At 45.4% G+C, this 60,948-nt stretch overlaps 2 protein-coding genes across 2 annotated transcripts in view; both read left to right on the forward strand.

Moving 5' to 3' along the window:
- CES5A (carboxylesterase 5A) overlaps positions 1-3,506 on the forward strand; it is a 26,941-nt gene extending 23,435 nt beyond the window's left edge. The window contains exons 11-13 of the mRNA XM_052655532.1: positions 463-612; positions 3,112-3,184; positions 3,275-3,506. Coding sequence (XP_052511492.1) covers positions 463-612; positions 3,112-3,184; positions 3,275-3,506 — 455 coding nt within the window. The remainder of the gene's footprint in view (positions 1-462; positions 613-3,111; positions 3,185-3,274) is intronic.
- Positions 3,507-33,382: 29,876 nt separating this feature from the next.
- On the forward strand, positions 33,383-60,421 carry LOC128063005 (liver carboxylesterase-like). The gene is made up of 14 exons (XM_052655531.1): positions 33,383-33,465; positions 35,749-35,953; positions 39,539-39,683; positions 42,003-42,136; positions 43,232-43,385; positions 45,083-45,187; positions 47,203-47,307; positions 49,654-49,692; positions 52,227-52,367; positions 54,148-54,228; positions 54,498-54,645; positions 58,656-58,787; positions 59,773-59,845; positions 60,110-60,421. The coding sequence occupies exons 1-14, from the start codon at positions 33,414-33,416 to the stop codon at positions 60,291-60,293; spliced, it is 1,698 nt and encodes a 565-aa protein (XP_052511491.1). The 5' UTR covers positions 33,383-33,413; the 3' UTR covers positions 60,294-60,421.
- Positions 60,422-60,948: the final 527 nt, after the last annotated feature.

Raw genomic sequence — 60,948 nt, forward strand, 5'->3', positions numbered from 1 at the left:
CTGCTGTATAATAACATGAATCAGCTATAAGTATACATACATCCCCTCCCTCTTGGACCTCCCTCCCATCCACCCCCACCCCAGCCCTCCAGGTCAGCTGACCTCCTGTGCTATACAACAGCTGCCCACTAGCTATCTATTTGACACATGGCATATAAATACATGTCAATGCTATTCTCCTAATTTATCCCACCCTCCCTTGGTTTTTGTTTGTTTGTTGGTATTGAAAAGTAGAACTGTTGCCCTTTCAGGCTGCCCTGAGGGGTAATGAGTTCTGTTTCTAGGAGCAGGAAACCCTAGCCTCAGAAGAGGAAGGAGTTAGCTTGGTTTAGGTCACCTCTAGTCTCTGGGCTGTTCCACCTGTGAGTCTGTGAATCCCAGACCAGATGGGTGGAGTGCAGGGCCAGCCTCTACTGTCCCCTGCCTGCATGTCTACCACAAACCCTCTCTACCTTCCTGTAGATGCTGGTGCCCCTGTCTACTTCTATGAGTTTCAGCATCGGCCCCAGTGCTTGAAGGACAGGAAGCCCCCTTTTGTCAAGGCTGATCACACTGATGAAATCCGCTTCGTCTTTGGAGGTGCCTTCCTAAAGGGCAACATTGTCATGTTTGGTAAGAAACTGGCCTGAGGGGTTCCTGCTCTTGCAGGAACATGAAATAGGGAGAAGGGGCTAAGGAGAGAATCACCACCTTTAGCATGAAGGCTCACCCACCCCACCACTATGTGAGAGCCTGGGAGGGCTGGCGGGGTGGACTGAACCTCTGGTTTACAGACACAACCTTTCCCTGGAGAATGGCCCCACTCATAGTTTTAGAAACGAGGATGAAAAAGAAGGGCCAACATTTGCTCGATAAATGTTTCTGTCTGGACTAAAGGCAGGGTGGGCACCTGGGGACACTCATGCAATTCGATTGTTATTTACTTGGCTGCACTGGGTCTTAGCTGTAGCCTGTGAGTTCCTCCATTGTCTTGCGGCACACAGGATCTTCAGTTGCACCATGTGAACTCTTAGTGGCAGCATGTGGGATCTAGTTCCCTGACCAGGGATTGAACCTGGGTCCCCTGCATTGGGAGTGCACAGCCTTAGTCTCTGGACAACCAGTGAAGTCCCACAGTCTGATCATTGTAAGAAACAAAGCCACTTAGTTCCCTCTCCCTGACACCTGATCTTATCCTCCCTGCCCTTCCCAGAGCTCCCATGAGGCTACCATCCAGGGCTTTCAAAGGCAAAAGCCATATTTTTCATAATTTTAGCTGAAAGTGGTGTGGATTCAGGTGATCTTATGTGAATGCTTGTGAACTGTTTCTAGTGAGGTTAGCTCATTTATTCCTGAGCTTATGACCTGTTCAGTGAGGTTATCAAAAATTTAAAAACCACAGGAACTATACACAGGAGTCATGACTAAACTAGTTCATTAAAAATATTGCACAACATGGACTCTTAACCAATTCATGCTGGCCTCTCTGTGATAAGGACAGAACCTCTCCTCTAGAGTGTGTGTAGTGTGGTTTGTTCATTGCTTTATTTATTCTTTCTTATCTTTAATGCCAGTACTAACAGAACTACCTCTTACGTTGTCATAAGGATTAAATGAAACAATTCTCATAAATCATGTGGTGAGTGCTGAATGAATATTACTGTTACTACTCAGTAGCCATCACTGAGTCTGTAGTATATGATGGGCACATGGACTCTCAAAAATGGACAAATCAACAACATGTGTTTGTGTCAAAGAGTTAAATTACTTGATATCTGAAGAGCTTGTGGAATCAATGAGAAAAGCACAACCCAGTCAAAAACTGAGTAACAGATATAAATAGATAGTCTAGGGAAACAGAAACACCAGTGGCTTTTGAACATAAAAATCTACCCAGACTGGCTCCTGGCAAAGAGGATTAAAAACTAACCTTGACCAAGTAATCACTTTTCATAGGTCACAGTTGGGAAGAACATTTTACATAATGTATTTGAGCAGGTGGGGGATAATAGATAATGGGACACTCTATCAAAACTTAAAATGCATGTAGTCATTAGTCCAACAATTCAACTTCTAAGATTTTTTTGTGTGTGCAATTATACTTCTTTGTCTGCAAAAATATATATGCACACAGTGAAACATTGCTTTTTTGAGCAAAAGATTGAAAAAAATGTCAAGACCCATTAATACAGTAATGGATACCTGAATTATATATTTACATATAATTAACTGTAAATATGGGCTTCCCATGTGGCTCAGTGGAAAAGAATCTGCCTGCCAATGCAGGAGATGCCAGAGATGTGGGTTTGACCCTTGGGTTGGGAAGATCCCCTGGAGGAGGAAATAACAGCCCACTCTAGTATTCTTGCCTGGAAAATCCCATGGACAGAGGAGCCTGGCGTGCTACAGTCCATGGTGTAACAAAGAGACGGACACGACTGAGCACGCACACAAGCACAGACATATAAATATATATTTATATATTATCTGTTTCTAGAACAACAAAGAGCAACAAATGGAAGCTTTATAGGTGCCAATGTGGAACTAACTCCTGGATACAGTTTTAGTGAAAGAGAAAGATACAGAATGTGTGTCCACTGTAGTACCAAGTGTGTAAAAAGATGTCTGCTTAAACCCATGTGCTCGTCTACACTCTCGGAAGTGCACTCAAGAACGAGGAAACAATGGTTGCCTCTGAGGTTGCCTCTGAGGCTGGTAACTCAGTGACTAGAGGGAAGAGATGGGGAGAAACTTAACTTTCATTAGACTTACTTCCTGTATTTCTAATTTTGTACTTTGAGCAGTATTACACTTTCAAATAAAATACGGATACAATTAATGGATTGGCAGAGAGGGAGAGAGGTGATCTCTGTCCCCAAGGAGATCGCAGTCACATGGACGGGCTGGAAGGGCACTGGACAGACAGCAGAGGCGTGTGTTCAGCCTCCGCCATGTGAAAGCTTGGTTCCCTGGGCAAGTCATGGTCTGCAAATGCACAATGAGTATGGCGCCTCAGCAGGCTGTTAGGGACGCAACGAAAAGAAAGGCGCGAAAGCGATTCATCCAATGGGAGGCCCCTTGGGCTTCTGGCAAATCATTGTGGGAATGAGATTTTGTGATTATTTCCTCCAGAAGAAGCCACAGAGGAAGAGAAAGCGCTGAGCCGGAAGATGATGAGATACTGGGCTAACTTTGCTCGGACTGGGTAAGTGAACCTCCCAGCTTCCTCCGTAACCAGGTGTTTGAGGATGAAAATCTCACTGGGCATTTGAGGCAAAAAATCTCTCACTTCCAGGAATCCTAATGGGAATGGTCTGCCTCTGTGGCCGGCCTACAGGGAGTCTGAGGAATACTTGCAGCTGGACTTGAACATAAGCGTGGGACAGAGACTGAAAGAGCTGGAGCTGAAATTTTGGACAGAAACCCTCCCCTTGATGATGACCTCAGCCGGAGCTCTCCTGGCTCCTCTTTCGTCCTCAGCCTTCCTTTCTCTGCTCCTGCCTTTCATTCTCTCTCTTGCTCCCTGAGGAGTTCTCTTCGTGTAGTTTTGGTTTCCCTTCTCCTACGATTTCTTCCACCATCATTAGCTTCATCTATGTTCAGTTACTTTATGGAATCAGCTGCTCTATCTGTGTTTTGGGAACTTGGGGATGACCCTTAAAAAACTATTTTCAACATCAAAAAATGCCATTTGTCTTGGAAGGCTGCCAGATTTCTTTAGTAAATCTGGAAGAGGGCTGGCCCATCAGTTGGCATCATCATGATCCTCTTACTTATCTAAAATAAAATAAGAATGCAAAACATATACAGGGAACAGAATTTAATTCTGGGCTGAAAACTCTCCCCCCAGTCCCAGCAACCAAGATGAAGTGGGCTTTCTGTCAGCAAAACATATCTTGCGTATGTTTCCCAAATTACAAGTCCTCCAACCCCCATCCAGGTGAATTTTAACCACAAACCAAGAATGGATGTCCTGAACATCACTGCCTTGAACTATGTCTGTTATCTGACTCTGAAGATATTTCAGGGAGGGGGACATACCAGAGATCCTTCTCAGAAATGGAAACCAGATGTCCTCCAATGCCTGAGTCCCAGAAGTCAAGCACCAAGCAGCAAGTTCAGTCAGAGACACTAAGAAGAAAAGATGTTACACGGCTGTGTGAAGACTAATCCATCATTCAGTAAATCTACACTGGATGCCTGATAGATACCCGTAATATCTCCAGTGGGCATATAGCGGTTAATAAAGGCATACTCTCCACTGAATGGTAAGCAGACAGGAAGCAAACATTCACACATGTGACTGTCTTACATTATTACATTGAAGAGTTCACTCAGGAAAGTAAGGCGTTTTAAGAAAGTATAAGAGGGGAACCTAACTTAGGTGAAAGTCTCAGGAAGCTCTCTCTGGAGAAATAACATCTGTAATAAGGGATGAATTAAAGTTAACCACATGATAATTAGGGAGAACATTATACATACCATCATTCAAAGGGTGTACTTTTACTTTTTTATACCCATTTAATCCCTGTTACATCCATATAACTTACCCAGGTAATTGGTGTTTATTTTTTATTCCTTCAGAATTAGACATGAGGTACACAGAATAAGAAAGTCTCTGAAATGTCAGTAACTTACAGTTCATCTAGGTCAAAGATCTTCACTTACAGCCTGAATCTGATCCCCACAAGTATTTTGTTTAGCTCACACAATGTCAAATATGTTTTGGAATTATTTTCCACCTAATTTTAAATTAGGGAAATTTCACATTAAAAGGTATATTTACAGCTTCTCAACGACAACAGATCTGCTGACACTGGAACAGAATTACCACATGGTAATTCTGGACTTCTGAAAGCCCGTGAAATACCTTTGTGCAAATGAGAAGATGTCCTTTCCTCAGAACTCTCCCCAGAAAATATCTACATCTGTGATATGAATGACACGTCCTCTGAAACAGTGTCCTTGTACACTGTGCAACCTTCATAACTGTTCTCTGATGGAACAGTCTGCAGGAGCTGAGGAGTGGCTATCCCTTGACAAAGGAATGAACTCCGAGTGTTCCACAGCCCTCACTATAACTGTCTTGGTCCTGGCCCACTTCGCTCACTGACATCACCTGCCCCCTGAAGGTGTTTAGGTTTGGACCCCTTACCTTCTCATTTTACAGTAATCTGCAGGGGTGATGGGATTCACCCAAGATCACTTAGTGAGTTAGCAGCAAGCCAACCTTGAATCAACCAGGCCTTGAATCTCTTGTCTCTCCAGAGCAAGACTCTTCCTGCCATGCTGGCTGCCTCCCTCAGCAGCTGATCCAAAGTCGCTGGATTATCTCTAGTCTAGGTGATTTTGAGAGTTGCAGATCAGTGATGTTCAGGCTATTTTATGGCTCTTAAAAGAGGGACTGAGCCATATGCAAACAAGCTGGAAATTCAATTGCTTCTGCAGCTGCAGAAGGCTAATTTCTACATTGATATTTGGCAAAACTACCAACTAGAAAATACCACTCAACTCATATTTTTAAATAGTATTATATTAAATGAAATTACACATTTATATACTGAATGCAGTCCTAACATCAAATATGGTTCTTATTTTGGTTGGTATCTTGCTGGAGGGAGCATGTTTCTACTTCATCCAGATATAGGGCCCTCTCCCCTCGTATTCCTGTCCACCTGCAATCAGATATTTTATCAAATCAAAGTTGACATATAAATGACACTTGGTATCCAATTTTTTTCATTTAATTCAGAATTTATATGGGGTGTAAGTAGAAGGATTATATAGAGGGTTTTTTTTTAAATCCAATGTCCAGCCACACCCCAGTCTAACTGAGGCAAAATCTTCTTGGGAGGGACCTGGATATCTATATTTTCAGCTTTTACATGTTCAGTGCACACCCTGAATAAGAACTGCTGAGCATTAATCATGTGGCATATGTATTTTTCTAATTGTTAGAGCATCTTAAAAAAAAATCAACTTTTATGGGGCATGGCCAAGATGGCAGAGTAGGAAGACCCCAATTCCACCTATTCTCATGGGCAAACTAAATTATAGCTATTTACAGAGCAACTATCCATGAGAATGACATGAAGACTAGCAGAAACTATTTTGTATAATTAAAAATATTAATTAAAAGAGGATCTACAATGAGATGGGCTGGAGGGGCAGAAATAGTATAGTCAAGATCCATACCCCTGTATAGGCCACCCACAAACAGGATTATAATTCCAGCTGCAGAGGTTCCCCTCAAGAGTGAGGGGTCTAAGCTCCACAGTGGGGTCCTCAGTCCAGGGGTCCTGCATGGGGAAGATGATCCCCCAAAACATTTGATTTGGCAGGCCAGTGGATCTAACTTTCATGAGAGACAGAAGGCTGTAGGAAACAGAAACGCCACACTTACAGGCACACACAGAATCTTACATGCTCTGAGACCCAGGGCAGAAGCAGTCATTTGAAATTACCTGGGTCAGACTCATCACAGTAGGCCAACATCACCCTGATACTAAAATCAAACAAAGATATCACAAAAAAAGAAAGTTACAGGCTGATATCACTAACAAACATAGATGCAAATTCCTCAACAAGCTATTAGCAGATTGAATTCAACTATGCAATAAGAGGAACGTATAACATGATCAAGCAGAATTCATGGCAGGCATGAAGGGATAGTTCAATATCTGAAAATCAATCAATATGAAATACCACACCAACAAATTGAGGAATCAAAATCACATGATAATCACAATAGATGTAGAAAAAGCTTTTGACAAAATTTGACATCCTTTTATGATAAAAACGCTCAAAAAACAGATGTAGAGGGAACAAACCTCAACATAATATATAGGCCATCTATGACAAGCCCACAGATAACACCACACTCAATAATGAAAAGCTGAAGGCATTTCCTCTTGTCAGGAACAAGCCAAGGATGCCCACCCTCACCACTTTTATTCAACTTAGTATGTGGAGGTCTTAGCCACAGAAATTTGACAAGAAAAAGAAATAAAAGGAATCCAGATTGGAAAATAAAAGAAGTAAAATTGTCCCTGTTTGCAGATGGCATGATACTATATATAGAAAATCCTAAAGCTACCACCAAAAAAACATTAAAACTCATCAATGAATTCAGTAAAGATTCAGGATACAAAATTAATATACAGAAATCTGCTATGTTTCTATACACTAACAATGAACTATCAGAAAGAGAAATTTAGAAAACAATTCCATTCACAATCACATCAAAAAGAATAAAATACCTAAGAAATAAATCTAACCGAAGAGATAAAACACCTGTACTCAAAAAGCTATAAGACACTGACCAAAGAAATTAAAGATGACACAAACAAATGGAAAGACATACTGTGCTCATTGATTAGAAGAACTGATATTGTTTAATTGACCCTGCTACCCAAGACAGTCTACAGGCTCAATACAGTTCCTAGCAAAATACCCATGGAATCTTTCACAGAACTAGAACTATTTGTATGGAGACACAGAAGACCCAGAATAGCCAAAACAATATTGAGAAGGAACAAAACTGAAGGTATCGTGTTTCCTGACTTGAAACTCTTGTACGAAACTACGGTAATCAAAACAGTATGATCCTGGCACAAAAAAAGGACACACAGATCAACGGAACAGAGGAGAGAGTCCAGAAGTGAACTCACACATGAACGGTCCATTACTCTAGGGCTTCCCAGATGGCGCTCGTGGCGCAGAGCCCACCTGCCGATGCAGGAGACAGAAGAAACACAGGTTGGATCTCTGGGTCAGGAAGATACGCTGGAGGAGGGCATGGCAACCCACTCCAGTATTCTCGCCTGGAGAATCCCAAGGACAGGGGAGCCTGGTGGGCTACAGTCCACAGGGCCGCGAAGAGTCAGACACGACTGAGGTGCCTGAGCACACAGCACACGATCTAGGACGAAGCAAGAATATACAGTGAGGGTGAAGACAGCCTCTCCAACAAGTGGTGCTGGGCAAACTGGACAGCACCGTGCAAAATAATCAGACAGGACCACTCTCTCACACCATAGTCAAAAATAAATTCAAAACGTATTGAAGACTTAAGTGTAGGACCCCAAATCATAAAACTTGTAGAAGGAAACATAGGTAGTATTGGTCTTAGCAATGTTTTTTTGGATCTGTCTCCCCAGGTAAGGGAAACAAAAGCCAAAACAAACAAATGAGGTTATATCAAACTAAAAAGGTTTTATACAGCAAAGGAAACTATCAACAAAACAAAAAGTCCACCACCTAAATGGGAGAAGATATTTGCAAATGATATCTATGATAAGAGGCTAATATCCAAAATACACAAAGGACTCACAGAACTCAACATCAAAAAAAAACAAAGACAAAAACCTGATTTTAAAATGGGCAGAGGACCTGAACAGACATTTTTCCAAAGAAGATATACAAAGGCCAGCAGGCACATGAAAATAGGCCAGTGTCACTAATCACCAGGGAAATGAAAACCCAAACCACAATGAGGTATCACCTCACACCTGTCAGAATAGCTACTATAAAAAAGACAACAAATGGTGAGGATGTGGAGGAAAGGGAACCCTCAGCACTGTTGGTGGGAATGTAAATTTGGTGCAGCTACTATGCAATACAGTATGGAGAATCCTCAAAAAATTAAAAATAGAACTGCCATATGATCCAGAATTTTTATTCCTGGCAATTTATCCAAAGGAGACATAAACACTAATTTGAAATGTTTCTTGCAGAATTCTTTACAATAGGTAAGATACAGAAGCAGCCTAAGTGCCATCAAAAGATGAATGGACATAATACACATATGTATGTGTGTGTGTGTGTATGTGTGTGTGTGTGCGTGTGTGTGTGTATGCTTAGCCATAAGAAAGAATGAGATCCTGCTGTTTTTGTCAATGTGGATGGACCTAGCAGTTATTATGCTAAGCAAAATAAGTCAAAGAAAGACAATTATCGTATGATTCCCCTTATACAAAACAAATGAAAAAACAAAACAGAAACATAATCATAGAGACAGAGAACAAACAGGTGGTTGTCAAGGAGTGGGGATTGGGTAGAAGAGAAAAACAGGAGAGGGAGATTAAGAAATGCAAACTTCCAGTTGTAAAACAATGAGTTGTGGATGTAAAAGTCCAGCATGGGGGATATAGCAAATATACGTGCTACTGTATAGTGAGAGATGGTAACTAGATTTGTCACGGTGATTTTTTTTTGGAAACATAGATCACCATGTTATGTAATAGGAACTAACAGAGTGTTGTTGGGCAATTACACTTCAAAAACAAACAAGCAAGCAAGGCTGCGCTGTGTTCAGCCGTGTCTGACTGTGCGATCCCATAGACTATAGCCCTCCAGGCTCCTCTGTCCATGGAACTGTCCAAGCAAGAATACTGGAGTGGGTTGCCATTTCCTCCTCCAGGGGATCTTCCTGACCCAGGGATCAAACTCGTGTCTCTTCCATCTCCTGTATTAGCAAGCAGATTCTTTACCAACTGCACTACATAGGAAGCCCAAAGAAGCAAATAAACTAAAAACTCATAGAAAAACAGATTATATTTTTGGTTACTAGAGGCAGGGATGGGGAAGATGAAATTGTATGAATGTTGTCAAAAGGTACAAATTTCCCATTATCAGATAAAGAAATACTAGAGATGCAATGTCCAACATAATAAATATAATTAACACTGCACGCATGCATGCTAAGTCACTTCAGCCATGACCAACTCTTTGCAACCCTGTGGACTGTAGCCCACTAGGCTCCTCTGTCTATGAGATTCTTCAGGCAAGAATACTAGAGTAGGTTGCCATGTCCTCCTCCAGGGCATCATCCCAACCCAGGGACTGAACCTGGGTCTCTTGCATCTCCTCTATTGACAGGCAGGTTCTTTACCACTTGGGCCACCAGGGAAGCCCCATAATTAAACTATAGTATGTTATATATGAAGGGCTTCCCAGGTGGCTCAGCAAATCTACCTGCCAAGCAGGAAATGTGGGTTTGAACCCTGCCTTGGGAAGGTCCGCTGGAGAAGGAAACGGCCACCCACTCCTGTATTCTTGCCCTGATGTTCAGTCTGCTCAGTCACGTGCGACTCTTTGCAGCTCCACGGACTGCAGCATGCCGGGCTCCCCTGTCCTTCAGCATCTCCCAAGCTTGCTCAAACTCATGTCCATGAGTCAGTGATGCCTTCCAACATCTCATCCTTTATCGACCCCTTCTCCTCCTGCCTTCAATCTTTCCCAGCATCAGGGTCTTTTCCAGTGAGTCAGTTCTTTGCATCAGGTGGCCAAAGCATAGGAGCTTCAGCTTCAACATCTGTCCTTCGAACGAATTTTCAGGACTGATTTCCTTTAGGATTGACTGGTTGGGTCTCCTTGCAGTCCAAGGGACTCTCACGAGTCTTCTCCAACACCACAGTTCAAAAGCATCAATTCTTCAGTGCTCAGCCTCTTTTATGGTCCAACCCTCACATCCATACATGACCACTGGAGAAACCACAGCCTTGTGATTTTTGAGCCCAAGAAAATAAAGTCTGTTTCTGTTTCCATTGTTTCCCCATCTATTTCCCATCAACTGATGGGACCAGATGCCATGGTCTTGGTTTTTTGAATGTTGAGTTTTAAGCCTTTCTCACCTTCATCAAGAGGCTCTTTAGTTCCTCTTCGCTTTCTGCCATAAGGGTGGTGTCATCTGCATGTCTGAGGTAGTTGATATTTCTCCCTGCAATCTTGATTCCAGCTTGTGCTTCATCCAGCTGGGATTTTGCATGATGTACTCTGCATAGAAGTTAAATAAGCAGGGTGACAATATACAGCCTTGACGTACTCCTTTCCCAATTTTGAGCCAGCCGGTTGTCCCTTGTCTGGTTCTAACTGTTGCTTCTTGACCTGAGTACAGGTTTCTCAAGAAATTCTTGCCTGGGAAATGTTATATATAAAAGTTGTTAAGAGAGTAAATCCTAAGAGTTTTCATCACAAGGGGAAAAAAGTGTACTATTTCCTTAATTTTCTATCTGTGAGATGATGGCTGTTCACTAAAATTGTGGTAATCATTTCATGGCACATGTAAGTCACATCATTATTCTGTAACCTTAAACTTATACAGTGCATATGTACTTTTATTGATACTTTTAAAAACTGTTTCTGGCTTCTGAATTTGCAGAAGATCAACTGGATCAAAGGCGGTGCCCTATTAACATGACTGTCCTTTTGTTCTACAAACTCACTTCTGGAGGATCACATCACTTCTTCAACAATACAGGTACATGTATTTCACAGACACTTCTGCTTTTTTCATCATTCTAAAAACATGAAATATTTAATTACTTTCTTGTTGCAAACTTTAAAACTTCTTTATTTACAGCAAAATCCTTTATTTTTTTTTTCAGACAATCTTGAATTGAATGACTAAATTAAACCCAAACAAAACTTTACAGATGAATCAGTCTTCATCTGTGAATTTCCTGTCATCCAGCAGAGGGCAGCAATGTAAAAGGGGGAAAAAATTTTCCCTTCCCTTAGGGTTCCTGGGATGCAGGTGCTGTGATATGCTAGAGCTTAGAAGGAAATGGCAATCCACTCCAGTGTTGTTACCTTGAGAACCCCAGGGACGGGAGAGCCTGGTGGGCTGCCGTCTATGGGGTCTCACAGAGTCGGACACGACTGAAGGGACTTAGCAGCAGCAGCAGAGCAAACCAGTCCCAACATTCCCTTAAGCCAAAATCTAATCCAGTGCATGGCCCTGGCTCCCTTTAATTCTGTGAAGGCTGAGACAGGTGAGGAAGGCGCAGAATAAAAGTTTGAAGCTAGCAGAGCTTGGTTCATAAGGTTTAAGGAAAGAAACTGTCACCATAATATAGAAGAACAAAGAAGTGCCAAGAAACGGCAGCAAGTCAGCCAGATTATCTAGCTAAAATGATTAGCAAAGGCAGCTGCACTAATGACAGATTTTCAATATAAACAGCCTTCTATTAGAAGAAGATCCATCTAGGATTTTCACAGCTAGAGAGGAGAAGTGAACATCTGGCTTCAAAACTTCAGAAGACAGGCTGACTCTGTTGTTAGGGGCTAATGCAGCTGCTGACTTTCAGTTGAGTCAATGCTCATTTACCATTCTGAAAATCCTAGGGCGCTTGGAAGAATTATTCTAAATCTACTCTGCTTGTGCTCTGTAATGGAACCACAAAGCCTGGATGACAATACATTTGTTTCCAACGTGGTTTGCCAAAAATTTTAAGTCTACTGTTCAGACCTAGTGCTCAGGGAAAAGAAGGATTCCTTTCAAAATATTACTGCTCACTGACAATGCACCAAGTCACTCAACAGCTCTATTTTCACGCTGCTTAAACATCCATTCTGCAGTCCCTGGATCAAGGGCTAGTTTAAACTTTCAAGTCATGTTATTTAAGAAATACATTTCATTCAGGTTATAGACAATACAGGTAGTGATTCCTCTGATGGACCTGGACAAAGGAAACTGAAAACCTTCTGGGAAGGATTCATCACTCTAGATGCCATTAAGAACATTCATGATTCATGTGAAGAAGCCCAAATGTCAATATTACCAATAGTTTGGAAGAAGTTGATTCCAGCTTTCATGGATGACTTCGAAGGGTTCAAGACTTCAGGGAAGGAACTAACTGCAGATGTGATGGAAATTGCAAGAGAGCTAGAATTAGAAGTGCAACCTCATGAACTGACTGAATTGCTGCCATCTCATGATAAAACTTTTTTACCTTTTTTAAGTTGGAGGATAATTGCTTTATAATATTGTATTTGTCAATGCCATACATCAATATGAATCAGCCATAGGTATACACAAGTCCCCTCTCTCTTAAGCCTCTCTCTCACCTCCCACCCCCATCCCACCCCTCTTGGCTGTTGCAGAGCACCGAGTTTAGGCTCCCAGTGTCACTCAGCAAATTCCCACTGGCTACCCATTTAACATATGGCAAAGTATATGTTTTCATGATAAAACTTCAACAGCTGAGGAGTTGCTTCCAATGAGGAGCAAAGAAAGCAACTACTTTAGATGAAATCTATTCCTGGTGAACATGTTGTGAAGATTGTTAGTTCAGTTCAGTTCAGTTCAGTCACTCAGTCATGTCCAACTCTTTGAGACCCCATGAACCACAGCACACCAGGCCTCCCTGTCCATCACCAACTTCTGGAGGCCACCCAAACCCATGTCCATTGTGTCGGTGATGCCATCCAACCATCTCATCCTCTGCTGTCCCCTTCTCTTCCAGCCCTCAATTTTTCCCAGCATCAGGGTCTTTCAAATGAGTAAGCTCTCTGCATCAGGTGGCCAAAGTATTGGAGTTTCAGCTTCAACATCAGTCCCTCGAATGAACACCCAGGACTAATCTCCTTTAGGATGGACTGGTTGGATCTCCTTGCAGTCCAAGGGACTCTCAAGAGTCTTCTCCAACACCACAGTTCAAAAGCATCAATTCTTTGGCGCTCAGCTTTCTTTATAGTCCAACTCTCACATCCATACATGACCACAGGAAAATCCATAGCCTTGACTAGACGGACCTTTGCTGGCAAAGTAATGTCTGCTTTTTAATATGCTGTCTAGGTTGGTTATAACTTTCCTTCCAAGGAGTAAACGTCTTTTAATTTCATGGCTGCAGTCACCATCTGCAGTGATTTTGGAGCCCCCCAAAATAAAGTCTGACACTGTTTCCCTGTCTATTTGCCATGAAGTGATGGGACTGGATACCATGATCTTAGTTTTCTGAATGTTGAGCTTTAAGCCAACTTTTTCACTCTCCTCTTTCATTTTCATCAAGAAGCTCTTTAGTTCTTCACTTTCTGCCTTAAGGGTGGTGTCATCTGCATATCTGAGGTGATTGATATTTCTCCCGCCAATCTTGATTCCAGTTTGTGCTTCCTCCAGCCCAGTGTTTCTCATGATGTACTCTGCATATAAGTTAAATAAGCAGAGTGACAATATACAGCCTTGATGTACTCCTTTTATTGTTTGGAACCAGTCTGTTGTTCCATGTCCAGTTCTAACCGTTGCTTCCTGAGCTGCATATAGGTTTCTCAAGAGGCAGGTCAGGTGGTCTGGTGTTCCCATCTCTTTCAGAATTTTCCAGTTTCTTGTGATCCACACAGTCAAAGGCTTTGGCATAGTCAATAAAGCAGAAATAGATGTTTTTCTGGAGCTCTCTTGCTTTTTCAGTGATCCAACAGATGTTGGCATTTTGATCTCTGGTTCCTCTGCCTTTTCTAAAACCAGCTTGAACATCTGGAAGTTCACAGTTCGCATATTGCTGAAGCCTGGCTTGGAGAATTTTGAGCATTACTTTCCTAGTGTATGAGATGAGTGTGATTGTGCAGTAGTCTGAGCACTCTTTGGCATTGCCTTTCTTTGGGATTGGAATGAAAACTGACCTTTTCCAGTCCTGTGGCCACTGCTGAGTTTTCCAAATTTGCTGGCATATTGAGTGCAGCACTTTCACAGCATCATCTTTTAGGATTTGAAATAGCTCAACTGGAATTCCATCACCACTTTGTTCGTAGTGATGCTTCCTAAAGCCCGCTTGACTTCATATTCCAGGATGTCCAGCTCTAGGTGAGTGTGAGTGATCACACCTTCACTTTTTTTCAATTATCTGCATCATGAAGATCTTTTTTGTACAGTTCTTCTGTGTATTCTTGCCACCTCTTCTTAATATCTTCTGCTTCTGTTAGGTCCATACCATTTCTGTCCTTTATCGAGCCCATCTTTGCATAAAATGTTCCCTTGGTATCTCTAATTTTCTTGAAGAGATCTCTAGTCTTTCCCATTCTGTTGTTTTCCTCTATTTCTTTGCATTGATCGTTGAGGAAGGCTTTATTATGTCTTCTTGCTATTCTTTGGAACTTTCCTTTTCTCCTTTGCTTTTCACCTCTCCTCTTTTCACAGCTATTTGTAAGACCTCTTCAGACAGCCATTTTGCTTTTTTGCATTTCTTTTTCTTGGGGATGGTCTTGCTCCCTGTCTTCTGTACAATGTCACGAACCTCTGTCCATAGTTCATCAGGCACTCTGTCTATCAGATCTCATTAAAATAGCTAGATGTAACTTTATTATTAAAATAACAATAAATATTTAGGATTTACATAAACTTCATTGGTAAAGCAACAGCAGGATTTGGGAGAATTTGACTCCAATTTTGAAAGGAGTCCTACTGTAGGTAAAATGCCATCAAACAGCATTGCATGCTACAGAGAAATCACTTATGAAATGAAGAGCCAATCAATGCACAGACTTCACTGTTATCTTTAAAAATTGCCACAGGCACCCCAACATTCAGCAGCAACACCCTGATCAGTCAGCAGCAGTCAACATCAAGGTAAGACCCTCTACCAGCGAAAAGACTATGACTTGCTGAAGGCTCAGATGATGGTTAGCACTTTTTTTTTAGCAAAAAATGTATTTTTAAATTAAGGTATGAGCATTGATTTTTTTTTTTAAACATAATGCTATTGAATGCTTAATAGACTATTATGAAAGAAAGAAAGTGAAGTCGCTTAGTCATGTCTGACTCTTTGCGACCCCATGGAGTGAAGCCTACCAGGCTTCTCCGTCCATGAGGTTTTCCAGGCAAGAATACTGCAGTGGGTTGCCATTTCCTTCTCCAGAGGATCTTCCCAACCCAGGGATCGAACCCAGGTCTCCCAAATTGTAGGCAGACTCTTCACCATCTGAGCCACTTGGGAAGTCCTAATAGACTGTTATAGGGTGTAAATACAACTTTTATATGCGCTGGGAAAACAAAAAATTCAGAGATTACCCAACCCCTTACTTTCAGTTTGTGTGCCTCTTTAGATCTGCAGTGAAGGGTTAGTCGCTCAGTCGTGTCCAGCTCTTCATAACCCCATGTGCTGGGGCTCACCAGGCTCTTCTGTCCAAGGGATTCTCCAGGCAAGAATACTGGAGCGAGTTGCCATTTTCTTCTTCAGGCTAGATCTGAAGTGACTCTCTTTTCCCTTCTTGTGTCTCTTGAATCCCTATAATGTGAATGGTATTCTGCTTGATGTGGTCCTATAGGTCCCTTAAGTTATCTTCATTTTTTAAAGTTCTTTCTTTTCTCTTTGCTGCTCTCTTTGAGTAAGCTCCACTGCCCTGTCTTCCAAGTCACTGATTCTCTTTGATGCTTCTTCCAGTCTGCTGTTGAACCCCTCCAGTATGTTTTCTGGTTCAGTTCTTGTATTCTGCAGGCCTGTGATTTGTTTGGTACCTTCTCGTGTTTTCTCTTTGCCAAAATTCTGCTGTGTTCATCCTTTCCTCTCCCAAATTCAGTGAGCATCCTCATGACCACTACCTTTAGACTTCCACTGGGTAAATTGCCTATTTGTATTTCATTAAGGTTTTCCTGGGGTTTTAATCTTGTTCTTTTATTTGGAAAATATTCCTCTATCTCCTGATTTTGTTTTGCTCTCTATATTTGTTCCTATGTATTGATATTAGGCAAAATAGCTCTCTCTCCCAGTCTTGAAGTAACAGACTTGAGTAGGAGATAAAACAGCATTTAACCTGACGTAGCTTGGGTTGTCTTTTAGTCATTTGTGATTATCTAAGCAGCCTGATTTTGTGTGTGTGTGTGTGGTTTAGAGTTTTCTTTTAACTTTCTATTTTATATTGGAATATAGTCAGTTAACAATGTTGTAATCGGAGAAGGCAATGGCACCCCACTCCAGTACTCTTGCCTGGAAAATCCCATGGACAGAGGAGCCTGGTAGGCTGCAGTCCATGGTGTCGCGAAGAGTCAGACACGACTGAGCGACTTCACTTTCACTTTTCATTTTCATGCATTGGAGAAGGAGACGGCAACCCACTCCAGTGTTCTTGCCTGGAGAATCCCAGGGACGGGGGAGCCTGGTGAGCTGTCATCTCTGGGGTCGCACAGAGTCGGACACGACTGAAGCAACTTAGCAGCAGCAGCAACAATGTTGTAATAGTCTCAGGCAGACAGCAAAGGGACTCAGCCACACATATCCATGTTTCCCTCCCCCTAACCGCTTTCCCATCCAGGCTGTCACATAGCATTGAGCAGACTTCCCTGTGCTGTGCAGTAGGTCCTTATTGGTATCCATTTTAAATATAGCAATGTGTACAGGTCGATCCCAAGCTCCCTAACTATCCCTTCCCCACATCCTTCCTCCCTGACCACCATAAGTTCATTCTCTAAGTCTGTGAGTCTGTTTCTAAGCAGCCTGTTTTTTTCTTGCTAGGTGCCAGTTTTTGAGGGTGTCAAGAACTTTCTGATTTTTCAGACCCCTGGGACCCAGAAATATAAAACTCTTTGCCACCAGAGTGAACCACTCAGTGGGTGTCCCCATTATGGCTTGCGTGTGTCTGCCGGCTTTGGGGGAGGGTCACAGGAGCAATGCAAGGGCAGGGTTCTTGCCCAGCCAGGTTTGGCAAGACTGTAGGCACCCACCCAACTGGCATTGGTGGGACTGCAGAAGTGGTATAGGGGTGAGGCACTTGCTTGGTCAGCTTTGGTGGGGCCAAGGGAAAGTCTCAGGTGCCGGACGTCCCCCCTGGAGCTAGCAGGTCAGAGGCAGGGCGCAGAAAACGTGTCTGCCAAGCTTATGCTAGCAAGGTAGAAGGAGAAGCAAAAAGGGTGCCCACCAGTGCCTGTGTCCCCAGAGAGCACCCCAACATGTTCCTGCCCCTCCAGCAGATGCTTAAGGATTACCAGATAAATCTTCTTCACAAATGGTCTAGGCATCTTTCAAGTGGCTGCTTTTGTGCTAGATTCCAGGCAAGTGAGTTTGAGTATGATCTCTCTAAGAGAGAAATCTCCATTCCCTATAGGCCCCATAGTTCTCCTGAACAGGAGCCCTGTTGGTTTTTAAAATCAGGCATCCTGGGAGCTGTCTCTCCAGTTCAGGTCCCAAGGGCTAGTGGGCACAGAGCCCTCGCTCCTCAGGGATAAGTAGTGTGCTTGTGAGATCCCTCCTGCTTGTGGGTCACCATACTGGGGTGGGGTTTGGGGAACACGATGACTGCCCAGCCAGCCCATCTTGATGTGGCCCTTTGCTGAAGAGGAGCTGATCTACTACCATTGGTTACCAGTGAGATATTTTCTTCTATGAATTTCCTATCTCTAGCTGTGGTCTTTCATTCTTAGAGAAGTCCCGTTAGCATTTATTGTAAAGCTGGTTTTCTGGTGTCGAACTCTTAGCTTTTGTGGTTTAATCTCTAAGTCATGTCTGACTCTTTTGTGACCCCATGGACTGTAGCTTGCCAGTCTCCTCTGTCCATGGGATTTCCCCAGCATGAATACTGGAGTGGGTTGTCATTTCCTTCTCCAGAGAAAATCCAATTTTCCCTCCCCAGGTGGATTCTTTACCACTGGGTCACCAGGGAAGCCTTCTTTTAGCTTAAACTCTTTATCTTATTTTCAAACCTGAATGATATCCTTGTTAGGTAGAGTATCCTTGATGGTAGGATTTTTCCTTTCATGACTTCAAATATATAATGCCACTGCCTCCTGACATGTATAGTTTCTGCTGAAGAGTCAGCTGATGCTTTAGGAGAATTTCATTAGGCATAACTAGTTGGTCTAACCTTGGTGCTTTTAATAGTCTCTCTTTAACTTTTGACATTTTGACATTTTGTCTTGGTGTGGACCTCTTGGGACACTCTGTCCTTCCTGGCTCTGGATTTCTGTTTCCTTTCCCATATTACGGAAGTTTTCAGCTATCATTTCTTCAAATAAAATTTCTGCCGCTTTCTCTCTCTCTTCTCTTTCCCTATCCTGCAAATGAAAGTATACTTGATATTGTCCCAGAGGTAATTTTTTTTAACCTTTTTTTTCCTTTTGCACTTTGGGGATCCCCACTACTCTGTCCTGCAGTTCACTGATTTGTTCCTTCATGTCACCTATTCTGCTGATGGTTCCTTCTGGCGTGTTTTTAATTTCAGTTGTTGTATTCTTCAGCTCTATTTTCTTTTATGCTTTCTAACTCTTTGTTGTGCTTCTCACTGTGTTCATCCACTCTTCTTGAGTTTGTTGAGGCTCTTCATATTCATTACCGTGAACCCTTTATGGAGTAGATTGCTTATCTCCAGTTCTTCTGGGGTTTTATCTTACTCCTTCCTTGTAATATATTTTCCTTTTGCCTCCTTTTGCCTAGCTCTGTTTTTATTTTTTTGTATTAGACAGGTCAGTTACATTTCCCAGTCTTGGAGAAGTGGCCTCATGCAGTGGTTGTCCTGCAGGAGCCAGCAGCACACTCCCTCAGGACACCAAAACTATAGGCTCTAGTGGTGCCGCCTGTGTGGATTGCCAGAGTCCTCCTATTTCGGCAGGGCAGACTACTGTGGGCCCACAGTAGGTGGGGCTGGTCCCTGGCCCAGGTGGCTGCCAGGGGATCCTGAACTGGGGGGGAGGTCCCAGGGCTGGTTTCAGCCCATTCATGGCAGGGCCATGTGCCAGTATGGTTGGCTGCTGAGGTTGGGTGGTTTTACAGCTGGTGCTGACCTGTTAGTGGGTGAGGCTGGTTCTGGGCCTGCTGATGGGCAGGGCTGTGTCCCAGAGTGGCTGACTGCTCAGCCTAGGGGGTTCTGGGACTTGTGCCACTAACTGGGGGAGAGAGAAGAGTCAGTGTAACGGACTAGAGGGAGGGCTCCCAAGCGGCACTTGCGAGCCCTGGTGCCCTAGTGGTAGAACGGGCACCTGTAAGTGGCTGCACTATTTTTCCTCGGGGCGTGTCCCAGTTGTCTCCTGCCTCTTCAGGAGGCTCTCCAAGATCAACAAGTGGATGAGACCTAGGCTCCTTTCAAATGACTGGGTCCTTGCTGGATCTAAGAGTATGTGGTATTTTGTGTGCACCATTCCCAAGGCCTCCAGTTCCCCTGCATGCTGGCCTTCAAAGCCAGAGATCCTGGGGGCTGGTCTTCCTGGTGTAGGCTCCCTAGGGCGGGGGGCCCTGATGCCAGCAGGACTCAGACTCCTCGCTCCTTGGGGAGAACCCCTTCAACTGTGCCTATCCTCCTGTGTGTGGGTCACCTGCGCAGGGGGTGTGGGTCCTCTCCATCCGTCCTCTTGTACTGTTGTTTCCTTCTTTGTATCTTAGTTGTGGAAAACCTTTCCTGCTAGTCTTCAGGTCGTTCTCATTGTTACCCTAGTTGGAGTGCCTGTTGGAGGAGGTGAGCTCAGGGTCTTTCCACTTCACCATGCTGGCCACTCCCTTAGAAAACCGTTTTCCTGAAAATAAGTTACTCGGTGGGAAAAGCATACCACTGATGATCAGCTAGTAATATAAGGATGGGACCACTTTGTCCACCACCATGACCCCTAGGTAGGTGATCAGGCATTGTCTTCATCAAGGGTCACTGTTACTGCAGTCACTTCCTGGAACTTCAGGAGACTTTTCCTTTTGACACTCAGATCTCTGGATAGAAATAACACTATGTTGAGGCTTCCAGGGTCCTTCTGATGCCCTGTTGTGACCAGGTGATTGGATTCCCCAGATGCAGTCCATTTCTAGGAATGGCAGAAGCAGAGCCCACGTGGGGAACTTGGGCCTGGGTGGATCTTGGAGGGGAGAGCTGCACAGAAGTTGGGGATATCTGCACCCCCACTTTAACAGTTACCTGGCACCTCTAAGCCAGAGGGCTGTCTATTGCCTCCATTCTGCATCCATCTGTTGGGGGTTCCCTCTTCCCCACACATCGACTCTCCCTCTCTCTGCTCTGAAAGTAGTAATCATTGTGCTATCATCTTTCAGCTTCTAAAATGCTCTTGCCATCAACTCCTCTTCTGTTTTGTTTGGACACAGCTGCTTGTGCCTTAATAAATGTTATTTTGCTCTCCTTTTAGAAAAACTTGGAAGGGAGTGGAAATAAATGCATGGGTTTTTAAAATAGATTTTTTAAATATTTATTTATTTGGCTGTGTCGAGGCTTAGTCGTGTCGTGTGGCATATTTTGCTACCGTCTATGGATTCTAGTTGTGGCAGGCAGGCTTTAGAGTGTTCAGGTTCAGTAGCTGTGGCCTGTGGGCTTAGTTGCTCTGAGGCATGTGGGATCTTAGTTCCCCAACCAGGGATCGAACCTGCATCCCCTGCATGGCAAGGCGAATTCTTAACCACTGGACGACCAGGGAAGTCCCCATAAATGCAAGTTTTGATCCTTCTTCTTTAATAGCAAGTGCCAAACTGCTTTTTTAATAAACACTTAAAAACAATATCATATATGTTACTACATTTGTGACTGCTATGTAGCATCCCACAGTAGAAACACTTAATAAATTATTTAACCATTTACTTTGTTGGTCATAGATTATTTCGTACTTTTTACTACTATCAGTATCACTGAGGTGAACAATCTGATACAGACATCTTTGAGCACATTCAGAATTATTCCTCAGTAGAGATAGCTGCCGTCTGTGGGGTCGCACAGAGTCAGACACGACTGAAGCGACGCAGCAGCAGCAGAGAATAGCTAGGGCAACCCGGATATCCTTTGTAAGTATTTGGATGTGTTCAACTGCTTCGGTCGTGTTCGACTCTTTGCAACCCCGTGGTCTGTAGCCCACCATGCTCCTCTCTGTCCATGGGATTCTCCAGGCAAGAGCACTGGAGTGTATTGCCATTTCCTTCTCCGGGGGGGATAGATTTTGCCAAATTGCCCCAAGAAATGCTGTATTAATTTATCTCCTACATCAGTTGTGAAACTTCCTGTTTTTCTTGCCAATACTTGGCATAACCACTAAAACTGTCGTGAGGTGATTCCTTGCCAATTGGATAGGTACAGTTTAATATGTATAGTTTTAATTTGCACATCTTGATGTTCATTCTTATTGTACTTTGGAGTGACATTTTGTATATATGTGTAGCTTGAAGGGTACTTGAAACCTGGGTGATATGTTGGGGGAACCATGGACTGATTCAACCTCCGCCCACACTGCACACTTGTGCCCAGTCCCCAGTGTGCTCCTGACCTGCTTCCTAGAAGGACAAGTAAGCGCAGAACAAGACAGTGGTTCAGGGGAATCTCAATGGGTTACAACTTCCCTTGGCTCCTGTGACCTTTCAGAGTGAGAGCCATGAGCTCACGACAATCGGTCCTGGGATTTCACAAAACTTGTTGGCATGTAGCGTTTTGGAGATTCTTCTGTCATTATTCTCGCTGAGGTCTGTGGGAGCCCCTAAGGAAAAACTTTTACCTGCTGAGAACTTAGCCATCTTTGGGAAGGAGAGCTCACCTTCTACCATCTCAGTGAGTGTTTGGAAGGTTCCTTTTCAGGGTAACCCTCTTGGCCACTTCAATGGCTTACAGGCTTCTGCCAGATTCTACTTTCAGAAACACCCTTGTTATCTTGTCATCCCCATCATCTGGGGTGAAACCCAGCTCTCCTTAACTTGGTACTTATCAGAGTAAAAAAAAATTGGTCTCTGTCCTTTATTCACCTTTCAGCCCCTGCTGCCCACCCCCAAGAAGCCTCCAAATCCACCTTGCATTGCGGCTAATGTCCTTTCTTCTCTGTTCTCCAAATCCTGCTCACCTCTTAATGCCCAGTATGATCAGAAGTCATGGACAGATTTGGGCATTCATATATATATATGGATGAATATATATCTATGAACTTGCAGGGGGCGCAAGTTCAGTCCCTGGATGGAGAAGTTCCGCTGGAGGAGGGCATGGTTACCCACTCCAATACCCTTGCCTGGAAAATTTCATGGAGAGAGGAGCCTGGAGGGCTGCAGTCCACGGGGTTGAAGAAAGTCAGACATGTGATCCTGAGCACACACACAGGATCTCATGATAATAATAATACAGATGGTATACTGATACGGCAAAAAAGCATGATGTTATTACGAGAACAGCTGAGGTTCCAAAACACTACACATGTCTAGGCTGCAGTGGAAAATGTCATATAATTCTAGATTCATAGAATGTCAATTCAGAATGAGTGGTGCGTGAGAGACCACCTCGCCCACAGGCACTTCTGTCTCTCACCACTCGCTTTCCAGAACAGATCCCAAATGCCCTCCAGTGGAGTTCCCAGGCTTCTGATTTCCCTGTGCTGCGTTCTGAATCATGGAGGCTTTGATTAATCCCATGATTAGCCGAACAAAGGCCAGTAAAGGATCCGTACGATACAAGCTCATACTTGTCTAGCGCCTCTTTTAGTATGTGCTCTCTGTATATCTTTTGAATAAATTGATAGAGATGGAAAGGTTTTGTCTTCTCTCCTAAGACCTGCCCAGCTGCTTACGAGTAAAGGTCAGTTCCCAGGATTTTACTTTCCAGATCATCCAGTTTCACATGGAAACCTTAGGGAGTTACCCAGAGGAAAGGTGATCATCCCAATCAACCACCACTGACACCTAAGAGCTGTGTTGCTGATGGCGACTGTGATGCCACAAGATTACACACGTTAAGTGAAACTGAGGTTTGGCTTCAGGTTTGATAGGCTTCAGCCTTACCCATTTCTGCAGAGTCATCATGAGCCAGGTATGGGCATCCACAACTGTAGCCATTCAGAGCAAGGTCTGGGAGTGGCTGCCTCTCTTTTTGAAATTGTGGGTGTCACAAGTAGGTATGTGATTGAACCATGAGATGAGGAGAATAATTCATCCCCTCTTTTTATGTTTTGTTAAGACAGCATCCCACAGTCTTCCTGGGCTAACAGCTAGGGTTGTGTTCCCAGAATGGAAAAGCCAAATGGCCAGGGCAAAAGGCTGGATGGTTATTCCTCGACAGGCATATACATTTATGAGTTTCAGTGTGAGTGTAAGTTTGTGTTTGTGTGTGTGTGTGTGTGGTATGGTAAGTGATTAGAAACAGTCTTGTTTTTTGCTTAGGTAGACCACTTGGATTGTTCCACGTGGATAGAAATAGAGATTCCCTTTTTAGGGTGCTCATATGACCCCTGATTCTTTCTCAGATAAAAGTAAGGGAAGAAATCAAGCTTCATAGAAGCAATCTTCTCTGAAGGCTGATCCCAATTTTGTTACAAAGTCCTCATCTGTAACACAGGGCTTCCCCTCACTGGCCTGCCATTGTGGCCAGAATGAGTGCAAATGAGCATCCTTTCTAGAATTTGGGTCTCCAGAAGCTTCATTTCAGCTATAACCTATTCCCTTAGCCAAGAACCCATGAGCCTTTTGGGGATTATCTTGTGTCTTATAGCTGCTGGTTGCTCAGCTCTCTCTAATGTCAATATTGGTCTGGCCTGGAGAAAAGCAGGCTTGCTAAATGACATCGTGAAAGCATATGAGCATAAGGGAGGTACTGCCGCCTCTTACTGTGCTGGCCTGGCTACAATTCATAAATGAAACTATAAAGTCTCTCTTTCTCTCTCTGTATGTTTGTATGTATAAATATGTGTGCTGTAGATGTGTGTATTTTCTACCTTTAGCTGGTATTTCTAAAATTAACTTGTAAAACGGGCTTTATTTAATTACTTTAAGAAAAATTAAGTGCTTATATAGGTCAAACTCTCAGAAATATAGTAGAAACTAGCCCAGATGTTTCTCAAGTTCATATGATCTAAAATAATCTTTAGTAAATAAAAGCTAGTTTAAGTTTGTTGGGTATGTTAGTAAACATCTTGTGCCACATTGAAACTTTTACTATAAAAATTATGTTTCTAAAAAATATATTAAATGTAGTTTTACATTTTAAAATAAGTTGAATGAGTTTTCATATCAAAAGTGTGTGCTCAGTTGTCCAGTTGTGTCCGAGTCTGTGCGACCCCATGGACTGTAGTCTGCCAGGCTCCTCTGTCCATTGGATTCTCAGACAGGAATACTAGAGTGGGCTGCCATTTCCTTCTCCAGGGCATCTTCCTAACCCAGGGATCGAACCCACGGCTCCTACTGCCTCTCCTACGTTTCAGGTGGATTCTTTACCCCTGAGCCACTGGGGACCTTTCCCAGTATCAACAGTAAGCTGGTACAAATTAAAAGTTGGCTTTTTCACTGTTAAAGGGAAAAAGTTTTATTGAACTATTGGTCTGATAGCGAAAGGTTTTTCTTTACCTTTTAAAATGATTTGCCTAGAAAACAAACATCTTGAGACTTGTTAAAACAGTCACTTGTATTGTATGTTGTCTTTGATTATGTAAGTAAAACTAGTCCTCTCAGTAGTAAATGAGGCAAGTTTTGCTCAGAATATATAACCTTCCATATTTGCTTGAGAAGTCTTTGTCACTTTGGTTCAGTAGATAACTAAGTATTGTTTCACAGTGACCTGTGATTCTATTTGACTGTTTTTAAACCTTTTGGTATTTTTTACAAACATCCCCAAAATCAGATTCTCAGTGAAATCTTTTGACCTAAACTAACTTTGGGATCTTTTGAAGGGTTCCTGGAACACCTTCAAAAATTTATTCTCTTTCATATGAAAATATATCAATTAGATTTATTTGATATATTAAGTTACATGGGAAGCATTGTCAGAAAAGAAGTAACACTAAGCTTTTTAATGTTGTATTTATGTTAGTATGTATTATGTGTTCTAAAAATTGCATGAAATTCCTAAAAATCTGAAATGCTTTAGTAATTCCAGTTATTATCTTAAAATGTTGTGTGTTTCCCAGAAATAACAAGATTCCCATATCAATCACATTGTGATGAAATCTAATGAGATCTTTAACCACGGTTATTTTAAGTCTTTTGTAGTTTACAGATAGTTCTTGTTTTACCTGGATGCTTTTGCAAAAGTATTCCAACAAAATGTTTCATCTTCAGAGAAATTCATAAAAGAGAATCTCACAAGTGCTCTAGAATACCGATTGTAATTACTTTCGATCACACCACCAAACTGGGTAAGAATTTTCAGAACTCTAAGGAAAAATTAAATTCATAAAATTGCTAACAAAACATCAACAAGAATTAATTATGTAGGACTAAATGAATTGATAAAGATCATTATAATTTTTGATGACTTTTTGTTTGAAATGTTGCTGGTTTGCTTATGTTTTGTTCTTCCAGATTTAAGGAAACCTGTTTTCTTTCTCTTGAAGTGATTGACAAGTTAATCAATTATACCTTTGCAAACAAAGATGAAATATTTACTTTTTCTCCCTACCTAACCCCTTCAAAATTCAGAAACTCTTGAGTATTCTTTTCATGGCAATATAGTTTATTTGAGTAAGTTCAATAAGAATCTGTTCTCCTTAGAACACAATAATATTGGACATGTTACCAAAGCTTTGACTAGTATTTGTCATGCTCAATTTCTCAGTCATGTCCAGCTCTTTGCGACCCCATGGACTGTAGCCCACCAGGCTCCTCTGGCCATGAAATTTTCCAAGCAAGAAAATTGGAGTGGGTTGCTGTTTCCTTCTCCAGGGGAACTTCTTGACCCAGCCGTTGAACCTGAGAATGTCATATTTAAAAGTTGTATAAAGGCTCAAATATGACCAGACAACTTTAAGGAGCTGCTTGAAAAAGTTGACCTGTTACCTTGCTTACAGGTTTCCCAGCAACCTTACCAGGTGAGTAAGGAAAATAACTTCCTGGCAGTCTCAGGAACCTCAAAAAGAAAGGAATTTACCCAAACAATAGATACTGCAGGCTTCCCAGGAGACCCAGTTATAAAGAATCTGCCTGCAATGCAGGAGATGCCGGCTTGATCCCTGGGTCAGGAAGATCCCCTAAGGAGGAAATGCAATGAACATCAACAACATAGCTGATTCACTTTGCTGTACAGCAAAAGCTAACACATTGCAAAAATCAACTATATGGCAACAGAAATTAATTTAAAAGAAACTTAATACTTTAAACATGAAACCTTTCTTTTTCTTCTCTTTCTTCCCTCTACTCTGGCAATGGCCTGGAAAGATGATGCCATCATCCATATTTCCAAGACCATTGCTAAAGGGAGTATGTTTTCAGACTGCTGGATCTATCATTTAAAAAAAACTCTTGTCTGTCCATGATGCCAGGGTCACCCTGATCCATTTCTTTGTCTCTGTTAACAACCCCAAACTTGGGAAACCTTGTGTCCCGGCTGTCCGCAAAAAAACTGTACATGAGGAAAGGGCAAAACTGCCTGGGTGGTCTACAGACCCTTTCACTAGCCTCCACGGCTGTCGCCTTCCCAGTCTTGAGCCAAAGATTCAAATGGGAATTACCAGGAGGCGTTCAGTGTTCAAGGCTTCCTTCCTTTGAAGGAATGTGTAAATGTAGATGGTTAGGAGTAAATGTAAATGAGGCTATGATCAGAAACCTCTCCTTTACTGTTGAAAGTATTACAGAATCTGCTGCTAAAGAAATAGCTGCCCAGGAAAACTCCTTAGACTCTCTAGACAAAGTTGTTTTTGATAACAGGATAGCCCTTGATCTTATTTATTTATTTATTTATTACTGAAGGATAATTGCTTTACAGAATTTTGTTGTTTACTATCAAACCTCAACATGAATCAGCCATAGCTATACATATATCCCCTCCCTTTTAAACTTCCTTCCCATCTCCCACTCCATCCCACCCCTCTAGGTTGATACGGAACCCCTGTTTGAGTTTCCTGAGCCATAGGGCAAATTCCCCATTTTTTAAAACAGCGATCTATTTTACATATGGTAATGTAAGTTTCCGTGTTACTCTTGCTCTCTCACCCTCTCACCCTCTCCCTGTGTCCATAAATCTATTCTCTATGTCTGTTTCTCCATTGCTACTCTGTAAATATTCTTCAGTACCATTTTTCTAGATCCCGTATATATGCGTTAGAATATGATATTTATCTTCCTCTTTCTGACTTACTTCAGTCTGTATAATAGGTTCTAGGTTCATCCACCTCATTAGAACTGACTCAAATGCATTCCTTTTTATGACTGAGTAATATTCCATTGTGTATATGAACCACAAATTCTTTATCCATTCATCTGTTGATGGACATCTAGGTTGCTTCCATGTTCTAGCTATTGTAAATAGTGCTGCAGTGAACAATGGGATACATGTGTCTTTTTCCTCTGATCATCTGTTAACTGAGCAAGGAGATATCTGTGCTTTGACCAATACCACCTGCTGCACTTGGATTAACATTTCTGGGGAAGTAACTTAGTTACACATGATCAATTACGTAAGATCACTGAGCAAGCCACTTGGCTTAAAAAGCTGACTCCTTCAGTGATTCTTTCTTGGACAGATTTGACTTTGGTTTAGGTCTTGGGAACCATGGCTCTACTGTGTGTTGTGTGGGTGTGCGTGCGCACACATGCACACACTCGGTCACTTAGTTATGTCTGATTCTTTGTGACTCCATAGACTGTAGCCTGTGGGTTCCTCTGTCCATGGGATTTCCCAGGTAAGAATACTGGAGTGGGTTGCCATTTCCTCCTGCAGGAGATTTTCCCCACCCAGGGATCGGATCTGCTTCTCTGCGTCTTCTGCACTGAGTGCACTCCAAACATTGAGAGTTATTGTGCTTATTGCAATCATAATCATTTCCATGAGTGCTTTGTATTCTCTCAAAACCTTTAAATACATGTTCCCAGCTGCTAACGACCAAGCAAATGATCTCCCTAAGACTGGAATGTTGGAAAAGAAGGAAAGAGAATAACCAGATAAGTATCATGAACTTGAAGCCATGACCTATGACTGTCATGGGGATTAAACAAAAAAAATGTTGAGCTCTGGACACCACACAAAGGACCCACAGAAGTTGTGACCTGTAGCCAAGAGTGGTGCTTAGATCTTGCCTAGATGCCTTAGATCTTGATCACATCTCTCAGTTAAACTAAGTGTTTGATCAAAAGAGGGGAATTGTTAAAAACAAAAACAAAACAGGCCTCAAATGCAATCACTTGTGCTAAGCCCTCATCAGCAGATGAAGATTTAGTACCTTACCTAATTGGAGTTTCAACCTTCCCCAGAAATGTAATCTTAACCAGTCAGTCTGGAATTTTCTGGCCAGCACCAGTGAGGTAATATGCCTCATAGACCCTTTTGTCCCCTTGAAGAAAGTGACACTGCCCAACGTCATCATCTTTGATTTGTTTATGGTTTCCTTGCCCATCCCTCTCTACCTTTCAGAACTTTTCTGCTTGCTAGATGGATTTCTGCTTTGTGTGTGAATCATTTGAAAAGGCAATTATATCTTCAAATTTATGAAGTGGAGCTTTGTTTTTTAACATAGGATACTATACTTGATGGGATTTTTAAAATAACTACTTTCTTGAAATATAATTCAAGTACCATAAAATTCACATTTTTAAAGTGCACAATTTAGTGTTATTGTATATTCACAAAGTTGTTTAACCATCACCACTATCCAATCCCAGAAAATTGTCAGCACTCCTAAAAGAAACCTCATACCCATTAGGAGTCATTCCTTATTCCCCTCATCCCCAGCCTGTAGAAACCTCTAATCTACTTTGTTTCTGTGGATTTGCTTATTATGAACATCTCATAAATAAAATCATACAACATCTGGCCTCCTGTAGCTGGCTTTCTCCATTAGCATGATGTTTTTAAGGTTCATCCACATTGTAGCAAGTATCCATACTGTGTTCCTTTTTATGCCCAGATAATATTCCACTGTGTGGATAGATTATATTATAGATCATAATCATTCACTGTCCATTCATCAGTTGATGGACATTTTGGTTGTTTCCACTTTCAACTCTTTTGACTAAAGCTGCTCAGTTCAGCTCAGTTGCTAAGTCGTGTCTGACTCTTTGAGACCCCATGAATCACAGCACGCCAGGCCTCCCTGTCCATCACCAACTCCTGGAGTTTACTCAGACCCATGTCCATCAAGTCAGTGATGCCATCCAGCCATCTCATCCTCTGTCGTCCCCTTCTCCTCTTGCTCCCAATCCTTCCCAGCATCAGGATCTTTTCCAATGAGTCAACTCTTCGCATCAGGTGGCCAAAGTATTGGAGTTTCAGCCTCAGCATCAGTCCTTCCGATGAACGCCCAGGACTGGTCTCCTTTAGGATGGACTGGTTGGATCTCCTTGCAGTCCAAGGGACTCTCCAGAGTCTTCTCCAACACCACAGTTCAAAAGCATCAATTCTTTGGTGCTCAGCTTTCTTCACAGTCCAACTCTCACATCCATACATGACCACTGGAAAAACCATAGCCTTGACTAGACGGACCTTTGTTGGCAAAGTAATGTCTCTGCTTTTGAATATGCTATATATGTTGGTCATAACTTTCCTTCCAAGGAGCAAGCGTCTTTTAATTTCATGACTGCAATCACCATTTGCAGTGATTTTGGAGCCCAGAAAAATAAAGTCTGACACTATTTCCACTGTTTCTCCATCTATTTCCCATGAAGTGATGGGACCGGATCAAGAGGCTTTTTAGTTCCTCTTCACTTTCTGCCATAAGGGTGGTGTCATCTGCATATCTGAGGTGATTGATATTTCTCCCGGCAATCTTGATTCCAGCTTGTGCTTCTTCCAGCCCAGCGTTTCTCATGATGTACTCTACATATAAGTTAAATAAGCAGGGTGACAATATACAGCCTTTACGTACTCCTTTTCCTATTTGGAACCAGTCTGTTGTTCCATGTCCAGTTCTAACTGTTGCTTCCTAACCTGCATATAGGTTTCTCAAGAGGCAGGTCAGGTGGCCTGGTATTCCCATCTCTTTCAGAATTTTCCACAGTTTATTGTGATCCACACAGTCAAAGGCTTTGGCATAGTCAATAAAGCAGAAATAGATGTTTTTCTGGAACTCTCTTGCTTTTTCCATGATCCAGTGGATGTTGGCAATTTGATCTCTGGTTCCTCTGCCTTTTCTAAAATCAGCTTGAACATCTGGAAGTTCACGGTTCATGTATTGCTGAAGCCTGGCTTGGAGAATTTTGAGCCTTACTTTACTAGTGTGTGAGATGAGTGCAACGGTGCTCAAACACAAAAACGCTGCTATTCGTGTGCAAGTTTTTGTATAAACATATTATCAATTATCTTGGGTTATCTTGGGTACAAGCCTAGGAGTGAAATTGCTGTGAAATATGGTAACTCTAGGTTTAATTTTTATTTCTTTATTTTAATTTATGTATTTATTTATTTTTGGCAGCACTGGGTCTTCATTGCTGCGCGAGGACTTTCTTTAGGTGCAGCAAATGGAGCTACGCTTCATTGCAGTGCACAGGCTTCTCAATGCAGTGGCTTCTCTTGTTGCAGATCACGGGCTCTAGGGCGTGCAGGTTTCAGCAACTGCAGCACATGGGCTTGGGAGTTGTGCTGTGCGGGCTTAGTTGCTCCACGGCATGTAGGATCTTCCCAGACCAAGGATCAAGCCTGTGTCCCCTGCATTGGCAGGCTGATTCTTAACCACCAAACCACCAGGGATTCCCTAAGTTTAATTTTTAATAAACTGCCAAGCTGTGTCCCAAAGCAACCCTAACTATTTTATAACTTATATTTTCCCCTTAACAATGGATCATGACTGTATTCTCTTGTCCATATGTAGAAGTGTGCATCACTAGTTTGAGTGAATGGATAGTATTGTTTTAGCCAGCTAAATATCAACCTCAGAGCATATTTGGAGAATTCTCTTTTGTTGGACATTTAATGATTCTATGAAACAGAGTCTGAGCATCTTCTTCGCAACCCCATCAGGGAGATGACACTCTCCCAGGTATATCCAGAGCACTTTTTATTTATAGCATGTATCCCTATATATGGTGTTTTCACATTGCATGGCAAGCCACCCATAGCTTCCCCCATCTGTTTTATCTATGACATGGTGAACTCCTCTGGGCACTAGAACATGTCTTAAATGTAACTTTGTATCCATCCTTCCCAGCATAGAGCCAAATATTTGATAGATGTTTGCAGAATGAATGAATAAAGGATATAATGAATAGATGGAAAGATGGATGGTTAGAGTCAGGGACTATGAAGAGACAGTGTTCCTTTACCATAAGAACATTCTGTCCAAAGATCCCTGCCTGGAGACGTAGTGAGACCCAGACCCTGGAGATGTGCAAAAGGAGGCTGAGTTAATTGTCAGGAACACTGTAAAGTTAATCCAGGTATCAAAAGGGAAACAGGATGAAATTTAAGATGCTTCCAAAGTGGAAAGCATGGAATTCTATGAAACAGAAGCCTGGGGAAGCCAAGAGATTTGCCATATGTTCTCCAACTGGACAGCTGCAGGGCTAGGAGTCACTCTGAAAGTTTCTGAGTTGTTCTGAGGACCACAGACCAAAGCATCAGTTCAGTCAGTTCAGTCGCTCAGGCGTGTCTGACTCTCTGTGACCCCATGGACTGCAGCATGCCAAGCTTCCCTGTCCATCACCAACTCCCAGAGCTAACTCAAACTCATGTCCATCAGGTCGGTGATGCCATCCAACAATCTCATCCTATGTCATCCCCTTCTCCTGCCCTCAATCTTTCCCAGCATCAGGGTCTTTTCCAATGAGTCAGTTCTTCGCATGAAGTGGCCAAAGTATTGGAGTTTCAGCTTCAGCATCAGTCCTTCCAATGAATATTCAGGACTGATTTCCTTTAGGATTGATTGACTGGATCTCCTTGCAGTCCAACTGTCTCTCAAGAGTCTTCTCCAACACCACAGTTCAAAAGCATCAGTTCTTCGGCGCCCAGCTCTCTTTATAGCCCAACTCTCACATCCATACGTGACCACTGGAAAAACCATAGCTTTGACTAGATGGATCTTTGTTGGCAAAGTAATACCTCTGCTTTTTAATATTCTGTCTAGGTTGGTCATAGCTTTTCTTCCAAGGAGCAAGCATCTTTTAGTTTCATGGCTGCAGTGATTTTGGAGCCCAAGAAAATAAAGTCTCTCACTGTTTCCATTGTTTACCCATCTATTTGCCATGAAATGATGGGACCAGATGCCATAATCTTCGTTTTCTGAATGTTGAGTTTTAAGCCAACTTTTTCACTCTCCTCTTTCACTTCATCAAGAGGCTTTTTAGTTCCTCTTCACTTTCTGCCATAAGGGTGGTGTCATCTGCATATCATTGATGTTTCTCCCAGCAATCTTGATTCCAGCTTGTGCTTCATCCAGCCCAGCATTTCTCATGATGTTCTCTGCATAGAAGTTAAATAAGCAGTGACAATATACAGCCTTGAGGTACTCCTTTCCCCATTTGGAACCAGTCTTTTGTTCCACCAAAGTGTGCCCTTGTCTACAGACCTCTGCTTGCTTATGCCTGCTATGGGTAGCTCACCGTGCACGAAGGTTAGCATCCAGGAAGGGAGAAACACTTGTGAAACTAGGGGTTGAACAAGTCAGTGGTTATCTGTAATCAGGAAGTTTAATGCAAACTCTTTTGACAAAAGTCATTCTAGGAGGGCGGGGCCTGGACGGGCTTGGCCGCGGAAACTTCAGCCCTGCATCTTAGGGAGCGGGGAGAGCTTTTCTGTTGTCTCCTCTTCAGGCTCTTGGGCGATGGGGGCGGGGCTGGGGGCGGGGGGAAGCTGGAGGGGGCGGGAACTGGGCGGACTTATAAGGCACAGAGACCCGAGGACGCAGAGCTTGCTGTCCTGCCACGATGACGCTCGTCGCTCTGGTCCTAACCTCCCTCGCCATTTCCACGGCTTGGGGTGAGTCGTTCTGAAGTGCAAATAGCGGGCGGTCTTTGAGAATCCTTGTGGGGGACCAGGTGGAGGAGAGGCGTACAGGGCAAAGCAGTGACAGGCTGCCGGGTCCCGCAGCTGCCGGGTCCCGCAGCAGCGCGCGCTGTCAGGACTCTGATAGATAGATAAATAATGAAGTCGCTCAGTTGTGTCTGACTCTTTGCGACCCCATGAACAGTAGCCAACCAGGCTCCTTCCTCCATGGGATTCTCCAGGCAAGAGCACTGGAGTGGGTTGCCATTTCCTTGTCCAATGCATAAAAGTGAAAGTGAAGTCGCTGAGTCGTGTCCAACTCCTAGGGACCCCATGGACTGCAGCCTTCCAGGCTCCTCTGTCCATGGGATTTTCCAGGCAAGAGTACTGGAGTGGATTGCCATTGCCTTCTCCAAAAGTGGGTTAACGGAGTATTAATGTGCACTCTGGAGTCAGTGTGCGGGTTCCCATCCAAGGCAGCCCTCAGTAGCTGTGTATTCTTAGACAAGGGATGTTTCTTTTCTGTGTCTCAGTTTTGCACGTCTAAAATGGGGGTGAGAACTGTATCTCCATCATTGTGCTGTTGTAAGTGTGAAATGGATTGTTTCTAAAGAGTGTCTGGAACTGGAAAAAGTGAAAAACAGTGATTCATAAGTAAAAGAGTTGTTATAACTTACAGTGTATTAATAGACACTCTGAGATGTGGTAAAGCCCATGGGTCAGGAGCCAACTGCCATCTAAGAGATGTTTTTCCCAGTGTCCCAGAGGAGGGGCCGTGACATCACCCGGTGGGCTCAAAGATGAAGTACCAGGTGTGTCAGGGGCAGAGGAAGAAGGAAGGAATCAGGGCAAGAACTTTATCTTGGTTGGTAGGGTGGGCTGGATAGGGTGAGGGAACTAGCCAAACCCTGCCACGCTCTAGGGCTTAGGGAGTGCCCACAGCTGTTAGGTACTTTGCCCTGGCGTGATTAGGGCAGGCTGATAGTGGCCATTGTGGGGGGCCTGATAAAGAAGGTGGTTGGGGTTCAGCCTCTGGCAGGCTGGAAGAGAAAGTTCATTCCTATCTCCAGGGATTGGCTAACTCTGGGAGGGGCAGTTCCCCCAGTATCAGCAAGGCTCCGGGTGTCAAAGCATCAGAATACACAGCATAGAAGACATGGTTAATAGAAGGGTGCAGCAAGGGACCTCGGAATGCATCTGTACCATTTTACAGATGGAAAAACTGAGGCTCAGAGAGGGAAAGGTATGTATCCAAGGTCAGCTGGGAAATCATGCTCTGAATTCTATCCCTGTCTCCTGAGACCAGAGCCAGTGCTCTGACCGTCCAGTCTACACTGGGTTTAATCCCCTTCCTGGTGCTGTGACACTGTGAGAGGCCTGGAACCGAGGGGGAGAGCAGAGTAAGAAGCACTCTAGAAGCTGACTATCCCCTTTCTGCTGGTTTATCTGGGTAGAGTCAGTCTATTTCCATCTTTTAAAAATCCATACTGGCGCCCTCCATTTCTTCAGTTACCTCTTTTGTAAAACGGACATATTAACGTTTCCCTAGCGAGGCTTTTGTCGTTGGAATGTCCACGTGGCACAACGTACCCAATACACATCCTTACATGTACCTCAAGGGGTAACCGCTGCTGCCACCATTGTTGCCTATGCCTCACAGCACATCATCCACTTTTTCACCTTTGCCAGTCGGGCATCTGTCCACTTCATGTCTCTTGAAGGCTATCATCAGATGTGTTTATAAGACCAGATCTGGGTTATTCTTCTCTGTTCTGGCCACATGCTTTGGGGGAGAGTTTGTCGTTTTATCTGTATCTAAAGGGGAACAATTGGGAGGGTGAGAGGCTGGAAATCATTTCCTGTTAGGATGCTTAAACAAACTGCAGCTGTTAAGGACGGACAAGAGAGGACTTGAGAGATGAGTATGAACAGGGGTCAACACGAAGGCCACCTGCCTCATGAAGGTGCAGGATGTCCCCAAGCAGGGAGGACCAGGCCTGACGTGGCAACTGCGGGAGACGCATTTGAGCTCAGTGAGAAGGAACTGTCTGCTCCATGGGAATGGGACGGACAGGATGTGACCCCCAGTCTCGCTCTCTCTGATGACCCTGTGAGTTAGGAAGAACAGTTAGCTTCACTCTCTCTCACATAAGAAGCAGAGGCTTAGAGAGTTCAGAGGACATTCAAGATCACGTGGCAAAGGTAACAAAGTCCACCCAGAATCCAGTTCAAACCTTCACCACTGATGTGTCTTCACTTCCTCCCAATGTCCAGCAGGGCTGCCACCCTCACCACCTATAGTGGAGACCGCTCAGGGCAGAGTCCTGGGAAAATATGTCAGCTTAAAAGGATTTGCACAGCCTGTGGGCGTTTTCCTGGGAATTCCTTTTGCCAAGCCTCCTCTTGGATCCTTGAGGTTTGCTCCGCCGCAGCCTGCAGAACCATGGAGCTTCGTGAAGAATACCACCTCTCACCCTCCCATGTAAGCCGGGGGCGTGGCTTTTGGCACCTTTCAGTGGGGATGTTAGTCTCAAAGGGATTCAGGAAGGAGCCAAGGCGATCCTCTGAGGGGCTCATACTTTATTCTGAAATCCCCAAGATAGTGTGGATCCTCACCAGCATTCCAGAATTCTCACAGTACTGTAGAGCCTTTTATTCAACCAATACTTCTGGAGCACCTCCTGTGTGTCAGGCATGTCCTAGTCTCCTGGGACCCGTCAGTGACCCAAAGAAAGATCCCACCCTCATGCAGCTTGCCTTTGTAGCAGGGAAAAACAGATCCTGAGCAATATGCAAGGTAAAGATTATATAGTATGTAAGAATAGGCTAAGTGCTTTGGAATAAAACCAGGAGTTGAGCAGTGGTGTGGGCAGGTCAGAAGTAATGATTCTGTTTATTCTTCTATCTTGATCTTCGATGCAGCTGGGGAGTGAGGTGGGCCAGGAGGTGTGTGGGTGGGGAGTCTTTGGGGGTATCACCAGTTCCTAACTCCCAGGTGTGACTGCTGCCTAGTAAGGAGGAGAGCAATGTTTGGTGTGTCCTACTCACGGTGTCCACGTTGGGCAAAGAAGTCAAAGTCATGCCCCAGAACGCCTAGGACATCTACATGCGTGGATCTCTGGGGATTTCCAGGATCTGCTTCTTGCCGCTAGTGTCCACCCTTAGGTGAGGTCCAGAACCACCTCATTAACACAGCAAATGATGCGTTTGTCACTTTCTTCACTTAGGAAATTCCTAGGGTTTTAGGAACTCCTTGCAGGAAATGGGAAGACCAAAGATATATTTCTTATTAGATCACAGTATCATATCACACAATACAGATACTTTATTGTTTTTTTAACAATTTAAAAAATTTTGTTTATTAAGTTATTATTGGCTGCGCTAGGTCTTTGTTGCTGCACATGGGCTTTCCCTAGTTGCAAGGAACAGGGGCTACTCTCTAGTTGAGATGCGTGGGCTTCTCTTTGCCGTGGCTTCTCTTGTTGTGAAGCATGGGCTGTAGGGCTCGGACTCAGTCATGGCACACGGGCTTCGCTGTCCCGCAGCATGTGAGAGCTTCCCAGATCCCGTGTCCCTGCATTACAAAGCAGACTCTTAGCCATGGACCACCAGGGAAGCCCGATACAGATACTCTGGATGTCTGCTTTGCTCGTTTGTATCATAAACATGGTTATATGTCATTGCATACCACAGCCTGACATTATATTACATTGGGTATTGAGTTATAGTTTATTTACCCAGTCTCTTTTTTGGGACCATTAAGTTCTCCTTGATATTTTTGATAATATAATTAGCACTGTGATGAACATCCTATAGCCAAACCGGTATGCACATTCACAGTAATTGGGGCTGAATCCCAAGAAATGACATTTCTGAGTAAAAGAGTATCATCTTTTGTTAAACTTCCTTCCAGAAATGTCCCAGCTACACTCTTTCCATTAATATATGGAAACTTTCATTCACCAGACCCTAGCCAATGCTTGAGATTATTAAAAAATCTTTTGGCTATTGAGTAGGCAAAATAATAATAATTATTAGCATCATAATTATTTATATAATTTTAGAGTCTATTCTGCATTTATCTCAATACTAGTGATGTTGAACTCTCTTTCCCATTAAGTTTTTACTGTATCCTTTTATGAATACTGTATCCCCTTGCCTTGGTGATCTGGGGACAGCTCCCCCAGGATGGAAATCAGGAGGGTCTCTATGGGGCTCTGACAGTCACTTGACAGCTATGTCATCCAAGCACCTCAGGACTGGGGGCCACCATGCCTGCTTTCCGCAAATCTGGAAATGTGGCTTATAAAGTCCTTGGAAACATAAGCAGTGCATAGTCTGACTCTTCATGGCTGTGTGACCTTCGGCAGGTTCTATAACCTCTCTGTGCCTCAGTTTTCTCAACTGTGAAATGGGGATAATAATAGAACCCATATCATGGGTCTGAGCTGAAGATTTTTTTAAATAATTTTATTTATTTTATTGTTTATTTTTGGCTCTGCTGGGTCTTTGATGCTGTGTGGGCTTTGTCTAGTTGCAGACGGCGGGAGCTACTCTCCAGTTGCAGTGCGTGGGCTTCTCACTGCAACGGTGTCTCTGGCCGAGCACCAGCTCCAGGGCGCGCAGGCTTCAGCAGTTGAGGCTCCCAGGCTCTAAAGCACAGACTTAGTAGTTGTGGCTCACAAGCTGAGTTGCCTCGTGGCATGTGGGATCTTCCCGGATCAGGGATCGAACCTGTGTCTCCTGCACTGGCAGGCAGATTCTTTACCACTGAGCCACCAGGGAAGCCCCTGACCTGAAGATTTTGTGGTTGTTCAGTCCATAAGTTATGTCTGAATCTTTGCAACCCCAATGGACTGTAGCCCATCAGGCTCCTCTGTCCTCCACTATCTCCTGGACTCAAATTCATCTCCCTTGAGTCAGTGATGCTATCTAACCACCTCATCCTCTGCCACCCCCTTTTCCTCTTGCCTTCAATCTTTCCCAGCATCAAGATCTTTTCCAACAAGTTAACTCTTAGTATCACGTGGCCAAAGTATTGGAGTTTCAGCATCAGCAACAGTCATTCCAATGAATATTCAGGGTTGATTTCCTTTAGGATTGACTGGTTGGATCTCCTTGCAGTCCAAGGGACTTTCAAGAGTCTTCTCCAGCGCCACAATTCAAAAGCATCAATTCCTTAGCCTTCAGCCTTCTTCATGGACCAATTCTCACATCTATACATGACTACTGGAAAAGCCATAGCTTTGACTGTACGGACCTTTGTGGGCAAAGTGATGTCTCTGCTTTTTAATATGCAGTCTAGGTTGGTCATAGCTTTCCTTACAAGTAGCAAGTGTCTTTTAAATATTAAGTATTGCCTGTTACCACTGTTGGATCTTTCAGATCCATTATTTGGGCAATGCATAACATTTGACAAGATGAGCTGACAGAATCTTAGTATGTCAGTGCTGCAAGACCCATATAGAAATCATTCCCCTCACTTAGACATGGCAGACTGGGACCCAGAACAGAGAAGGAACTTGCCCATGGTCACCTGGCATGCAAGTGGCAGAGGCAGAATGAGAACCAAGCTCTCCTAATGTTGCACCACAAATCTTTAGCCCTTGACCTGTTGCATGCCTAAATGACTGCCAACAGAGTGACTTTTCACCATTTTTGGAAGTCTCCCATGAACTGGAACTCCTGCTTGACCTGTAGAGGAGCATGAGCACCCTGCACTCTCTATGCAGCAGAGAGACAACTGCAAGCAGGGAATGCAGGAAACGATCCACTTCCGGGCTCATAAGCAGCATCTTCTTGACACAATGCATTCCAAAGTCTCCTGAAAGGGGGAGGTGCCAGGCCTTCTCATTAGTCACTCTCCCCAGAGACCTTGGTGAGCCCTAGAGCCCCCTATTCTGACCCCCCAGGGAGCCTCCTACCCATTCCAGTGTCTGGAATCTGGTAAGACAGCTCTGTTTACAGGCTTAATTCTCCCAGTCCAAGACCTGGCCTCACTACAGGAGACATCTCCTTGGTCAGCTCTGATTGAACATCAGGAGTTCTCTTTCCTTGCCCCTCCCAGGTGCTCCCAAAAAGCAATGTTTGAGGAAATGGCCTCAGACCTCCTTAGCAACGGAATGGAGAGCGTTAAGCCTAAATTTTCTGAAGACTGTCTTTACCTAAACATATACACCCCTGCTGACTTGACGAAGAGAAGCAGGCTGCCGGTAAGCGACGGGAACTACTGGGCAAGGCTGGGGTAGACTGGAAGGGGATGAAGGCAGTGTTGGGTGGGGGCGTCTTGGGCCAAGGGTCTTCTGGGGCCCCAGGGCTTTCTTGTGCACCACAGCCAAACCTGACATCAGGGAGCGCAGGTGGCCCACACCTCTGTTTCCCCTCGGCCAGAGTAGGGCCCCTGGCGGAGATTGCTGCACATCTGTATTGCACATTTCATTTTTCCAGGGCCTCTCATGCTAATAGATGGACAAGAAGGATGACTCTTAATTGCTAGATTAGGAATCTGATACCCAGAGAGGGTAAAACGTCATTTCCATAAAGTTAGAGCTGGAAGGAATCTTGGAGATAAGCCAACAAATCAACCCTTCCTTTACAGACAGAGAAACTGAGGTCCAGTGAGGGGAAAGCGCGGTCACAGAGTCGGGTTGGCAGGACTGGAGTATGGGGCTCCTGGAACAGCCGGGAGCGCTCTGACACGCGCTAGCACAGAGCCTGTGTGTGGCCTTTCCTCAGCACACAGAGGCTTTCTCTGACAGCTTTCTGGGTTACAGCTTGTGGGGCAGAGCCTGGAGCAACAAGGTTGCCCTTTCCTTTGCCAACTATCAAGATTTTCTTGTAGTTAATTTCACTTCCTAATTGTCTTTGGCCCAGGCTAGTGATTCAGTGAGTCAGCATTTCCAGAATAAATGGAGCCCAGAGACAGGGCAGCCTTCCAGACTCAGGCTAGAGGGTGGGGCTGGTCTGCTAGAAAAGGAGGGGTCATCGGGGGTAGAGACTGGGGTGGCCACGCACACCCAGCCATCTCCCAGGAACACCCTTGGCATGGTGCCCAGATGTGGAGGAGGGTGTCTGAACTTGGGACTAGAAGCTTGAAGAGGTGGGGACATCGGTCACTCAGGCATTCATTCATTTGCCTGTTACATACTTAGTGCTCCCCCACGTAGCTAGAAGTGGGGGTTAAGAGAAAAGAGGAACGTAAAACTATGACCACACAGCCCCCGCCTTTGAGGATGTGCACCGAGCTGAACTAGATTCTTCAGCAAATCGCTGCTGACCAGCCCCTGGCTCAGTCTGGACTCGAGATGACTGCAAACTCAGTCCCTCCACCAGGAGGCAGTCAAGGATCGGAGGTGTTGGAGGAGCAGGGGCTCCGGGAACCTGAGGCTGGAGAACCTCTAGTGTGGACACAGGCTCTGGAACTGCAGAGTCTGGGTGTAAATACTAGTTCTGTCTTTTACTGCCTGAGAGACCTGGCTCTGTTTCCTCAAATCAGGGATAATCACACATGAGTTTTCAGTGATGAATATGAAGATTTATGGCAGTGTCTGGCACAGCACACGAGGCAACTTCCTGATGCATTAGTTAGAGTTGAAGGGAAGGAATTCCTCCGGCCCCAACAGCCAGCCTACTGCAGCACGGCCATTGGCTGCTGGGTGCTGGGTGGCTCAACATGTGGACTCTGCAACCAGACCTCTTGGGTTCAAGTCCTGCCTCCACTGCCTGGTAGCTGCGTGACCTCAGAGTGGTTAAGTGCCCCCATTTTCCTGTCCACGGAATGGGATAATAGTAGTCCCTCATTCATGGATGGGTTATTTTTAAATGCTTAAAATAATACTTGGTACATAGTTCATGTATGAGTTCTTCAAAATTTTTGATAACAAAATCATTATAATATTACTTTAGCTATTCTCACTTTCTTGCTATGTGCACTCCTTAAATTTGGGGACATGCGTTATGAATGGCCTCAATTCTTACCACAGTCCTTGGCACCTAGTAGGTTTTCAGATCATATTCATCAAATGGCTCAAGAATTCTTGGAGGAGGTGGTTTTTAGGCTGGGCTTTGGAGGATGGATGAGATTTGGGGAGCAGAAGGAGGCAGCCGGAAGGTATATTAAGATGAGGTGCCACCCAGGGCATAGGCTTCTTAACATGATCATTCATTCACTTGAGAAGTTGAATTCACCACTCAGAAGGTAACTAAGATGAAGCTGAAACAAGCTTCTAGCCAAGGGCTTCTGCATGCTGAGTGCACTGAGCTGGGTGAGAGGTCCAGGAGTGAGGGTGGCGGGAGTGCTGGGGAGGAGATGATGCTCGAGCCTTGGCTGTTCCCATGATGATGTTCTCAGCATGAGGAGCAGTGAGCGCAGGTGGCACTGGGGCAGGGGAGACAGGCAGGGGCAGCCAGGGTGCCCTGAGTGGGGTGCTGGCCTGGGCCGCAGCTGGAGAACGGGTAGGTGACCAAGCCTGCCTCTGAGGTCTTCCCCAGCTCTGCTTCCTGTAACCCTGTGGTTGCATCCCCCCATCCAGGTGATGGTGTGGATCCACGGAGGAGCTCTGCTGATGGGAGGAGCGTCAATCTATGACGGGCTGGCCCTCTCTGCCCATGAAAATGTGGTGGTGGTGACCATTCAGTACCGCCTGGGCATCTGGGGCTTCTTCAGGTAAGACCCTGGACTCTCCTGGTGGCACACTGCCCCCAGGGTAGGGGTGCTAGGACCCCACTCTGGTCATGCACGCCCTCAAGGGGCTCCTTGCTAGGCTTCCTGCTAAGACATCTGAGTGCCCCCCTAACTGGGCTCCACCTACCTTCTCGTTCCCCAGCCACCCTGGTGCACTCACTTCTGAGCTCTTACACATAAAACACCCAATCTCCCTGACACACTCCTATTACTCCTACCAAGCCCAACCCAGCTGTCATCTCATCTGAACTGCTTATCCCTTTTCACTCTGCTGCCTGGCGTGTTGCAATATCTTCAAGATGACGGTCACCATGCAGCACAGCACTTAGAGGCTCACACATCTTTCCTCCTGGGGAAGTAAAGAGGGGTAGACTCATGTGAGAGCTCCAGGAAGTCTAGTAGGTGAAGGAGCGGGTGCCTGGAACTGGGAGGTTGTAAGGAACATCTGACTCCAAGGGACATCTACTGGGAGGAGCCTTGGGCCCACTTACCCCATTTCCTTCCTGGAATTTGGCACATGCATGAGTGACGGCTTGAGTCTCCTGCGTGGATTCTCTGGGGACAGGAACAGGTTTCCAGCAGGCAGTTACTGAGCTTTTCCCGAATGTACTGGCGCCAGGACCTCTTACCCTGAGATGCTGGGGGGTGGCCTGAGGGAGGGGTGGTCACCTCCCTGAAAAGACCTGTGGGCTGGCAGAGGGTTGTCCCAGGGGAGTCGTGTCCCAGGATGTGTCCCCTTCACGGAGACCCCTCAGCTCTTCCCCCACGGCCCGTGTCTGCTCCCAGTGACAGTGTAACTGCGCGTACTCGCCCCACTTCCTCTCCCCCGGCCTCTCCTCTGCAACCTGAGTCAGGGTTGCACCCCGACCGTAGCAGATGCTCAGTCAGTAGATGCAGGATGGCTCTGCAGAGCCCTGTAGCAGAGCAGGACAGCAGGAGAGTGAAGACCCCGTGTCAGGGCTGTGGAAGCCCAGTCCTTTCCAGAAGGCTCCCCTGGACCCCCAGCCCCATCTCTGGTCCTCAGGGCCCTGCCGGGACATCTCTGCTCCCAACCCCACCCTGTCCTCTCACTCACAGCACAGGGGACGAGCACAGCCGGGGGAACTGGGGCCACTTGGACCAGGTGGCCGCGCTGCACTGGGTCCAGGAGAACATTGCCAACTTTGGAGGGGATCCAGGCTCTGTGACCATCTTTGGAGAGTCAGCAGGAGCGGAAAGTGTGTCTGTTCTTGTAAGTCTTCCTGGCCCTGATGTGGCTGCTGATGGGACCCCTTGCAGACCAGCCCATCTAGTCCTGGGACCTTTACTTCCAAGACCTGCATTCAAGGCTGACCCGACTCTGTGCAGCATCAGATGGTGAAGAGTTAAAGGCCAGACTCCCCTTGGCCCCCAGGAAGCTCAGGGCTCAGCTCAGCCTCCGGGGCCGTAGCTGCAGCCACAGCTGCGACAGACACTCTCTTCTGTCCTGTGTCGGTTGAGCTCATCCTCTCCTTCTTAATCATTTTAACGTTAGGAGTCGCCTCACTTCTCTTGAGATTAGGGGTGGGTGTAAATGATTAATCAGAGGAGCCAACTTGAGGTTGGTCTGAGTGTCCTTGTCTGACTTGAAGCCAGGCCTACAGTTCAGGAGCCACGAGCACTAGGAACAGGTTGGAGGCCCCCTCTGAGGGCCCTGGTGGCTTGTCCATGCCCAGGAGGGAGGGCAGCAGTCTCTGGGGCTGAGGGATGGAGCTGGGCTGGGGAGGAGGAGAAGAAGAGGAGGGGTGGGGGATGGGACAGGAACAGGGGGCGCAGACGGGACCCGGGAGTGTGGTGTGGGGAATGGGAATGGGGGAGACAGCGAGGGAAGCAAAGCCGGGAAGCCAGGGTAGAGGGTGCTGGGAGCCGTGGGAAACACTCCAGCTCCCTCACGTTTGAGCACTATTACTATATTTTTAAAACATGTGGGATCATAGTTGAATATTCAGAGAGAACTTCTTTATATTTTATAAAATGGAGAAAAAAGAAAATCATAGATAACCCCCCCCATAAAAATTCATCCACAATCCCACTAGCCAGTGAGTCTCACCATGGACAGCTTCATTTTTCTAGTCTTTTTCCCATGCTGTTGTGCTGTGCTTAGTCGCTCGGTCGTGTCCGACTCTCTGCGAGCCCGTGCACTGTAGCCCACCAGGCTCCTCTGTCCATGGGGTTCTCCGGGCAAGAATACCGGCGTGGTTGCCATGCCCTCCTCCAGGGGATCTTCCCAATCCAGGGACTGAACCCAGGTCTCTTGCACTGCAGGCAGATTCTTTACCATTTGAGCCACCAGAACAGCCCTTTTTCCATGAATCCCCCTATCTATCATCTATCTGTATCTATGAATTTTTAAACAAAAAAGCTTCCTTTACATTATAGCATATATGTTTCCCTAACCGTTAATTATTATTTATGTTTTGTGTGTATAGTCATTAGTATTTCCTTGTAAGAATGAAAAATACCTTATTTACCCAATGTCATATATTAAAACCTTGTGTTATTTCCACTTTTTAACGTTATAAATAACATGAACAACTTAGAGATTTTTGTTTGCCTCCAGATCATTTTCCTTAAAATAAATCCTGAGTAATGGAAATGGGGAAATCAGAACTGTGTGTTTAAATCGACGCTAGAAATTTCCAGCTGCCTTTCAGATACTTTGACTGTTGTGATCGGTGCATGCCTCACTCTGCACACCCGGTTCCCTCTAGTGGAGGTTTTCTTGGAGAAGCTGGACCCTCTGGTCAGTCTAGGGAACAAGGTCAGTCAGGTCAAGGAAGGACCTGTCATGTCCACTGAGCCCCACGGTCTCCATGGGAACAGCCCAGGACAGGGCTATGGGTGGGTATAGCTCTTGAAGACCCCACTCCCTGTGAGCATAAACTCCCTTTCTTGCCACTCTCCTCCCAGGTTTTATCTCCTCTGGCCAAGAATCTTTTCCACCGGGCCATCTCAGAGAGTGGTGTTGCCCTTATTCCTGGCCTGGTCAAGAAGGACTCTAAGGCTGAAGCTAAGGTAGGTCTCACACTGGGCTGTCCCTACACCGTGCTCTGCTCTGCTGCAGTTGTCAGGGCCCTTTCTTATCACAGGGTCTGGCTGACATCCTCAAAGAGTCATAGAAGTGAGGGTGGCTGACCAGGAAGGGCGAGGACACACCCCGCCCCACCTCCCAGTTCTCCTGCTAATCAAACTGGGGCAGAGAGCAGAAGCACTTGCCAAGGCCAGCCAGTGATGAGGGCAGAGCTGGGCTCGGGCTCGTGACTCTGGACTGCCAGCCCCGGTGCACTTTGCGCTGAACACGCGTCCCAAAGTGCGCCAGGTGTGGTGAGGGGCTGCACAGTGGGCAGCGGCTTGTCATCTGTGTTGCCTCCCTCAGCGTCTGAGTCTGCTGAACTCATTGACCTCATGTGAGCCTGGAGTGGATTTTCCCTGGGGGCTTGTGACTGGGGTCGGTTCCTGGAGCATTCATTCATTCCTTCACTCAACAAGTAGTTTTGATGTAGTCTGACATCTGGCAACCTCATGAAGCTTCTATTATAATTTAGGAGATAGAGTCATAATTATACAGCTGCAAAACTTGTAAAATGTCCACTGTGACTAGAGCAATAGAGAAGAGGCACCTGATGTCCAAAGAATCCAAAAGGAGCGCTTAGTCCAGTGTGTTGGGAGAAGTTATCAGGAAAGGCTCCTGGCAAAAACTAATGATCAGCGAGTTGAGATGAGAAGGATAAGCAGTAAATTACTTGGTAAGAAAAGAATATCCAGGAAGAGGGAACATCCTGAGCAAGTGTCCTGTGGCAGGAGGAGGTACCTCAAGTGAGAGAGTGAGGAAGGCTGATGTGGCCAGGGCAGAAAGTGCAAACAGGACCTGGAGAGAGCTGAGGATGGGGCCATTGGCAGGGCCATGCTACATAGGACCTAGTGGGGACTTTGCCTTTATTTGGAGAATGTTAGGAAGACAGGGAAGGGTGAGCAACACAAAGGCCCTGCTGAGGAGTGTGCCTTAGAGTCAGTGATGTGGAGCGTTTTGGCCGGGCTGGTTTGGTGGAGGGGTGGGGCCAGCAGCCACACTTAAAGGGAGGAATCTGAGACAGTGACGGAATCGACGATTCTGATTCTCGCCCTCCCTCCCTCTCTCTCTCTCCCCACTCTGTCCACTCCTTACGGTCATTCCATTCATTTAGCAAACATCTCCTGAGCCCTGATTGCATGTCAGACACGGGCCCGTCTCCAGGCAGCCGTGCACACTCTCCAGGGCCCCACCGTCCTGGCGCCTGACTTCGCGGCTGCGTCTCCCCCCCCCCCCCCCCCCCCCCCCCCCCGCAGGCTTCACTTTGCCAGTGACTGGCCTGAGGCCACATGGCTGTTACTTGGATGAGCCAAGATTTGAAATTAGACAGTGGGATTGTGGATTCCACATTTTTAAGCTCCATTCCATGATACCTCTCTTCAGTTTCAAGGATACTGTGCCCATTTTAACAGACATAAAGTAACAGAGCAGAGGCTGTATCATTGGCATGCCTGGGACCCAGGACCCACACAAACTGGTCTGGAGCATTTTCTTTTTCTTTCTTCTTCTTCTTTTTTTTCTTTCTTTCTTTTTTTTTTTTTTTAGTGTTTTAAACTTTAATTTTATTATTATTTTTTAAAATCATGTATTTATTTCTGACTGTGCTGGGTGTTTGTTGCTGTGTGCAGGCTTTCTCTCGTTGTGGTGCACAGGCTTCTCACTGTGGTGGGTTCTCTTGTTCCAGAGCATGGGGTGTGGGGTGCAGGGGCTTCAGTGGTTGTGGTGCAGGGCTTTAGCTGCCCCGCAGCAGATGGAATCCTCCCAGACCAGGGATCAAACCCAGATCCCCTGCACTGGCAGGCAGATTCTTAATCCCTGGGCCACCAGGGAAGTCCTGGTCTGGGGTGTTTTCTGCTACCACGGGCTGCCTTTAGAAACTGAGGCTGGGACAGAACACCTCGGTACTGATGGAGGGAAAGGCATGGCTCTTGAATTCTACTGTCATCTGTGATCTCTACAGCAAATTGCTGCCTTTGCTGGGTGCAAAACCATCACCTCGGCTGTCCTTGTTCACTGCCTGCGCCAGAAGACGGAGGACGAGCTCTTGGAGGTAACACAGAAGATGGTAAGTGCATCCATTCTCTTGGCAAAACAAGCCCCTGAACCTGGAAACCTGACTCCAGGCTTCACCATTTCAGCTTCAGTCCTCTTGCCCTAGAAAAATTACCTGGGACAGTTTCTCACCTCCCAGGAGCAGTGTCAGCCTCTGGATCTGAATGGGGAACTGTTTGTCTTTATTATTATGGAATATCTCAAACTTTAGCAAAGCAAAAAAAGAACGTAATGAACAATTAATAATCCTCTAGATCTATCAAAACTTTTTTTTTCTATTCTCATTTTTAGATATATTTTTAAAAATTAAATATCATATATTTCAGAGGTAACTACCATCCTGAACTTTAGGGACAGAAATATGAAAAACAAATATTTTTGGAAAGATTATCACTTTTTCTCTTAGTTAGCTTAGAAACCATTTCATTTTTAAGCCAATGGTGGGCCACTTTTCTAGATTTTTTAAGACTCTGCCTCAGTGTTATTCTAGGAAAACTATACATCAACCCATTAATCTATCCAACCATCCATCCATTTACTCATCTGTCTTATCATTCCTCTATCCAGTCCACAAATCCATTCAAAACTTTTCATTCATCTATTATTAATTATCCATACACCACACCAATATTGTCACTCCATCTTCCATCCCTCCAAATCAGTGATCCACCCATCACCCATCTCCATGTATCCACTTGTCCATCTGACTCACCAGTACTCCACGTACTGACCACTTCATCCATCCATGTGTCTATGTGAAGTGTGTGTGTGTGGCAGGGAGGGGTGGTAACAGGGAGGGTGATGCAAACGTGGATCAGACATATAATCCCTGCTCACAAGGAACTTTCCAGGGAGAAACACACCCACGTACTTTGTGGGCTCTGTGTGGTAGGAAGACAGAGAGGGGAAGTATTTGTTATACTAAGCAAGGATGCTTCACAGAGAAGGTGACCTGTGAGGCTTGATGGATGTCTGCGGCAGCGTGTCATCACAGAGAAGCCGCAGCAGGATGGACACCCAGAAATATAGCACCTGGGCCAATAGGAACTATCCTTTCTGTCGGGGAGGCTTTGAAAGAAAACCCAGAGTAACCTGAGCACCTGGGCTCTCTGTCTGGACTCTGGAGGGTATTCCTGAACCCCCAGCAACAAGTCTCTGACACTGGACTCTGAGCCCTTTCCAGTGTGGCCTTGGGACTTAGATCCTGGCTTCTCAGGCTCACATGACGTGACCTATATGTTCAAAGAATGAAAACACAACTGCTTTCTAATGCCTGAAAGGATGTAAATTTATTTCAGCACCTCTCAATGTGACCCAAGAGGTCCAGTTTATACAGGGAGAATTGGTAACTTTGGTAAAACCCGGAGCCTCTATAATCCTCCTGAGTTTTCTGAGATCATGTGGAAGTGTTTCCATGATTACCTTCTCACCCTAATACACACTCATAGACACACACACGCATGACACATGCACCTGGATTGCAGGGCTACAACACGTAATGGAGAGACCATTTTTGGTGACCTCATACATGCTGGTCAGGCCTGTTAGCTACAGTATAACAATAAAGTCAGTACAATCCTGATAAACTTACAGCAAGGAGCATTTTCAGTGAGTTTGTATGAGTCAGGATTTTCTAATGCAAGGTGAGGAAGCTCATCTCACAGTGCTTTGAGGAGAGAGAGGAGTATGCTGGGACAGAATCTTTCGGTAACTCCCTGACAAGCCCAGGAGGTGATGGTTTCAGGCGTGGCTGGATCTGGATGCACGTATGATGCGATTAAGACTCTGTCTCTATCCTTCAGCTTTTCCCTTCCTGTGTTGGCTTCACTCTTAGGCAGCTCTGGCCCCTAGGGAAGTTAAACAACAATGCTCTAGTCTCATATCCTATCTGCCTAGAAACCCCCTTTCCCAATAACTCCAGTAACAGTTTTGGGTAAACTCCATTGAACTGACGTGGACACATGTCCACCCCTGAAGTAGTCCCTGTATTCAGGGATTTGGTGCACCTGAGGCCACATACAGATGCCTGGAATCATGGAGTGAGAGTGGGAACAGGGGGTCCCCCAACAGAAAATCGGGGTGCTGTTGCCTGGAGGAAGAAGAAGGGGAAATGGGTGGAGGGCAGGGCAGGCACCAGCAGCAGGGCAGGCACCTGCAGCAGTGCCCTGCAGCGCCCCCTCCCCCACCCCACACCTGCTCCCTGTGCTGGTGCCCGGGGGAGGGTGTCCTGCCCACTTCCTCTCAGCCCAGCCAGGGTGGCGCCAGGAGGGAGCCCTTGGTACCTTTTGGCACAGCTCACAGAGGTCAGCTTTCCTCCCAGGAAGCCTCCTCACCACAACCTCTGTCTTTGTCTTCACAGAACTTTTTCACTCTTGATTTCTTGGGAGACCCAACAAAGGTAAGGACCTTTGGCTTCTTAATTATAGGTTTGAAGTCTTGACACCCTTAAGTTCCACTTACATATGAATGACAGAAATTCTCCCATGCGAAGCCATAGCAGCTCCTTGTGTTTACCCTGCTGACCCCGGAGAGAGATAGAGTACTGTCTGGGTGGCCCCAGGAGGAGACCAGTCATCAGACCAGAACCCAGTACCCCGACCCCCAGGCCAGTGCTCTCCATCATCAACTCTGTGTCCCTGTCCCCAGCCAGCCCCTGGTCTTGTTTACATCCCTAAAAATGCCCTGTTGGGAGAAGGTGAACAAGAAACCTCCACTGTGGGGAGTGGAGATGACTGGGTAAGGAGCTGTTGAGGAGCCTTCACGAGGAGCCTGGATCGTCTTCTGGGGGGTTTCAGGTTGACGGACTGTGCAAGTCGCACTGTTTGCAGGGATGTGGGGAAAGGAGCCACGAAATTCAGTCCTCAGGACACCACCCTCCTCCCAGCCCCGTGGGAAACTCCAGCAGCAGCCTCCCATCTCCCTAGTCTCCTCCCACCTTCGAACGCTTCCCTTCACCAGGTTCTGATGGCATTACTTCTGTGGCATCTAAGTCCTGGCCTCTCTGCAGACTCCCTGGGGAGTCTCACCTTAAAAGGTGTAGAGAGGATCAAATGAGACTTAGTCACTCAACAAAGTCTTTTTTTTTTTAAGTATAGTTGATTTGCAGTGTTGGGCTGGTTTCTGGTATATAGTGAAATGATTCAGTTATACATATATATACACAATCTTTGTAATATTATTTTCCATTATGGTTTATTGCAGGATATCGAATATGGCTCCCCCTGTAGGGTCTTGTTGCTTATCTGTTTTACATAGAGAAATTTGTATCTGCTAACCCCAAACTCCTAATTCATCCCTGCTTGACCCTTTTTCCCCTTTGGTAACCATAGTCTGCTTTCTGTGAGTCTGTTTTGTTTTGTAGATAAGTTCATTTGTGTCATATTTTAGATTCCACATAGAAGTGATATCATACGGCATTAGTCCTTCTCTTTCTGACTTACTTCACCTAGTGTGGTAATCTCTGGGGCCGTCCATGTTACTGCAGATGGCATTGTTTCATCCTTTTTCATGGCTGAGTAATATTCCACCATATGTTCTTTACCCATTTATCTGTCGATGGACATTTAGATTGCTTTCATTTCTTGCCTACTGTAAATAGGGCTGTTGTGAACATTGAGATGCATGTGTCTTTTTGAATTAGAGTTTTCTCTGGATATATGCCTGGGATTGGGATTGCAGGGTCATATAATAATGATATTTTTAGCTTTTTAAGGAACCTCCATACCGTTCTCCATGGTGGCTGGACAAATTTACATTCCCGGTGTAGGAGGGTTCCCTTTTCTTCACAGAGATCAGACAAGGAGCTACATTTTTTGTCTTTTTGTTTCATCTCTAAATCCAGTAAGGTATCTTTTCGTGGTCCTAGTTAGTGCCAGCTTTTGCGTTCTTGAGTTTTGTGCTGTCAGTGTTGCTGTTTAAAATAATCCCCGACCACAGACAGAAGGGCTGTCTAGTGGGCCAAAGTGCAGGCAGCCTACGATGTGTCTGACTTGTGAGAAATACGAGTATTAGACAAACGGCCTTCAGGCATGGATGACAGTGCTGCTGGTCAAGAATTCAGTGTTAATGGATCGACAACGCAGAGCATCCAGAATAAGGAAAAGACTATTTGCTGATCAGTTCGGTGAGCTGGTTAGGAATATGCTAAAGTAACATCTGTGGCGTGTGACGAAGCCATGGGAAACAAGCTATGTTTGTGACTTTATGAGATGAAGGCGGATTTTTTTAAAAAAGCGTAGTGGGCGGCACTGTTGAGGCTGATGGCCAAGGGATTTACAGCCGCATCACCCAGGGAACCACTGAGTCCTCGGTGGCTGTTGGTTTCTTCCCAGCTCATTTTTTTATTGTTCGTTTATTTTCGGCTGTGCTGTGTCTTCACCCCTGCACGGGCTCTGCTCTAGTTGCAGCGTCGGGGTCTACTCTAGCTGTGGTGTGCAGGCTTCTCGTTGCTGGGGCTTCTCTTGTTGTGGAGCACAGGCTCAAGGCACATGGCAGCAGCTGGGCTTAGTTGCCCCGAGGCCTGTGGAATCTTCCCAGACCAGGAATTGAACCCCATGTCCCCTGCATTGGCAGACAGTCTCTTAACTGGGCGACTACCAGGGAAGTCCGTCACAGTAACTTTTTAGAGCTTAAGTACCACAAATATTGAGAGCTGAATGAGACTGGAAAGAGACATAGATATATACATATATATATAATTCAAATATATGCACATATTATATATTTTTATACCAAATTGACTGAAGAACTTTCCCCATCACCTGACCACTGCTGTCCCCTGGTCAGAGTTCTACCCTCTGGGGTCCACAGAGTTATCCCCCCTGGTTAGGACTCAGGTGTGTGATAATGGTTGTGAGCTCCGGCTGGTGGAGATGGGGATGCGGGTGTGACCTGGAAGGGGAGGCACAGACAATACTCTGCCCTCTTCCCCAGACCTATCCTTTCCTGCCCACCGTGGTTGACGGAGTGGTGCTGCCAAAGATGCCAAAAGAGATGCTGGCTGAAAAGAACTTCAACACTGTTCCCTACATCATCGGAATCAACAAGCAAGAGTTTGGCTGGATTATTCCACTGGTGAGAAAGCGCAGGCCTTGTAGACTTGGCTCCCATCACATCACCCTCCCGTCTGTGGTCACAGACCTCTCTCTGGGACCAGGCCAGCCGTCCCCTTCCTACAAGTTGATATGTCCATGGAAACCATTTGTTATGGTCCACACTGTCATCTGGGTGGTGCAGTTCTGGGGACCCATGTCCCCACACACTCTGTGATTGTCCTCCCATCCATGAATCCTGAAATGTTGGTTCCAGGAGGGCTGATAGAGATCATCATTGGGCAGATGAAAAACCCAAGGCCTGGGCAGGGCAAGGGGCTCAGGAGTTATGGAGAGTGGGGCCTGGAACCTGCAGCCTCTCGCCTCAGGCTTGCTGCTTTCATGCTTTCTCCATAAATTACCCCCGCCTCACCCATGCTCTCACTCATCTCACTGGAAAGAGTGGGAGGAGCCTGCTTCCTCCTGAGTTAAAATTGACTTCTAAAAGTTTTCTGACAGAGATAAACAAAGCCAGACACTAGGTGAAGTGGTAACAGATTTGATTCAGTTACATCCCTGCTAGAGGGAAATGATCCATTGTGAACTGAACCCAATCCCTGAAATGAAAGCCTGGAGCTTATTTAAGGAGTGGGTGGGAGTGAGGTGGGGTGGGGTGGATTGTCCGTGTGACTGGACTACCTACTTGGATTTGTTAGCTGGCATTATCTGGAGAAGAAACAAACCTCTGTCTTTATAACAGGAGGCAGTGGTGTAAGTAGAATCAGGCCCCCACTGAAGTTAGGCCTTTATCATCTCACAGGGACTGGAGGAGAGAGCAAGAATTATCCCCTGGATGTTTGTTTTTCATAGAGATGGCTCTTAGGTCCTTGAGGAAACAGCTTTGGGTGGTAGATTTACATGTAAAGGGACAAAGAAAAGATTTATAATTACAAGAATTCTAAAGTAACTGCTCTAAGAGGGAGTTCAGGGACCTACCTGCCTTTCACTGAGCTTTGGCTGAAACAAACAGTAAAATCTCCTGGCAGCCCAGAGCTCTTGAAGGGGGCCTGCAGTCATCCTGGGGACATGGCCTTAAGCCTCCTTTAGCTGTCCTGGAGCTTGGTCAAGTCTCTTAGGGCTGAGTTTTAATAGAGTTGTTATGTGCAGAGTTCTGCGGTTCTTCAGAATGACTTCCGAGGTTAGACCAAAGGACAAAAGTCATAATGGCAGGATTGGGGGCTTTCTCAGTTATGTGACTAGCAAATCTGCCTGTAAAGCCCCTGGGTCGGGAAGATCGCCTGGAGAAGTGAATGGCTACCCATACTCTAGTATTCTTGCCTGAAGAATTCCACAAACAGAGGAGCCTGGTGGGCTACAGTCAATGGGGTCGCAAAGAGTCAGACATGACTGAGCTACTGACACTTTCACTCTTTTTTTTACAGTTATCTGACACAGGTGGGGTATTTGTGGGGTCCGTGTCATCTGCCCCAGAGCCCTTCACTTCAACACTGGGCTGGCCGAAATCTTCCCTCTCTGTCTTGACCACTCTGGGGACTCCAATTGTTTGTGTGTGTGTGTGTCTAAACACACACACATACACACCAGACTAGGACAGCTTCCCTTAACAATTGCATTATCCTCTTTACCCTCCTTGGTCTCTGGATATGAAAGTCCATTTGAGTCCAAAACTCATCCAAAACCCATGCCCAACGAATGCATGACGAAGTGACCTTCAGCCTCCATTTAGTTTGGTCTGTTGGTCGCTTTGGTTTTTCCTGCTATTTCCTGATGATTTCACAACTGCTTAACCTTTGTTTTAACAGCTCATGGGCTTCCCACTCTCAGCAGGCAAGATGGACCAGGAGATGGCCACGTCACTCGTGTGGAAGTCCTACCCCATCCTTGTAAGACTCAAATCACGGAAACTGGCTGAGCACCAAAGATGAGCAGGGGCTTGTTCCCAATTGCAGAGCAGCTAATGGCAAAATGAAGACTGGGGCTAGGGGTGGGGGCTCCTATTTTTCTGCCTTTCCACCTCAGCACCAGGGGTAGACGGGAGTGGCGGCATGGGGCCTGAGAGGTTCACCATTAACACAAGCCTTCCTCGCTGGCTGGGGAAGCCAGGGCTGTTCACTAGGGCTTGGTGGTCATTTTACCTTTTGATCTATTTCAGAACATCCCTGAGGAACTGGCTCCAGTGGCCACTGACAAGTATTTAGGAGGGACACAAGACCCTGCCCAAAAGGAAGACCTGCTCCTGGACTTGATTGGAGATGGGTTGTTTTGTGTCCCATCTGTGAACACAGCCCGTTACCACAGAGGTGAGTCTTCGTCATTGTACAGGAGAGGGACACTGACCCCACCCGCTTCACACTGTATTCTGTCTTAACCCTCAGCATAGAAAGATATAAGAAACTTCAAGATCCATTCCAGATAGCCGGGGGCAGGGCACTGTCCTATTTTGGTTTCCACCAGAAGCAGACTCTGAGAAAGGATTGAAATGCAGGCAGTGTATCTGGGGGTGACCCCAGGTAACCCTGGTAGAGGAGTGGAGAAGTGACAGGAATGGAGAAGGAAGTCAGTCTACCCTGTGCTGCCAAGCGAGTGTCTGCCATGGACACCTGGAGCTGGGGAACCAGCAGAAGACGCGGCTCGGGGTTTTCCCCAGTCAGCGGCAAGAGAGCTGGGCTATTTATCCTCCAGCTTTGATGAGTCATCAGTTGAAGGCTGTTCCCAAGGGCAGTTAATTCCCTGGTGCTTTGATCTGCTGTACATGTGGGCAGAGTGGTCTCTGGCTGCCGAAGACCTCAGGCAAAGAGCTCCAGATGCAGGAGCTGGAACTCTGGCCAGTGTGCCTAGAAGCAGGGGACATGGGGAGACACCAACAGTCTCTGCCCCGGGATCCCTCACCTGAATTACAGTAGTCTGTGGGGCCACAGGGCAAATATTGGCGGTTTCGTCTTAGAAGCCTTCCAAGGTCAGAGATAGCTTCAAACTAGTTTGTTAACTTGTGGAGCTGGAGATAGCATGAGGCCACATGTCGGATCAAGAATGTTGTCTGGGACCAAGAAAACCCAAAGGACGGAGCAGAGGGAGGTATGGGGCAAGTGAGCTGGAGAATGTTGATGTCTGCAGCTGGCCTTGTTCCATGCCAGTGTGTGCAGGGTCTATTGCAGGACCTTTCAGCATATCCCAAGACTGTGTGTGAGGGGGCCCTAGGGGCATGGGGCCAAGGATGGAGGAACTCACCTGGACAGGAGGTGTCCTTTTGGAGTGCCTTGCTGAGGTCCTCACAGGACCCTCCCTTTCCAGGAGCTATCTGTCATCTAGTCTGCAAGGCAGGATGTGGTTCTCTGACCCAGATCACTCTTTCTAACCATGCTAGAAGGGTTTTAGAATTTGGGACTCTATACGCATAATAAAAAGTAGCTACAGCTGACCTACCAGGTCCCCCCAGTTCAATACAGTCATGGATAGGTTCTGGTTACCCTTCCTCCTCCCTAGAGTCTGGATGAAGCTCTTCAGCCAGGGGCGGCCTGGGGTCAGAACTGTTCTTTCACAGACGTGGTCTTGTCTCTCCATACATGTGGTTTCCTCTGCTTCATTGTCTGTTGACCCAGTCATCTTGGATGTGTCAGGACGTGTCAGACCCGCATCAGAGTCATTTTTGCTTGGAATTCCCAGACTTTATCAACATTATGCTTTCCTTTTTTAAACTTTTTGTACTTGTCTTAAGTCTTTTTTTATACAGAAGAGAACTTATTCTGAATATAAAAATTAACATCTTACAGTTGTAGAATATTTTGAAAATACGGAAACACAGAGTCAAATTTCTAGTCAAAGCTAGCTCTGACCTTGGAAGCCTTCAAAGTTCATAGAAATATCTGCTATAAATTTTTGACATATTTTCTTCATTAATCTTCCCATGTCTTACATATAATTTAAATATTAATTTTATATTGTGGTTTTTTTCATGGAATCCTATATGGTAAGCATTTCCTCAATGTCAATGAAAACTCATAAAAAGCATCCATTATCTCATGGAATAATACATTAAAATTTACTTTAGTATTCCTGTCCTATTGGATATTGAGGCAGGCTGACCATACTTTGATGCTGTAAAACATTATGCTCAGCCTTATTTGCATATATCTTTAACCAAATCTCTGATTTTTTTTTTTTTTAGATTTGGTTACTAAAGGTTTAATTACTAGGCTAGCTTGTAGGACCATTTTAAAGTTCTTGATACATACTGTGAAATTCCTTCCAGTATATAAGAATGAATATTTCTTAATTCCCTCATTAAGATACTCAGATTAAAAAATAAAAATAATGCTGCCAATTTCATAAGCCCCTCCTTACCAAATAAAGAAAAAAGAACCTCACACTGTTTAAATTTGTGTATTTTTTATTGCTAGCTCTTTCCTTCCCTCTGCTTTTCTTATTGTTCCTAAATGTTATTATTCAAACCTGTGCCCTACTTATTCTTTTGAAGACTTGTGTTGTGGTTGTAGGAATTTAATAAATCTCAGAAGTTTAAGGCAGAAATTTTAAAAAGAAAAAAATAAACAAATATATCTTTTGGGCAACATGCTCCCAAAAATAACTTCTCCCATTCATGAAAGTTCTTTCCCCTATGGTTGGATCATGAGTTCTTTCTAAAACTTTAAAATGGCAGAGCCAAGGTTAAAGCCCGTTCTTACAGCATTCTCTGCTTGACCTTGAAGTAAGGTAAAGTGAAGTGACCCTCGTATCCGACTCTTGCGACCCCATGGACTGTAGCCTACCAGGCTCCTCTGTCCATGGGGTTTTCCAGGCGAGAGTACTGGAGTAGGGTGCCATTTCCTTCTCCAGGGGATCTTCCCCACCCAGGGATTGAACCCGGGTCTTCAGCATTGCACACAGATACTTTACCATCTGAACCACCAGGGAAGCCCCCAGCCTTGAAGCAACTGTTTAATAACTGGCCTGTGGGACCACAGAGGATTGCTTCTTCCAAAAACCACCTCTTGCTAAACCAAAATGCAAAGATGGGAGATGAGGGAGGCAATTAAATTGTTTTACATCCTCCTGTTGGGATGGCATATATTGTTAAACTACTTTGTGGGGAAATTTTAATGATGTGAAGCAATCATTATGGTCATATGTAATAACACATAATTATCAATAGTGTCATAGTTTCATATGCATAAGTGGAATAAGTTCTGAAATATTAACGGAGGTTTCTCTGAGCAGTGCGATTATAAGTGATCATTTTGTTCACTTTCCTTTTTTTTTTGGCATTTTCCAAATGTGATAGTATATCCAAGGAAGGGAGGCAATGCTGTGATATCTCCCCACCAGTCTGCCCTGGGGCCTGACCCTTCCGCATTAGAGTCACTGGCTGTGGCATAACTATCAATGCAAAGCACAGAAGTCCCCAGGTAGGGGACCCACGAGTTAGCCCTGAAGGAGCAAGTTGGACATCTCTCCTGAAGCATCAGCAGGAAAACTGACATCTTCTTGGGGCTTCAAGAGGGGGTGGAGAGAGAGGAGAGGAGAGGGAAGGAGAGAGGCCAGGAGAGAGGGTCTGTCCCTTTCCTCAGCCCCTTCTCCCTTCCGCCACTGCTGCACACTTCCTGGGCCAGGCAGGAAGCAAGGCACGTAAGAGGACGGATACAAAGGATAGGAAATGCCAGACTGAGGTTTCCTGAGACGCGGGAGCAAACTTTCCCTTCTCTGCATAGGTTTGTATTTAAATCTGCACTCTCAGGCTCACACCTTGAATTTACTTCACTCTTCTTGGAATACACGTCAAAATCAGTGGAAAGGTTCAAAAATAGACATAATGGACGACAGCTGTCAGGCTGCAGGTATTCTCAAAGGAAATGAAGACTAGCCTGTTAGCGATGAAATGCAATAAAGTGTGTGTGTATGGACGTCCTTGTGCATAGGTGATCAAAAGGGGCTTATATGAACTGACCCAGTGCCCCTATATTTATTTAGAATGGCGCTACTCAAGGTTTGAACATTCATTCTTCACTCTTCACTTACTCATTCAATAAATATGAGCTCAAATCTTTTTCCACCTCTCCCAACTATGCACCCTTAAGCGAGTGATGAAATTTTTCCAAAATTTTTCATGTGCTCATAACCAGGGGCTTCCTGTAGGAACACACAAGGTTGGCACACAGTTGGCTCTCACAATGGGCAGCTGCTATTAATACTGTTGTTGTTCACTCAGGACTAGGCATGCCCCCAATTTCCTGATTGCTCACAGCCCCGCGGAGACCTTGATACCATCAAGTGTGCGTCTGCTGAAATGAACCGTGTATGAATCCTTGTTTCCCAGATGCTGGAGTCCCGACCTACATGTACGAGTTTCAGTATCACCCAAGCTTCTCACCAGAGCTGAAACCCAAGACAGTGATAGGGGACCACGGGGATGAAGTCTTCTCTGTCTTCGGGATTCCAGTTTTGCAAGGTGATGGCCCTTTGGTGACTATAAACTTGGAGTTAGGAGATCCGGGTTCAAGTTTATTTGGTGACCTTGGGCAGGTTCCTTCTTCTCTGCAGGTCTTACTTTCCTGAATTCACCATAACAGGATGGAAGGACAAAGGTCCCAACCATTCTCTTGCTCTAATGTACCTGATGGAGAATGCGCATCCTTGTGCCCTAACCCATGGTCGCTCTAAGAATCCAGACCTGGGCATCAGCAAGACGGGAGCTGGGTCACCCGCAGGGCTCTGCTCAGGGCTAGAAGGCCACCACTCACTCTGCCCTCACAAGAACACATCAGAATGTGCGTGAGGGTGAAGTTAGAGTTGTTATTAACCTGGAATCAGGACTAACATGTGTGTCTGTGTATCCAATCATCTATCTGTCTAAAACTCATATTTTTTAATATCATAATATATCTAGGTGTGTAATATTAAAAAAAAAAGTCACAGATGTCTTCAATGCCTTAACCATTAGCAATTACAGACAAATTGTGTCTGACACATCGCAGAAATGTTCGTTACACCCAATGCCTCTGGGCATTTCCTGGTTGGGTGGCTTTTGCGGGATCTTGCAGCTTGGTTATTTTCCAGATTCTGTGAAAATGTGTGTGGATCAAGAACACCCAGAAAAGACCCAAAGGAGAGCATCCTGGGAGTGGGGTTACTCTAGCAGCAACCCTGGGGTGTGTCCCTGAAACACTGAGGGCGGAAGGGCAGTCGGGGGGGTTGCAGAAGACAAGGCAGTCAGCTTATGGATCGACTGCAGCCCTTCACTGAGCCCAGCCTCAGTCGGTAACTGTCAAGCTTGAAGTCCACTTGTGTTTCCCAAGATCTTCTTAGAATGCAGGCTTAGACTCAGTAGGTCTGGAGTAAGGCCCCCATTTCTGAATCTGTTAACAATTTCTCAAGTGCTGCTACTGCCCATGAACCACTCTTTGAGCAGCACTGGCTTTGTCTCCTCCCCACAGATGGTGCCTCAGAAGAAGAGATCAATCTCAGCAAGATGATGATGAAATTCTGGGCCAACTTTGCTCGGAATGGGTGAGCTGCTGGCAGACATGGAGCGGGGTTGGGCATGTCTGTTGGGTGGGGGGAGCTTCCAACATGTGATGGTCAAACGCCCCGCCCTGTGACCTCTGAGATGAGAGCTCCCCATGATAGACTGGTTGCCCAGGACATGGTGGGCCTCCTATCTCTGGAGGCATATGAGCCTTTGGCAGAAATGAAGCCAGGGGGTCCCTGACAATCTAAGAGGTCTAAGACCATACAGCAGCTTTGGGGAATTTCTGTTTGATTTTGTTCTAGGAACCCCAATGGGAAGGGGCTTCCCCACTGGCCAGCGTATGACCAGAAAGAAGGGTACCTTCAGATTGGTGTCAACACTCGGGCAGCTGAGAAGCTAAAAAGTGAGAAAGTGGCTTTCTGGAACGAGCTTCTGTCCCAGGAGGCAGCAAAGAAGGTCCCACAATCAAAACATGTTGAGCTGTAAACGGGGGTTTCTCTAGAAGTGTTTGTGTGCTAAAGAGGCGTCTTATTGTGGAGGCTGAGGAATTATCCAGTGGGAGTGGCAGAGGTCTGGGAGGGGGAGTTTCTGTTCCTGTGGCCTCAATTTGGAAATAAATGTTCTTTTGGAGACCAAGTCAATGTCTTTGTCTTGCGCTGAAATAAAGTCATCCTCCTCAGTGAGAGAAGGATGAAGACAGTGGGCCCCATCGGCAGGAAGGTGCTCTGGCCGTTCTGGCTTGACCTCTGGATGTGCAGAGTGGAGCAGGCTGGGCCCGGGGAGGTGTTGAGGGGCCACTGCATTGCTCCATGCCTCTGGGCCACCCACAACTCCAGTGAGAGGATGTGGGGGACCAGAGTGCCGTGTCCCCCTCCTCCATGCGGAGCTGCCTGTAGAGATGGAGGCGACACAGACTGAGGATGTCCTGGAGTGGGAAAGAGGGGGACGGGGCATGGCGACATGTGGCATGGCTGCCTGGCCCTTACTGGCCCTCCCACAGGTCTACACTGCTTTCTTCAACTTACGTTTTATCCTTCCAGGCCCCTCCCTGGGGCCATCTCTTCCAACAACTCATATGAACCCTCTCTGCAGCCTGGACCACATCAGGGCCAAGCAGTGACCACTTTGGAGTGAGTCCCTG

Source organism: Budorcas taxicolor, chromosome 18 (genome assembly GCF_023091745.1).
Source record: "Budorcas taxicolor isolate Tak-1 chromosome 18, Takin1.1, whole genome shotgun sequence".
In the NCBI taxonomy this organism is placed as follows: Eukaryota; Metazoa; Chordata; class Mammalia; order Artiodactyla; family Bovidae; genus Budorcas; species Budorcas taxicolor.

Coding starts and splice junctions, on each gene's coding strand:
- LOC128063005 (XM_052655531.1), top strand. CDS start 33,414: ATGACGCTCGTCGCTCTGGTCCTAACCTCCCTCGCCATTTCCACGGCT. Junction 43,386..45,082: donor CGGAAAGTGTGTCTGTTCTT/GTAAGTCTTCCT, acceptor CTCTCCTCCCAG/GTTTTATCTCCTCTGGCCAA. Junction 58,788..59,772: donor CGGGATTCCAGTTTTGCAAG/GTGATGGCCCTT, acceptor TCCTCCCCACAG/ATGGTGCCTCAGAAGAAGAG.